The 58,000-nt window shown below is 26.1% G+C and overlaps 3 protein-coding genes across 3 annotated transcripts; 2 read left to right on the forward strand and 1 right to left on the reverse strand.

Moving 5' to 3' along the window:
- Nucleotides 1–4,758: 4,758 nt before the first annotated feature.
- LOC139225380 (ATP-binding cassette sub-family E member 1-like) lies at nt 4,759–15,927 on the forward strand (the record flags this gene model as incomplete). The annotated part of the gene is made up of 15 exons (XM_070856243.1): nt 4,759–4,861; nt 4,933–5,018; nt 5,069–5,284; nt 7,028–7,117; nt 7,168–7,215; nt 7,278–7,347; nt 7,389–7,485; nt 7,533–7,622; nt 7,692–7,963; nt 11,597–11,728; nt 11,781–12,010; nt 12,068–12,150; nt 15,558–15,680; nt 15,731–15,842; nt 15,886–15,927. Coding segments are annotated over 15 exons (1,794 nt in total), but the record flags the coding sequence as incomplete, so codon positions are not given.
- A 13,678-nt stretch (nt 15,928–29,605) lies between these two features.
- Nucleotides 29,606–34,658, reverse strand: LOC139225376 (phosphatidylinositol-3-phosphate phosphatase MTMR7-like). The gene is made up of 8 exons (XM_070856241.1): nt 34,650–34,658; nt 31,864–31,992; nt 30,473–30,607; nt 30,293–30,425; nt 30,142–30,251; nt 29,966–30,088; nt 29,715–29,918; nt 29,606–29,665 (listed from the first exon to the last, which is right to left on the reverse strand). Exons 1-8 carry the CDS (start codon nt 34,656–34,658, stop codon nt 29,606–29,608), a joined length of 903 nt encoding a protein of 300 aa, XP_070712342.1.
- Nucleotides 34,659–45,279: 10,621 nt separating this feature from the next.
- Nucleotides 45,280–50,971, forward strand: LOC139225379 (ribose-phosphate pyrophosphokinase 1-like). The gene is made up of 8 exons (XM_070856242.1): nt 45,280–45,292; nt 45,544–45,758; nt 45,819–45,917; nt 45,976–46,100; nt 46,144–46,198; nt 46,806–46,924; nt 50,678–50,837; nt 50,882–50,971. The coding sequence occupies exons 1-8, from the start codon at nt 45,280–45,282 to the stop codon at nt 50,969–50,971; spliced, it is 876 nt and encodes a 291-aa protein (XP_070712343.1).
- Nucleotides 50,972–58,000: the final 7,029 nt, after the last annotated feature.

Raw genomic sequence — 58,000 nt, forward strand, 5'->3', positions numbered from 1 at the left:
TCAAATTAATATTATTATCATTATCATTAATTATTTCAACAGTTTTAAGTTCAGGTTGTTTTCGACTTTGGCGTTTGACTGCTGAGTGTCCAATTTTTCCACAGTTGAAGCAGTTCTTGCTTCTGAAAAAACATTTATCAGGATGGTGATTTATCTTTCCACAGCGGAAGCATTCCTTTGGCATACTTTTGGCTCTCATCGCCTTACTGTCACTTACCTTATTTGTAGAAAAGTGAGTCTCTGAATATTTTTGTTTATTTAAAACCATCGCGTCTTTATATGCTATTTCCATATTACATGCAATTTCATGAGCTCTTTCAAATGATAGAGTTTTCTCCGTCAGCAATCTGTCTCGTATTCCATTCAAAGTTGGTTTCAGTCCACATACTAGCTTATCTCGAAGATCCTCCTTCAAGAATGTGTTGAAGTTACAATTCTTTGACAATTTCTTTAGTCTTGCAACAAACTCACCAACAGATTCTTCTTCAGATTGTTCTGCAGAGTAGAATTTGACCCTTGCAGCAATCTCAGAAGTCCTTGGAGTAAAATGTTCATACAATATCATGTTCAGCTCCTCAAACTCGCATTCATCCAGAGTTTTGGTTGAACTAGGTCTTCCAATAGACCATATAGCTTTGAACCAATAACTGTTAATAATAATGATTTAGCTTTCTTCGGTGTGATATCATTACTTATCATGAAGTGTTTGAACCGAGAAAAATAACATTCCCATGCTTCTTCTTCATCATATGCACCAATGTTACCAATTATCATCTCGTCCTCGTCGCCAATTGTAATGTTTTTATATATATGCAATCAATAACACGTTCTACTATAAAACAATAACAAGATAGTGCCCGATTGTTCTCGAGCACCCGTCTACTATTTGTTAATAATTGATTAGTTATTAATGTATGCGTAGTCATACATAACACCCATGTAATTTAATCTTCCTCTACGATCTCAAAAGTGATTCTTACGAGAATATTTATGATCCTCTATTTGAATACTTTTTAATAAGCATTTCTCATCATCTTAAATTCTACTAACCATCGAGTATTACTGCTGTTTAATAATTATTTTGACATTATACGTTCTTTTTTAAGTGAAGTTCTCACCTAGTTGATCAAGAACATTTTCACCAATTTTTGTTAGCATATAATCTATTTGGGGTGTCATAAATATCTAAACAATTTTTATCAACTCACTAATGTTAGATAAAGATGATATAGAAATATGTTTCCTAATTTTACCATAAGTTATTGCTGGGTGCTGTATAATTAGAAAATGAATAAGAAAAAGTTTTTATAGTGGAGGTCTGGAAATATCAGCAATAGTTTCATTTTTAAAGAAGATTTTTCAAGCATAATTCATACGTTTATTAAGAAAAACCGATCAAAAAATTTATGAAAACATTTTATTAGTCAGAATTTTTGCATAATTTTTGTGGTAAATTCGATATCATAGCAAATATACCTATAATCCGGAATAGTAATTCTGTCTATGTTTTTATAATTAATTTTTTTTATAATTAACCATGAAGCAAACGATCAATGAAAATGAACTAGGAGTTACGATTTGATGAACAGTCACTGTAATTTCACTGCTAAATTAATGAGGTTTTTAATGTAGCATATTTAATGTTACATACAGTTTGATTAAAAAATTGCGCTTGTTATATCTCCACTAGCTTTTATAACTCCGTAAAAACTTTATAGACACAGTTAGTCTGTTTTCTCAGAATACGGCTTGATATATTTCCTTTTACACTACTTAATTATTTCTGACTTTATACTCAAGCGAAAGAAAATTGAAATATTAAACATGCTAGAACTTTTTGATATATTATATTAGACAATAATAAAATATACTGAGTAAAAAGGACCAAATGTTTAATTATATTATCAGAAAAATTTATAAGTTAACAGAATAAATTTTAATTTATTCTATATTTGAACAAAAACTACATTACTATCGACTTAGAGGATTTTATACCGAATTCGTGACAATAGTTCTCTCAGATTGTGATTTTAATAGGTTTTTGCAAATAAATCTAAAATCAACATTTTTTTGTGAATTTGAGCCAAAATAATTCATATTAAATAGCTAATAATCAACATAAACCAACAAATTTATAAATAAATGTAAAATTTTTGCTTTACATTAAATTTGTAAGTATTTATATGTAATGTTTCTTAAAAAACCACCCGTTATTTTATGAAATATAGTCAATTTTTTTTCAGTAAGCATCACTAATTTAGACATTTGCTAAATAGTTATAGAGTAAATTAAGTGTTCTAAAATTTTAAACCTGGATCCATAAGTGTGTGAAGGTAACATCATTAAAATAATCGAATTTCACAAAAATTTTAAAATTGTTATTTGGAGCAACAATCTACATTTGAGCAAAATAACTAATTTTAACTATACTAGGAATATGTAATCCATATTTGCAGAGGGAAAAAAATATCAGTCGTTAGCAGATTAAATATTTTAATCGAATTTTTATCTAATGAACGATACGAAAAGTTTGATTTAGTTAAAAGGTATAACCCCTCTGGTAGATAATTGGAATGAGAAATTAAAATTGGCCAGACATGCTTCATCAAACGCTTTAGGTACCGGAGCCGAGTTAGTCGTCATAATTCACACGAGCCTCCGCCTTATTATTATATGGTTGTGTGGGAGTTTAACTAATTAAACATCAAAGTTTTAAGGCAAACAAAATCAAAAGACAAATTCATCTATCGTTAGTTCTATGAGAATCAACTCCAAGGGACAGCAATTTACTCTCATACCTTAGTGCATCAGTACTTGGTTTTGACCACCCATGAACTATAATTTTATACAAAAATGCAACTACCATGGTGTTCCTACTAACTTCGGATTAATGTGTGCAAAGGATCGGAACAATGTGTTTCACGGGGTCTCGAACCTGCGATTAAGTGATCGGTGAACGTTCGGCTATATCATTCAGATGATCTATCCGCACATAAACGAAAATTTATCTGTATGAGAATATAGCTGCTAAGAAGTAGTTTTAATTTAATTTATTGTTTAGTTTTTGCGTGAGATATTTTTTGGAACCTTCCATACTTTTTTTTGTGAGAAATATCCTACTAAATTTTTAATGGTTTTATTATCATAGCGTTCCATTTCTAATGAATTATAGACATACTATTCATCATTGTAAATGTTCGTATCTCTAAGGTATTATTTTTAATGATTAATACGAAATTTTTTCTATCTAGTTTAGACACGAAAAAGATTTGAATCTGCCCATTCCTTCATTAGAATCCTATAATGTTTACTCTTTGTGTCTTATAAACCATTCTCCCCAGCTCTAGCGACGTCTTTCTTGTACTTTTTTATTACATTTACTCAGACATTATCTAATATATAATTATCGTATAAAGCAAGCACATATAAGTCTAAGCAGAACGCTGTTTATATTAATGATACTAAGAAAATTAAATTATTAATTCATATATTATCTATATATAAAGATACCGATTTAATCTTTAAGCTATTTTTTTATGTATCTCTTGTCAGAAACATTCCCTCTTTTTTATTTTCTATAATGGCTTCACGAACTTTAAGGAATCTTATATTTCTCCTATTGACGCACTTTGACAAAATTTTTATTGTCACATATTTAAAAAAATCTAAGTCAACTTAAGCTTATATAAGACCACATGAGATTTTTAACACAGTCAAGCTTCTAACAAAGAACCTGCTAATGTTTTTCGGAATATCATTCTTACTCGACTCTACTACTGGGCTGTCTTATGATACCCATAAAGACATGAACGTTTCTGTTATTGGTGTATAGTTGATCTTTATATGTTCTTAGTGTAAGTCGAATATTTGATAGTATAGTTGTGTGATATATTTATATATCATATAATTAACGCTTTATAACACAAAGGAACTTTTTATAAGCCGAATCTCAAAACATTCTATTCCACAATGAATTTTTCCACGAGTAAAAATATTTTTTGCACCTTATTTAAAGATCTTTTATTGAATTCCTATCGATAAGAAAATTGTGTAAATAAAACATTAAAATATTTAAGCAACTGCATTGTTCACAGCCACTCATATTTCAGTGCAATAAAAAGCACTAAAAGAAAAAAATTTATTACTTTGAATTTATATAATATAAAAATAAGTTAATAAGAAAACTCATTATTCTAAAAGAGCTGAAAGACGGCAACATTATCGTGATATGTATACATTGCGCACGCATGATTATTATTTGAAGTATGCTATACTATTTTTAAGGATAAATTTTTATCTCATTCGATCTTAAAAACACTAAATTTATTATAAAAGCTATAAAATTCAAAAAATTATTGTTTCAGGAAATGAATTAATTATGACCAAGAAGCCTCACCTTTATAGTAGAATGCACCAAATTTCTATAAGACTCATACTTATATGCAACGTGTATATCCGATAACTAATAAAGGATATAAAATCCAATGTAAATGTAGAATAAATAACAAAACGCGTCATGGTTTATGAAATACGAGTTACTCCGGATTTTTACGAAAATATTTAAACATTACTAAAGTTCATAATTAAATACAATATCACTAACAATAATTTTCTAATAAATTAGTTTTAAATATAAATGAATATGAGTATTAAAAAATCGCGTAATGCTAAATTATAAATTAGTTATCATGCTTACGAACCTTAACGACATTTCTCTTATTAAAAAAACGTGATCGATAATGGGAAAAATCTCGGAAGGGTGATGAGAAACTGATACGTATAGTTATAGTAAATACAGAGAAATGTAAACCAAAGAAATGCCGGCAGGAATGCAAAAAAAAGTGTCCAGTTGTACGGCAAGGTACGATGGTGGTTGGATTGACTGCAATCTGTTATACGCTGACAGAATTGATTATTTAATTATTTTTTTAGGAAAGTTATGTATAGAAGTAATGCCAACTGATGTGATGGCATTTGTATCCGAAGATTTGTGTATTGGTTGTGGAATATGCGTCCGGGTAAAGGAATTAAAGATTAATGAATAATTTTATTTTAAAAATATTTATAGCAATGTCCATTTGGAGCTTTGACTACAATAAATTTACCTGGATCATTGGAAAGTGAAACAACTCATAGATATGGGCCGAATTCATTTAAATTGCATCGTTTGCCAATACCTAGACCGGGTGAAGTATTAGGGCTTGTTGGAACAAATGGTATAGGTAAATCAACGGCATTGAAAATAATGGCAGGTCGATTGAAATTAAATCTTGGAAACTTTAGAGTAAATATATTAAACTTTATGTTGTAAATTTTGTATAATAAAATTTTTAAATAAAAATTAAGTAGCTATGAAGTAATAAGAAAAGTATTTATTTTAACTAATCTAAGTAACATCTGATAAAGTACATTTCAACTTTGAGATAAAATTATTCCTCTCAAAGAATATCGAGAATATCGAGAATATTGAGAATATTGAGAATATTGAGGTTACCCTATTAACTTAGTAATAGATTTTCCATGTTATGTCATAACATTTTAAAAATCAAATTTTACTAACGAATACTTGAAGTAAGCGTTCATTAGCAAGTTTACGTAAAAAAGAAGTGCATGTAGAAAGTTTTATTATTTTTTCTGATAATGCAAAATTCTTAATTTTATTATCTTAAAAAGTTTATTTTTCATCAGAATTGCTAAAAATTAATCTTATTAAAATATAGAGAAAATTTTTAATTAAGGAATTATAGTTTTACATTAATGCGGACTTAGAATGATGTCATTTTATCTTATATTATTAAGATAAAATGCCTTTTTAATTCATTAAGGGGGTTTATTTATCCTAAAAAATTTATTGTGGTCAGGTCTAATATAGTCTCTAAATCTTTTTAAAACCCATATTGCTACGTTATACATTATTGTGATATCCATTTTATTTGGCGTAGCAATGAAAAGTTTCGATTAAAGTAATAACACTTGAATATATCACTTATTCTTTTTTATTTACAACGTCAAACTTACACTGCTATGTATTATGATGTTGGATTCAATTTGATTATAATTAATTTGTGATTTATTTTACGTAAAGTAACGTGTCAATAATATCTTCCTTAATGATCCATAATTGTTTAGCTAGCGAACTCGGACTTGTTTCTCTAGCAACATGAAATTTTAACTTACTAAGAAAAATCGTTCTAGTTTGAATATGACCTATGCATTATATTTAAAGTACACTAGTTCTGTGAAAATCATTTTAATTTAATATATAATCAATTATTTACTGTGGTGCAGCAGCATCCCATTTTAACTTCTGGCAAACAGTGTGATACATAATTTTTGATAGAAAAACGCAAATACCATATTATTTTTTACTCATTACGGATTGTGAGATAGAAAATACTTGGACCAGTTGTCACAAGTATGATTTTAAATCGAGTATATCGGGGGTTCAGAGCATAAGCATATACCAATGAGTGATATGCCTACCCATATTACTTAACAATTTAGCTTCAATGGGGATCAAATAGTATATAAAATTAGTCTATTTTCTGATTCATAAGTCATTTATATTTTACGTTTCAGATTTTCTTAAAATTTAATATTACAACTAGGATTATCCGATTATTATTACAAATTTATGCAATTACGATTATTTTCTACTATTTAAATTGACAGATATGGTAGATGGATGCCATTCCTATATTTCACCAATTTTTTTTTATTTATTTTTTTAATTTACATCAAGGAGACAATATTTAATTTTTAAGATGTTTATTTTAATATGAAAACACATCTTGGGTAAAGAAAGAATTAGGTAATTTTTTAAACTAATGTAATTAAAATATTTTTTACGAAACTCTTCATTTTGATTAAATATTATTTCATGTTAATGTATCACTTAACTACCTTTAAATTAAGCATTATTATAATTTTAAGTAACAAATTATAATTTTAGATGTAAAGTTTGAAGATTAAATATTATTTTACTGACATTTAAATAAATATATATATATTTAATAACTATATTAAGGAGCCACCTGAATGGAATGAAATACTTAAATACTTTAGAGGGTCAGAGTTACAAAATTTTTTCAAAAATATGATTGAAAATAAACACAAAGTAATTCCCATATCTCAACTATTATTGCTAAATATATAAATTACTAATAGTCGGTTATGAAACCTCAATATGTGGACCAAATTCCAAAATCCACTAGAGTATATAAATATCTTTTTTCTACATTTAACAAATAATTAAAAATATTAATGAATTATTTTAGGGGATTGTAGGTGATATACTTAGAAGAAAAGATCCATCAACAAGATTCGATGAAATTGTGGATACATTTGGTAATTTAATTTTACAAATAATAAAAATAATTATTCTGCAGATTTAAAAAATGTAATAAACAGACAAATTGATCAGTTGTCAGGTGGAGAACTCCAACGTCTCGCATGTGCTGTAGCTTGTATTCAAGACGTTGATATGTAAGATATAATTTTCTTCGTTATTATAATCTAAATTAAATATTTAGATATATATTCGATGAACCTAGTAGTTATTTAGATGTAAAACAACGATTGAAAATGGCAGCTGCAATAAGACGTTGTGTTGCTAGTGACAAGTGCCTATTTTTTTAAAATTAAATTAATAATCCACAAGATATTTTTATTTTTTTTTTCGTACTATTTAGGTACGTTATATGTGTAGAACATGATTTAAGTGTATTAGACTATCTAAGCGATTATATATGTTGTTTTTACGGAGCACCAAGTGCATATGGAGTAGTAACAACACCATTTGGTGTTAAAGAAGGAATAAATGTGTTTTTGGATGGATTTTTACCAACAGAAAATGTTCGTTTTAGGGAAACTGCGTTAGTTTTCAACCTGAATGATTGTAATGAAGATGCAATAATTGAAAGACATGGTGTTAATGAGTACCCGGATATGACAAGAACTCAAGGTAAATTATTTAATTAAAGTTATATCGTTATTCTATATTAATAGATTAGATAACTAATCCAGATATAACTAATTAAGATTCATAATTAATAAGATTTTATATTTTTTCTGATTTGATTTTGCATATATTACGATATACTAATAGTAAAGAAAACTTTACTACCATTTTTTATTCAGATCCTTAGGAAATAGAAAATGATTTATATGCGTAGTTTTTAAGATATTTTGTTAGTTGGGCTAAATATATTCTTATGCTTTAAGGAATATTTATTTAAAATTTTCTAAGTAAGACGAAATTTGATATAAAATTAAAAAGAATAGATACACTAATATATAAGAAATTATATTATTTTTATTATATATAGAAAGATATATAATATAATGTCTACATAATTTTTTTTGCCTTAAAAATTTTATATAAATTCATTTTATTAGTATATAGAATAATTTTTTTGGCTACATAGAAAATTCCACTCCTACCAATAAGCCGTTGCGCAAGCACTTATTGTGTTTGCGCATTCACGCAGTTTTTTAATACTATTGATATTTTAGAATTTATACAGCAATATCTCTTATAGATATTAAAAAATTTATACAGCAATAGCTGTTTTAGATATTAAAAAATTTACACAGCAATAGCTCTTATAGATATTAAAAAATTTATACAGCAATAGCTCTTATAGATATTAAAAAATTTATACAGCAATAACTCTTATAGATATTAAAAAATTTATACAGCAATAGCTCTTATAGATATTAAAAAATTTATACAGCAATATCTCTTATAGATATTAAAAAATTTATACGGCAATAGCTCTTATAGATATTAAAAAATTTATACAGCAATAGCTCTTATAGATATTAAAAAATTTATACAGCAATAGCTCTTATAGATATTAAAAAATTTATACAGCAATTAGCTCTTATAGATATTAAAAAATTTATACAGCAATAGCTCTTATAGATATTAAAAAATTTATACAGCAATAACTCTTATAGATATTAAAAAATTTATACAGCAATAACTCTTATAGATATTAAAAATTTATACAGCAATAGCTCTTATAGATATTAAAAAATTTATACAGCAATAGCTCTTATAGATATTAAAAAATTTATACAGCAATAACTATTTTAGATACCTAATGAAATCCTTGTGTATACAACAATTTATGTCATTTTAAATAAAAGAGACCATATAGGGGTCCTAATTAATTAGTATTGTGGCAATAGCTTGTTAAACGTACTATCATTATATGAATTCTATATTTCATTTATAATATGATAGTGCAATGAATTCAGTGGATGTAAAACTGAAATTATTATGTATTACATAAGGATAATATCCATTCAGTAACATACAATGATTCTGAGGATGATAAAAAATTTTTTTTTAAATTAATTTATAAAATAGAACACCATTCAAATACTGTGTTGCTATTAAAGTCATAATGTGACATCAAACGTGTCTCATTTTCTCATTTTTGAGAATCTTGCGTATTAAGTAGCGAATGGAGTAGTTATATTTATTTACCATCTTGTATAGTATTTAGTCTAAAGCTTATGGTGCATAAATTATAATTAGACGAATTTATTTTTTATTTACGTGTAAATAAATCTTTAAAATGAAAAATACCTAAAATTATTTAGTAGTTCTTTGGAATAAAGTTTCCTTATTAAGATTAAGCAATGATGATCTATATTAGTAAAGCTTTTATATGCAAAATCTTAGCTATTTCACTTTATCACATCGATTTGTTACTTTAATGAGGTTAATTGTAACTACAAAGCTTATTGATTCCGACAGAGTTTTAAAATTAACTCAGTGCTGATACATATAATAAACGATAGCCAAAAATTATTACAGTACAACTTGTGACTTCGTCCGAATGTATAGTGTCTTTCAGAAATACGATTTTGTTATATATAAAGCTTCTTTTGGTGTATGTATCTTATTGCCATCGTAAATATAAAATAATTTAAATTTTATCAAAAGATATAAGCTTTTTGGCAACGTAGTTTATCAGAGGGGTGGGGGTTACTGATTTTGTACCTCCATAATTCCATGAATTACATTCAGTTTATACGAAGTATATGTAATTTATATATACTGATTAGATGAAGCCTTATAATTTACTTTGAAATTTATTTTATATTATAGACAATCGGATTTTTTATTTTAAAAAATCTTAAATTCTACTGTAATTATATTTCAAATTGAACTATACTTACACAACTAATTAGTTAATTGAGTTTATTATTCGTTAAATTATTTTTGAAATAATAAATTTTTATGACAAGACCTCTCTTAATAGTATCATTAATTTGGCTTATTATTCTCTATAACTGAATCGTTTCATATCAAAATAAGAAATTTTTTTTGTTATAACGTTATCTACAGAAATCATTAATAAGACAAATCAAATAGTATTTGCTAGAATTGACTATTTTCAGCTGATTTAAACATAATTAATATAATTTATTACCTTGGTGATTTTTATTGTTCCTAGTTATGTATATGCGTACACACAACATTAATTAATCTGAAATTCAATTATGTTGAACATTTTTGTAATTTAAGAGGGAAAAAACTTTAAATTATGTCTATATTAATTCACAGTGCCCTCAATTAAATTAGATAGGATGTAGTGCAATCATATATATCTTTGCAACAATATTCAAAATTTATACTTGGAATCATCGGATCTTAAACATGTGATATTATAAATTTCTCATTTTACAAATAATCCATCCATTTCATTAGTCTACAAAAAGTCAACTTTATGTGTGTTAGAATATTCAAGTGTAATAGATCATATGCTATATTACTTGATATTAACCTTCCTTTAATTATCTGAGGACTATTATATTTTAAAATTAAAATTTTTATAGAGAATGAATCATGCGAGTAAAAAAAACTGATAGAAATCTTCTTAAAATTAGACCACTAAAAATATTGTTTTTACTTACATACGAATTTCTTTAAATAAATTTGTGATACCTAAGATTAATAAAATCTAAAAGATGTAATGTTGCGTATATTTTATACCATTTAATAAGATGTTACTTTTGTGCTAACAGTAAAATTATTATTTTTTTCAGATAATAATTTTTCTTAGTATTTTAAAAACGTGAGATGTTCTATTACAACAGCATCAAGTCAGAAGAATTATTTTTAATGAGTACTATTGTTAAAAATTGCTTATATTAAATAACTTTGTGATATAATAATATAATCAATGATAGGATATCTGATTGATTTTTTAGTTTTGATTCTTAAATTTTTTATATATAAATGGTATATAGAGTGAAAAAGCGCGCAATTTTTTATTTAAAATAATTATGAAAGTATATTTTAATGTGAGCATCCATGGACTAATTTTTTAACATAAATAATAGATTTTTTAACATAAATAATAGATTTTTTAACATAAATAATAGATTTTTTAACATAAATAATAGATTTTTTAACATAAATAATAGATTTTTTAACATAAATAATAGATTTTTTAACATAAATAATAGATTTTTTAACATAAATAATAGATTTTTTAACATAAATAATAGTGATTAACTTCATTTCCATATATTAAATTAATCTACATATTATATAAATATTTTAAAATACTTATAGGGGACTTTACACTTGACATCGAACCCGGTAAATTCAATAATTCAGAGATTATTGTTATGCTTGGAGAAAATGGAACTGGTAAAACTACATTTATTCGTATGCTAGCTGGTATTTTGGAACCAAACAATGGAGGTATCTCCGTAAAAATTTTCAATTATATTTAACTCTGTTTATTGATGAGAAGGAAAAATACCAAAATTGAATGTGAGCCACAAACCACAGAAAATAAGTCCCAAATCACAGATGTCTGTTAAAAGACTTCTAATACTTAAAATTGGTGACACACTAAATCATCCACAATTTAACACCGATGTTATTAAACCATTGGGTGTTAATGAAATATTTGATTTGGAAGTTCAACATTTATCCGGTGGTGAACTACAACGTGTAGCACTTGTACTATGTCTTGGAAAAGTAATACTTATTTTAATGCACTATATGGATATAAATAATACTAATTAATAATTATAGCCTGCCGATGTTTATTTGATTGATGAACCATCTGCGTATTTGGACTCTGAACAGCGTGTCATTGCTGCAAAAGTGATAAGAAGGTATTTCTTACTAAATTCTCAAAATAATTTTGCATTTCGTTAGAAAAGATTTTAATAGCTTTTGTCGCAATATTAAGATAAATTTATGTACTAAAGTACTGCTATTCTATACTATGCGTAGGATAACTCACAATTATAATGTGCGCGTTCGCAAAAATCGGCGATAATTTAATTTGAGTACAAAATTAAATATTTAAAAAGAGTGTTCATATATTTATTATATTCTCTTTTAAATAAGAATTCATAGATTTTAGTATTATATTTTTTTCCAAATATAAAATGTTAAATTTCACCATTATAGTTACTTATAAATATAAAATGTTAAATTTCACCGTTATATTCTCTTCTAAATAAAAAATCATAAACTCCGTTATATTCTCTTCTAAATAAAAAATCATAAATTTCAGGATTATAGTCTATTTATAAGAATTCTTAAATATAACTTGATAAGCTTTTTTTAAATTTTGATATTTCTGCATAAGGTGTACCCAAGTTTATTAAATTCTGTTCATAATAAAATACGATGAAATCCCATCAGATACGCGCGCAAAATTATAAAATCATAAAATTAGAATGTGCTGAGATAATATGAATAAGTAGTTAAAAAATTAAATTTTATTTTATTTAATAAGCACTAATCTAATTTCCAGTTGTACGTGGTAGACCAATGGCTTCCAAAAAAAATATAATATCATAATACTTTTCGTAATTTGTACATATATTTAAAATTTTTTACAACCTCATGATACGATCTTTCTCCTAAAACACAAATATTAGGATTGCACACATTGAACTTAATTTCTTGTTCAGTGTTATTCTGGGCCTCACTTTAATTTTTCAGTAAATGTCTGTGGTCCAGAATGCGACTGATTAAATTTATTATGAACGTGACAATTGAATGCTTATGGCCAATTTGAAGTTAATCACACCTTTAATGCGATCATATGCGTTCCAATTTTTTACGGGATATTTTTGATGAACTTAAAAAATTCACTTTAAAATAAATCAAGGAATTAAGCTAGATTCACTTCAAAAATTGTTTGTTTTATTTTTTAATTTAGTGAGTTTTTGATGCACAAAGACTATGTATAAAAAACATTTTTTATCATTCAATATTTCTTTTTGAATACTTCTTCAAATAGATTTTCTGAAATGGAACAAGCCAAATTTTATTGACATATCTTAAAATGCTTTTTAAAGTATTGAAAAATTGTAGTTCTAAGTTTACTATGTAGTATGAGATACTTTAAAAAAGTGACATTTTTATATTTTATTTAGAATGTATATATAGCTTTATTATTAATCGCATACGTTCTGTTTGACATCAATATATTTATATATGCAAAAGCGGAACATTTTTATTAAATATCTTTTCATGGATGATGTAACAACTGGATAATTTTTTTTTGAAATACTTTTTAAGGTTCCATCTGATAACCAAGTTTGGTGCTATTTAGATGTATCACAGTCTTTTTTGTACAAAATATAACAATTCGATTGGTGTCATTTAAGCTAGAATCATAAAAAATTAGGTATTTCATTTCGCACGATTATAAATTTGACTCATAGTTAACATCAGTTGAGCTATTTCTTCTATAATTTTTTAATTTTTTATAGCAATTAATATTTTTATAAAGATTAATTGAACTCATAGCTATAGAATACACTTTTCTATTGAATATTTTGTATTTTCAGCCAAATATTACATTTTCTGATTCATAGTAGCTTTTTTTATTTCACTTTTATAAAATAAGTGATTGTGCATAGAAACATCTCAATATCTTAACTTCATCCAAAAGTATATATTTTCATTTAAATAATCTATAAATTAGAGGAATTTATTATATAATATTTATTCTCAATTTCAAATTGTTTAAAAAAATAACGAATTATTTTCACTATAAATCCTACGTTCCATGCAAAAAGAATGCGCGCGTTTTATGGGAGATTCCAACATGCCGCTTTTCATAAATTATATTTTTACAATTTCGATATTTACGTTCAATTAGTTAGCAAGTCGATTTAATTCAGTTCATTTTTATTCCTTAGGTTGATAAAAACCTTCAATTGTGAATGACTTGACCACGTTTGAGAAGCCCAAGCTTAACAAACTATTATATCAATCCGTTTAAAATTTTTGAACACTCTTTAACTAACTTTATCTATGCTATGATAATTATCTCAAGAATAGCTTGATTTCGTCCATTACAATCAGTAATCTTGGTTTTTTAATACTCTTTTAACATTATACTTTCTTTTGGAGGTAACAATTAATCGATTTATACAATAATATCTTTGTCTCACTTTTACAAAATCTTCGTCGAGTTGAAATTCCATCCGATCTCAAATAATACTTTTACAACACTCGAATGCTGTAGAAAAGGATGAAATATGTAGGTTAATATTTTTGATGTCTTTATATGTGGCTTTGAAAAAAGTAAAACAATAAAAAATTCACTTATTGAAAGCTTTGAAAAATTAATAATGCTTTTTAGTAAAGATATGACATCTTTTTATCTAAATTGGAAGTCATTACTAATGTTTTTTCTTGTTGTTATGTCGTATAAGTGCTACCTGAATGACTTTGAAAAATCTTTAGACTAATATTATGCAAAATATCAGTCATAATATAATTCACATAATGGCGAAAATAGCCATAATCTAGAATTATGATCCTTTCTATGTTTTCCTAATGTCTATTTTATTATAACTTTTCATGGAGCTTATTTTATCGAATGTTTCCGGTTATACCCGTACATTCTGTCACATATAATGAAAAATAGCCCTAAAATACTACAAGGAAGTCATTCACTACATAAAAAATATTTTGTTTACTTTTAAATATGGTCAAGAATTTATACATTATATTTCTCATTTGTAGACTATATTCATTATCATACATAAATTCTTAAATTCCTAAATTCAAAAAAATCAAAAAAAAATCAAAAAAAATCAGTTATATATGTATTAAAATCTATCAATTTAAATTCACTCAATCAAAGAATTATAAATCAGAGTAACTGATGCTACTATAATACAACTTAAGACAACAAATTCTATTTAGTTTGTTTATTAAGCTACAACTATTTTAAGATATGGGTTAAACTATTGTACTTTGTAAAAATAGATTTTATATTGTACAAATTTAGCAAAAACGTTTTTTCTTTAAATTATATAATTAATGAGTTATTCTTAAATATACAATTTTATATCAGCTTTTTTATTGAAAATAAAAAATCTTATTTATTAATCACACTTTATAAATTTAACACAAATTATAACTCTTAATTAAATAATATAATTAGTCAATGAAAATATTGTAAAGTAAAAGTAATAATTTCATCAATAAGTATTTCGCGAAATTATTTTCCCTCACTTAAATATAATAAATAATATATTTATTATAGATTCATTCTTCATTCAAAAAAGACCGCTTTTGTTGTAGAACACGATTTTATTATGGCCACTTACCTTGCAGACAGAGTCATAGTGTTTGAAGGCGATCCATCTATCCGTGCTACAGCTAGATCGTATATATTCAACTAATATCAAATCAAATATTCACTTTGTTTTATTTTAGTCCACAACCATTAATAAGTGGTATGAACCGATTTTTAAAATCTTTAAATATTACATTTCGTCGTGATCCAAATAATTTTCGTCCCCGAATTAATAAATTGGGTAGCGTCAAGGTAACTTAATTATTCGTAATTAAAATTTTATAATGGTTTTTAGGATACTGAGCAAAAGTCATCAGGCAAGCTACTTCTTTTTTAGAATCATAATATTACTAATTTGTTATCATTTTTTAAATGTTACAAATAACAAAAACATTATTTAAATAGAATTATTCCAATTTAACTTATCACCTGTAAATTCTATTGTTTACTATTTTCTAATAATTCACTTAATTGGTGTTATTACTACTGCTATGATATTGCGTTAATTAGTTAATTAATTCCTATTCATTTATGTTCGTGAATGTCTGTAATCAATTAAATGAAAAGTTAATTGATTACTTGAGTAATATTAGAATTAATTAAGATGGTAAATTCAAAAATGAATACTCAGTCACCTCCTCCACCATCAAGTTTAAGTTCAAGTGGTACAACAACTATAATCAAACTTGATAAAATCAACACCACCAAATAAATGTGTACCCCAATAGTCATTATAACCAAGTATAATATTTTGTGAAGTATATAAATGATGGATTGATTTCGATGTGAAATTTTAGGAGGATATTGAACCAAATAATTACAAATATAGTACCTTATATAAATAATTATATTATGTGAGGTAATAATTATCTAAAATTTAAAAGCTAATGATGTCACTAATGAAAATCTATCGGATGATATTAATGATATTACTAAACGTATATTTTTAGGTGGTTTATCTGATCAAGTATATATTATTAGTAAAATTGAATATTAGAATATTGTTAATTTAGACATCAGAATATGATTTAGAAGTGTATTTTAGTCAATTTGGTCCTGTATATGATGTTAGAATAGTAACAGATAGATATACAGGTCGTTCTAAGTGGTAATATAATTATGTTGATGCAGTATCTTACCAATGTTTAACGTTAATTTATTAATTAATTAAGTAGATTTTTAATCATAATCTTTAAAGAAATAAATACTTTATGAATTGCATAAATGTGTTTTTAAAAAAAATAATATAAATAATAATGGAAAGTTACTTTTGAAGTGTAACATTATTATTTTATATAAGTACTTGGATGTGATCCTTTTTTAATATCTTATGAATCTTACACAAATTGCTTTGTAGAATAATTTTCATTTAATGTAACATTTCATTATTCTTATTTAATTCAGCGCATCTTAAATTTCATGAAATTTCATTATTCTTATTTAATTTAGCGCATCTTAAATTTCATGACATCTAATCATTCTTGTTTAATTTAGCGCATCTTAAATTCATGAAATTTCATTATTCTTATTTAATTCAGCGCATCTTAAATTTCATGAAATTTCATTATTCTTGTTTGATTTAGCGCATATTAAATTTCATGACATCTCATCATTCTTGTTTGATTTAGCGCATCTCATATTTCATGAAATCTAATCATTCTTGTTTGATTTAGCTCATCTCATATTTCATGACATCTAATCATTCTTATTTGATTTAGAGCATTTCATATTTCATGACATATAATCATTCTTGTTTGATTTAGTCCATCTCATATTTCATGACATCTAATCATTCTTATTTGAAATTTCATTATTCTTATTTAATTCAGCGCATCTTAAATTTCATGAAATTTCATTATTCTTATTTAATTTAGCGCATCTTAAATTTCATGAAATTTCATTATTCTTATTTAATTTAGCGCATCTTAAATTTCATGACATCTAATCATTCTTGTTTGATTTAGCGCATCTCATATTTCATGAAATCTAATCATTCTTGTTTGATTTAGCTCATCTCATATTTCATGACATCTAATCATTCTTATTTGATTTAGAGCATTTCATATTTCATGACATATAATCATTCTTGTTTGATTTAGCTCATCTCATATTTCATGACATCTAATCATTCTTATTTGAAATTTCATTATTCTTATTTAATTCAGCGCATCTTAAATTTCATGAAATTTCATTATTCTTATTTAATTAGCGCATCTTAAATTTCACGAAATTTAATTACTCTTATTTAATTTAGCGCATCTTAAATTTCATGACATCTAATCATTCTTGTTTGATTTAGCGCATCTCATATTTCATGAAATCTAATCATTCTTGTTTGATTTAGCTCATCTCATATTTCATGACATCTAATCATTCTTATTTGATTTAGAGCATTTCATATTTCATGACATATAATCATTCTTATTTGATTTAAAGCATTTCATATTTAATTAAAAATCATTCTAAAGTTATTTAGCGCATCTCAAATTTAATGAAACATTATTATTGTCTGATTTAGCGCATCGCATATTTAATGAAACATTATTCTTATTTGATTTAACACATCTCTCATTTCATGACATATTATGCTAATTTGATTTAGTGCATCTAACGTTTCATGAGACACAATGCCATTATTTTTTGAAAATCTTAAAACGATATATGTAATTAATATATGCTACTTTTTAAATCAGGCACATCATTCCAAATAGTTTATTACTGAAAAAGCTACTTTTCTCTTAATAAATTAATTTTAACCAATTGTGAAAAAATGACAGTTATGACTTATGTGGAACAAGCATTCTATTTTAAGATTTGTTAAAAGTTAAATCTAGCCTCACCAACACTTTAGTCAGTTATTTATTGAGTATTTTTTAACTTATGTATTAAACTAATCTAAGTGAATTAAATTTATAAATTTATAAAAATAAAAATGTATATATAAATTTATTAGTTCATTATTAAATTTCTAAAATAATTTATCGAAATTATAAGAACATTTATCTTAAGATTATGAAATCTAATATTGTTATTTTCTTAATTTTTTCAGATGATTTATGGTATTTAAAAAAAGAATAAAGATATTTTCTAATCGAAGTTAATTATTTTAACTTCGATTAACTCAAATTTTAAAAATAAAAGTTTATAAAGCTATATCACGTGATTCTGTTTAATTTTTTGAATTATAGCGCTCATACAAATTTTTGGAATCATTTAACATATTTTTTTAAATTAATTTTTATGTTGCTTATTAATTTAGTGTCTATTTAAAATGCCTTTCTTTATTAAGTTAATTTATTTTACAAATCAGATTGAACTAGATTATGTTTTAAAGAATACCATAGAATTATTTTTCGTAATTTTGCTTGCATTATTGCTTAATCTGCATATTTTTTATGATCTATGTGACACTTTTATATTTATTAATAACAATATATACTACATTTATATAAACTCAAACGTTTGCGATATATTAGAATAAATAGCTCTTATCTTTTTTTGACAATTATCATATATTACTGATTGCTGATGACGCTGGAAAATTTTTTAATTTCTATAAAGATTCATTTTTTGAACTTAGCGAATCTTAAATTATCTTAGAAAATATTAAAATTTACTCTATGACACTATTTTGGAGTACCTATGATATTTCTGGTAATTTTATTTCTACTTTATGCTGAAAATTCTGCGTTTTGTGAGTTGTTATACATTTTATTATAAGAAGAAACGCTTTATAATTGGTGTCTTTATTTTTTTCTTTAAACGAAAAATTATACTCTTTCATTTTTAATATTAAAAGTGAGATTAATATTTCCTTCATGTAGACTTATAATTTGTTAGTTCATATCCATTTTATTTAAACTCTCAATGTTATAAAGTTATGATTAGAGCACTTAAATGTCTTATTTAAGAGGTATAGTCTATAAAAAATTTCATTTTTTTGGAAATTTTTATATTAATTAATTTTACTCTGAATTAATCCATCAGACGGTACCTTTTATGTAATATTATGTTTGAATTATTTTTAGCTCCCAATATTACTTTTATTTATTTAATATGACTAATATTATGAAACTTTATTAAAATAATATCATATCGAGCGTGAGTTTTTAATTTTATTTAACTATTTTTAATTTAATTTCTGTTATGTGAAATCTTTTTTTAGACGACTTTTCGTAAACGCATTTAATTTAAAAATTACTAAATTATTTAAATAAGCATAATAAATTGATATTAATTGTTAATAAGGATAATAAAGTATAAATTATTAAATTAAAATTTTTGAAGTTAGTTTTTATGAATTAATAAAATTATTGAAATTATGAATGTAATCAACAAAAAACAAATTTATTATTGCGCCAATTTATTTTCAGTCAAATAAAGTAGCTTTTAAATTAAGTCAAAAAAATAAGTTCGTATATTTTTCAAAATTATCTCAAATAATTTTTAACATTTTCGCTTTTCATATTTTGAAAAATTGCCTTTCTCTTAATAATATTAGGGACTATAGTTAATTTCCTATTCTACAAATGACGTTTTTAATGAATTTATCCAAGTCCTTATTGGGACCGCTCAAAAATTGAATAAAAATGCCTATAGATTATTATTGATGAATTAGTCGTCAGAGTATCATATTTTTTGAATCCTTGTGTAAGCACTCCTAGTAGTTAATGGGTCTTTTCGTTTTTTTTCCCGTACTTATTAATATTAATAATTTTCATATAAAATACAAGAACTAGTAAAAATCATTAAAAATATCAGTTTAAATAATTTATTATCAATGTAATTGTTTTATAAAAAGGATTATCTGGAACATTGTCTCTTCACTAAAATTCATACATGTAATATTCCAATTTGTTTTCATCCACTCCAATTATTTTTTTAGATCTATACTTTTGCTTATTCCAGTATGATTCAATATGTTATGTGTGAACATATGTTTCAGGATCACAAAATGATATTTGTGATTGACCGCTCTATGAATAAAGCCTTGTTGGTTTATAGAGTTAGAGTTATAGGCTCTACATTGATCAGAATGTATAATGGTGCCATTCCGGCAAATATAAGAAATTATGGGCAGCAATGTTTCAGTTGTGGGATTTAAAAAGTATTAATATAATTACTAGCAGATGTAAAAATAACAATTCCAAAAACCCATATTTGATTAGCTGGAGCTCTTCCTCTGCAATGTTATGGCTTATGTCTAAAAAATGCTTCATTTAATTTCACATATAACTCCATCGTCACCTTAAGTGATTTGATTTTCATTAAAATATTTTTTGCAGCCACTTCTTAATGTACTATAAAAAATTCCAACTAACTCTTGAAACATTACCTTCTTTTATAACATCTTTATTTGAGTTTCAGAAGAAAATTTCCACAAAAGATGTATCGCTCCTAGTAAAGTTAACCTGAAATTTTCTTGGAATTAATTTTTTCTTATTGAAATTGTTTTATCTTTATTTCAGTTAAAATTAAAGCGTTTCCATACGTACTTATCTGATAATTTGTTACATACTACCTGCTTCATAGATACTTGACAATATGTACATAACATCCTGTACGTTAATATTTCTTTTTGCCTAAGAAATTTATACACTCTACTTCGATATAACCTGCAACCAATTTCAATATTTTTTCTGCGTAATAACTCATTAAAAACAAGCAAATTAATGACAATTATTCAAATACGCATTTAGGGTATTAAAGATAATCGTAACCGACATTATCCGTTTCTGAATATATGGATTTTCAAATAAGCTTTTTCAAACTTATCTACAAAATAACTTAGAGGTTATAAATGGCACCCCAGTTTCTTCATTTTTTAATTCAAAAACGACACCTATCAGGGGACCCTAATGATGGAAAAGCACTTCAAGAATTTACTCAAGAGGGGCTGCCATTAATCTTCTTTTTAAAAATTCCTTTTTACACTTAGAATTACTTATATTAGTAAATATGTAATGTTTTTCTATCAATATCGTCACATTACGACTATTCTGTCGAAGTGAGATTATAATTTCGGTGTGGAATAATAACAATCTACATAGAATACAGGATTGAGAAAAAATTTTTAAAAAATTTTGGTATTTAAATAAATCTAACTTTGTAATATTATAGTGAAATTTATAGATAAATTTTGTATTTTGAAATAGAAAAACTTTTTTTCAGATATTAGTTATTTGATGCAACACTATATAAGATAAATAAAATATTAGATTTTAATAATTTGACTATCAATCAATTTTTTCCATGACCAAGTACCTTAGCATATTCCTGTAGTATCAATCACAATCAGCTCTTGTTATGAGATTAAAAGCCTCTGTTACATATAAATTTAAGTTTGGTACATTGGAACACCTTTTTTAGGGACAAATCCTTTCCATTTCGCAAATAAATTTTCAATGGATTAAAGAATGGACAATAAGGTAGGAGTTAAGAATCCTTATATTCTGTACAAACAAGCCCATTATAATGATTTGTGCGTAAAATGTCTAAATAAGAACTGGTATATTAATTCCATTATTAGAACAAATTGCTTTATGTTCTATCAGACAAGATTGCAAATTATCTCCATTGACGACCTTATTATGTATCTTATGATACAAAAGCTTGTTTTTTGTCCTAGCTGAACAAGTGATATACTCCCGCTTCGAGCGTATGGTACATTAGTTGCTGCTCTATTAAAATTTATGATCTTCCTATTTTTTGTTCTTTTCTTGACTATAAAACCAACACCATCAATAAAAACAAAAATTTTCTGAGAAATAGTCATCTTTAGATCAATATTACATAGTCATCTCTCGATACAATATTACATAGTCCTACCTTTTTTGAATATTTGACTACTTCTTGTAGTAATATGCAGATTTTTTTAAGTGTAATGAAATTTCTAGAAGCATCTATCGATTAGAAAAGTGAAAACTTTTATTTAACTAATTCCACATAAGTTTATTTAGTATATATAAACAATTTTCGTCCACCCACTGAAACGATTTTCCACTATTGATTTTGTAGAAGCTTTACTCTACGTTCGCCACCTCTTTATCTGTTCTATTTTCTCTGCTTTAAAGAAACGATGTGCAATTGTTGAAACAGTTGTTTTGGGAAGACACAATAAATATTATACAATGAGTTGTACTCTTCCCTTTTAAGATTAAATTTAGAATTCTTTCTCGTAATTCAGATGAAATCTGTGGTCTTACAGCTCTACTAACAGTAGATGTAATATTCTGTGTTTGTAGAACATTTGATGAGTCAGATTGATCATTCTGATTACTTTTATTTGATATTCACCGTATTTATTGAATATTCTCCATTAAAAATTTTTCTTAAAACTTTGCTTCGACGTGTTTGATTGATAATTGGCGATTTTGATCAATAAATGACGAAATAGATAAAAAACCCTGTAATCTCGCATTAAAATATTTATTTTTTTATTTACCTGTGTAGGTAAGATTTTAAAAAATATATTTTTTTAGTTAAGAAGCGTAACCTCCTGGCCTAGCTTATTTGTTTGTAAAGTTAAAGTTGGTTAGACTTGCTTCAATTAAAAGCTTTAGGCACTGCAGCTGAGTTATTTATCACAATTCCCCCACACACCAGCTCTGACTTATTATCCTGCGGTAGTGTGGGAGTTTAACTCACTAAACATCCCCGTTTTAAGGAAACCACCATCCCCACCCTATATATATATATATATATAATATATTGGACGTTGGCTCTATTTTTCTTTATCAAAACAGATACAGGAATTTACTCCTAGTACATCAGCACTAGATTTCAACATCCCACTATCAACATGAACTATAATTTTTTATAGAAACATGTAATTACCATGATGTTCCTACTAAATTCGGATTAAGAGATACGAGAGGACCGATTATGCAGTGGATGGCAGCTGGCCTTGAGATCAGCGAGTTGAGGCCTTCTGTCCGCTTTTAGAAAAATATAATTGTACCACAATCGCTACTCATTATTCTGCGCATGCATTATGGAGAATCTTTCTTCATGTCTTGATATTATGAAATGGCCTTAAAATATTATATCATGCTTGATTTTTATAATTTCGTGCAACTATTGAATATACATGCTCCATCAGTCTAGATTTTGAGGATTAATTTACACCTTGATTCGCACCATCGGAATATTCGTTTCTTTTCGGAAAATGCTAAAGTAAGTACGAAATTTTTTTTAATATAAATGTATTTCTTTTTAATATAAATGGAAAATGTGTTTTTAGTTAATTATTTTTAATCGATGTTTAGCAAGGTATGTATGTTCAGATAAATGCGGGATTTTTATTCGTGATATTTCTTTTTTATAGCTCTTACAAATGGCTTAAATACGATTTTTATGAACGCTTTACTGAGTTTTTAATTTAATTGGAATAATTTATAGTTTCATGTGAGTAATACAGATTACTTAATTTGTTAGTTATACAGACTAGCAATCCATCAAAATTATACAATGTTAACATTCTCAGTTATTATGCTTTCTAGGGTTTGTTGATTATGTACCACAATTAGTATTTTGGAAAATATTTCCATTTAAATTTATTTCGTCAACAGTCAAATATTTAGATTAACAAAAAACTATTCCTAGTTGGTATTTTCTTTTTTATACTTGAGACTCATTAGTGTGGATAATTATTATTATGACTAATCTTTCGATTTTCTTCTTATTTAAATCGTATTAATCAAAATACGCTTCTTTGATTAAATTGTGGCCAGTCATAAAGTGTACTATTTGAAAAAATTTGGTGTCGTCTCGATAGTTGCCCATATGGCTTATGGATAAAAATATTTTAAAAGTATATCAGTGCAAAAGTTTGTGAAAGGTCCAATTTTGAACTTTCAAAGAATGTCTTTCATTTAAGTAATATTTTAAAAAATATAATTATCAAATATATCCTTATATTTTAATTTCATTTCTTCGCAAAGTTTTCTTTGGGAAGAAGCAAAAATTTTTGCAACAATGGTATAACATTTCTTTTTTTAAAGAAAAACAAATTCTAACAATAAATTGGTCAATGTTTTTTAACGGTAATATCATCACGCTATAAACTTGTGAAAATTAATCAGAATATTTGATAATGTTTCCGCAAACTGTAATTTAGTTGATTCTGAGATATTTTTATCTCAATAAATTTATCCATTTCCTCAATGAATTATATTAATTCAATGAATCATCAAATTAATTTATTCATTTGATAAAAGCAGAAGCCTTTGTTAGTTTACTCTACCTAAAAATATACCATGACGTATGTAATCGTTCTATAAAGTCAAAGGATTTGATTAAACTCAAAGGTGAGTTTATTTAGATTTTTTACATATATATTATTTAAATTAAACTAAATTTTATATTAGATCAACAATTTTATTAACGGGTATATTAAAAATAAGTTTTATAAAAAAATAAATTTTAAAAATTGAATCTAAACTCCAAATGTATTTTTGGAATTTTTATAAAAATATATTTTAACTAATATTCACATTTTATTGATTTCCCTTTTCTATAATTAAAAATATAAAATATAGTATTTTTTTATACCTAAAAAGTGCTTAAATAGAAATTTGTGTTTTTCTTAGAGCATGCTCAATGCATGCTGTAAATTGGTGAAATTTTAAATATATTTATCTTTTTAATATTTTAACCAATTTTATGAATATGAATTGAGTCAAATTAAATTTATTATTAGTTTTTTTTAGACGTAGATTAGTTGTGATATTTTGTGAAATAGTAAAAACATATTGTCTTAATAAAATGTTGATAACAATTTTTTATATTTTAAAAATTAATATGCCCATAGTTGGATTAACTATAGATATATCTAAAATTACGTAGATTCTTATGGCGTTATTTTCTTTATATATTTTGACTAATTATGTTTTCGATATTTTCATAAATTACGCTCATTTAATTGTAAACGAGTGAAAAAGCCAGATATTTTTTGATACATCAAAAAAAATTTAATTTTGGATTTCAAAATCAATAATATTTTTATATGAAAAGATTATTTTTCTATATTTTTGTGTTTTATTAAAAATTTTACTAATTAATTGTTTTTATTGCAGAATTTACTGTGGTTTGTATGCAACTTAAAAAGTTATTACTTTATATTAAAGATGAAAATTCCATTATTTCTTTGAGATTTTCAAAAGCGTAATTTTCTTTAATTATGCTATAAGTTGTAGCTGTCATAATCAATTTCTTAGTTTATTTAATTTTTATAATTAGAAAAAAGATTTTTAAAACTATTTATTTGACTTTTGTCATATGCTTGATACATGACAATAATTACTGAATCATAGCATAGGTTTCTCTAAAGAATTTTTTTCGAATTATTCTCCTTAATTGTAGTTATAATGGAAATATATTTTTGCAAAATTATCTATTTTATTAGCTAATTATATAGATATTGTTTAATCATATCATCTTTTCAACCCCACCTTTAAGAAATATTTGTTTATATAATTCTCAATATGAAAATAATCTTGATAAAATATATATTCTAAAATTTTGTCTAATGTAATATGTAATTGTCAAAATAATTCATATAACTGTATGCCATGTTGAAAAAATATTTTCAATTTTATATATATAATATAAATTTGAGTGTTCTATATCATATATTTTATTATTTTAATAAATATAGTGGTTAAATGTATAAAATAACTCATGTCTATTCTAAAAAATTTTAATAAAAAATAATCCCCCATAAATACTCAAATTATCAAAAAAATTGAATATATTGCAAACTTAAAAATAAAAATCCGTTCATTTTATATTTAAATCATCATGTCTTAGATTACAAATTATAAAAATATATAAAGGTTTGAACGTCTAATTCCACTCAAATGTATTAAATTATATGACTTTAGAAAATACATTTTTCCAGTTTCTAATAATAAGAGAATTTTATATTTATAAATTGTGTATATATCGATAGTTCTTATAAAACTGTTGATGTATCAAGAATATGAATAAAAGAATTGTTCTAAGGCGGGTGAAATTGTCGATAAACTTTTGTTTATTCACAATATTAAAAAATTAGCTGTGGTTTATTAAATTTTTATGTTTGTTACATTTATCTATAAATTGTAGAAATTACTTCCAATTGAATCACAAATTATACATTAAATGATTACACAACATGGGGGTTTTACATAATAATAGAATGGACGTTAACTTAAAATTACATTATGTGATAAACACTACTTTAATATATTCTTCAAAGATGTTAATGCTAGCTCTCCTGAATTCACAAAAGTGCAATTTATAATCTATTCATGCTTCATACTACAATAAGCATGATCTATAATTATTACACATATACACAATTGAAATAAAGTTACTGCTCACGATGATTTTTTGGATAAAACTAAAGATATACTTTTTAAGGATGTTAGAATTCTGTGCCTAATTAATCTTGAGACGTTTAATTGCAATTATGAAAGGATCTATAAACGAAACCATCTAGTCTGTCACAAAAACTCAACTAATTGTAGTATTTCACCATTATATCATTTTAATATTTAATTAAATATTTTTTCTAATTATTAGCTAAGATTATTAAATGTAAAGTATTATTACGATGTTTCACATTTTATTAAAAACAAGTTCTCACCTTAACACTCATTTTTAGTAATATGTCAAAAAAAACCAATTTACCACTTAGTGTCGTGAGAAAACAGCTAATAAAATTATTATAGTTTAAAAAAGTGCCCTTTTAACTTTTGCCAGGGTATAAAAGAATTAATGTGCGGGGATGAGTAAAATATAATTTTTAAAAAATTAAAGTTGAAAGAATTTTCACGTTTTTTTAAGTTTATTGAGCACTATTACATAACATTCATTTATAAAGATCTTAAATTAAATTAAATTAAATCAAATCAAAATTATAGATTTGACAAAATTATTCACTTGTATAAATAAATATATATTTATAATTTTCATTTAAAATTCGACAAATTCTATCTATAAGACCTATCAATTATATAAACTTTCAAAAGTTAGATATTTTAGAATTCACAAAAAAAATTATCTTTTATGCAACAAATGTCTTGTTAAATATTTCTAAAATTTGTATATTTTGTTTAACTTAAAAATTTCTTAACTCATTTAGCAAGAGGATGAAATTAATAAATTGATACATAAACTAAATATACGCAATTTAAAAATCATACGTCTTTGAGTACCATTGGAGAGATGGATACTGTCAATATATAGTAATATTTAATTATTATATATAGCTACGGATTCGTAACATTTTGGGATAATAATTCAGCCGATTCTCTACTAAAAAAGAGCAACATTACAATCAATGGAAATCATATTCGTGTAAGAAAGGCCTATAGAAAAACCGTAATAATCTATAATCTCTTCCTTTATTAACACGTGCAATTATTTAAAACAATTGCTATTCTATTGAAACAATATTAACTAATTAGATACTTAGGGGTGGACAATTTAGTTACAATAGTGAAAAACGTGCAAAAATTATTGACATCTCATCGGCTAATATTGACGATAATGGATCAAATAATATTTTCGATAGCACTGACCAATTTTATACTATCTACAATAATACTCCAACAATTTCTAATTCTACATTTGTATCATCTAGTAATATTATTATTTAAAAATATTAAAGGATAATTACTTTGATAGAAGATGATTATTCTGCATTGGAATTTTCTATGCAAAATCTCAGTTTAAATTCAACACCAATTACGACTCCCGTGCCTACATATCAAAACCAAGTAACATAATTAGTGTCTAATTTATATTGTTTATTGAATAAACAATAGCTAATAACTAATTATTATCCAACCACAATGCCGGTGTATCCAACTGTGACGCCTTCATTTTCAATGGCGTCAATTGCTCATACACAAATTTACCAACCAGCTACTTATCATCAATATATTCCATTACATCGATTTGTAGTATATCCTCTTTCTACTTCAACTGTAAACGGAAAACAATTTTATACCAGTATATCCGTATAGTTATCCAGGTATTGTATCATTAAATTACAAACTAATTGATTATAGTGTTTTATTAATTAGTGAAAAGAAATGATAATCAGTATTTCCATGGTGATCCAAAAATTCATCAATTAAAAATTCATCAATTAACCGATTAAATGTTGCAAAATAACAATTATAAAAATTGAGAAAATTACATTATGAAATATAAAAAAATTAATTTTATAGCTATATATAAATTCATAAATTTATAAATGGGAAAAATAGATTATTTTCCTGAATAATAATCTTTTTTAACTTTTCCCATTAACCGAGCATTCATCTTTGGTGATTGAGCTGTTTGCGCAATCAGAGCAGATTCTATTTTGACTAAGAGTGCTATGAATGCACCTTGAGCATCCAAGTTTATAGCATTCCCAACAGTGTTTCTATCAATTATTATAAACAAAAAATGATAATGTAATAAATATACTATGAAATTATTAGTTTGATGACTATAAAGTTCACCGCATGAGCAGTATTCAATATCAGTTGAAGGAGTCTGCCATTTAGAGGTTACTGAATCCTTTAAAGAAGGATATGCCTATATTTAAAGTATAAAAAATTTCCCAATCAAATGCATATATTCAAACTATTAAAAATCTATATAATTTCAAAGTACATTTATATTTATATTATATAATTCATAGATATATGTAATTTAAAAATTTATATAATATTACTCGCTGAAATTTTTTCAATTCAATCATAGAATTTAGTAACATATCGTGAGAACTGATATTATTTGGAAATTTCAGTCCACTTGCATAACAATTTGTCCATAATCTATAGATAATTTTTATAAAAATTATTAAATTGTTAAATACTTGAGGGAATCTTTTGATGTTTGTGGGGTAATAACACGAGTATTTTTATTCCAATCCATGAATGGATTATGAAATCGCTCCATATCAACTGACCATAATGAGTTGGTATATTTGCTTAGACTACATATTTGTGTGAAAAATAATTTTATAAAAATAATCATTTAAAATACTTATTTTTTTTTCTTTCAGATACAGAGTTGTACAAAAACGTCCCGTACTAAATTTTTTATCACTCAAGTAATAGATATTGTTTTAATACTACATACCTCACATGAATAAACATTTTTAGAAATATATATAAGAAATAACTCATTGAATTGAAATGAAGCAGGAAACTGTCTTAACACTTGCCATACACAATCTAAAAATTGTAAAAAAATAGGTGCTACATTTTTATTATCGCCAGCTAAATGTTGGCAACGTGTACTAAATCGGTGACCAAATGATAGAAAATCTTTCTCAATAAGAATCTAAATAATATATTGTTATATTAATAATTTAAACTTTATAAATTTACAATAAAACCGTGAATAGTTCTGTAGAATGGATCTAAAAATAAACTGGCAAGTGCACATGTTTGTGATGTACGATCCCATCCATCAGAACAATGTACTAAGACATTAGTACCACACAAAATAGTCTAAAATGAACAAATCATAAAATATTACTCAAAAATTTTTTCATTTAATTAACTTGAGAAACAAATATAGCTGCATCTAAAATAGCTTTAATATGTTTCATCCATCCGGAGTTATCAACAGCATTCATAAAACTAATATAGCTATCATGGTTAGAGTAGATGGCTAAAGACGGATTTTATAGACAGTAGTTTATATTAAACTACCTTGGAATAATTTCTGACGACTTTCACGCATTACATGAATATTTTCTATACCACTAAAATAAAATTTGCAAAAAGGATAATTTTTTGTATCTTCAAATCCTTTTCCCTTGGCTTTATTAGCTAATGCATTAATCTATTAAATATTTAAAATAACTCTAATTTAGTAATAATTAGAAAAACCTTTGGACGAGTATCAACTATAACAAGTTGTGGAGAATTATGAGATGACTTTGCGATTGCTTGCAAAAGTAAGATATCTTCTTTGCATTTTTTTGTTAGTCCTGCTAATGGTTGTGATGATCGACATATAGCAGCCTATAATAATTATTTAGGTAAATCAATAAAGATTGTTTCTTAGAAGCTATATCACTGATTAGCATTATTATTTAGTCCTTTAGTATCTATGTATATATCTTTTTGTCCATTTATTTGCAATGAAAGCTATTTTTTGAAAACCTATCAATTTGTGTATGCCCTTTGTTTTTTTTAGCACTTATACCTAAAACTTTGCTATATTTTTTGTTTTTAAAGAAATTATACCATCATTATGAGCAATTATTTTTACGAATTATAATGCGTTCGATGTGTTAAAAAATAATTGTAAATCGTAAATTGAGTTTTTTAAACTTTTATATCATTTAAATTACGTAACTACAATCCGAGCTTTATGTAATATGATTTGTTTTTATCATAGCAGTAACAACGAATGAAGTTTCATGTGTGTTAATTCTATCTAATTTTCCTTTTTTCTACATCCTGGAGCACAACTAATATTACCACAAGCTTTTGTGATGAACAATTAATTATTAGTACTTAATATCAAAGATCTCCTTATTTGATTCACCTTTAAGCCGTCCTAATATCTACTTTTTAATCTGACAAATTTATGTTATAACTAAATGGAGGCTCAAGCGTATCTACTTTTTTTTTAAATGGTAAAATCTAAAATGATTTTTTCAGTTTAATTTTAGAAAATGTGCTGAATACCATATAAATTATTTTTAAATTAAGTTATTTATATTAAATTAATTGTGACTTTGTTTCGTTAGTCGTTTTGTATGTCCGTCAATAGAAACAAAATTATTCCTAAGGTCACATTAGTAGTCTTATATATAGAGTGACCTCACTATATATCTAACGACTTTAATTTAACAGATACTACAATATCATTTTATGATAGATAGTTATTTGAATAATACTTTCGATTTTCAATAGAATATATGATCTATAATGAGAATTTACATAGTTAATTGATAAAATATTTATATAATTATAAAGTTTGTATTTTACAATTTATCAAAAAATAAGATTTAATAGTATATATTAAAAGTCAATGCTATTTTCTATTAGATTTATACAATCTTATAAAAATTTTATTTTTAATGAAAAAAGTGGTAAATGATTTATGATTTGAAGACACTGAGTTTCTATTGAATATAATTTTTTTATTTACAACATAAATAGACAACATTTTGGGAATATATATTCATAGTAATTATTTCTGGATAGTTTTTTATGGTAACAAAATTACAAATTCTGCACCATTAATCATTATTATATATTAAACATACTTTAGAAGAATCGTGATAATAACTTAGGACGGGAAAACGTTGTTTACTACGGAACTTTGAACTTCCATATATAATATTGTTAGTCATGCTAGTTGGTATAAATAAAATTTCAGGATATGAGGAACACAGCTATAATTTACAAATTTATTTTATAAATTACTAAAAATTCCTACTTTAAACCCTTCATTTATAGTTGTTTTTATCCAGCGATTTGGTTCTATACACATACGATTAAATTCACCTTCAATATTGAATATTGACCACCCATAATCATCACCAGTTGTTTTTTTATCTTTAATATCAGAGCTTATTATGAATATAAGAAATTTATTGTTATATAGAATAAATCAAACTTAAGTGCATATTATTTATACTATCACATATTAAAATTATAAATTTACCAAATTTTTGTTATTGAAACACGCCAATGATGAATATTCAACTAAATTAAATAATTTTTTAATAAAAATATTTTTATGAGGGTAAATAAATGGCATTTATTTACTTATATTAGAACGCTTTTGGATCTCAGTAGCAATTTCATTTATTATTACGCTATTCTCGCAACAAAATAAATATGATTGGAAATTTTTGCATTGAATCATTATTTCAGTAGATTTTAATACTGATACATTACTACGTAATGAATTTATAGAGCTTATTAATGATGATGAATTCCCATCTTGTGACTTTTGAAAATTGTCATCCTCCCTTGTATATGTTAACACATCTTTTATCAAGCTATAAGTTACCTAAAGTATTTTTTTACATATAAAATTAGTGTAAATTCAGATAATAGATCTAAAATTAAATTTCTTAAAAAACTTACATATTCTTTAAATCTTGGTATGGATGTCACTTCAAAAGTGAATCCACAATGTTCCAATATCAACTTTCCTATAAATGGTGAAACACTTTCATCGTACACATTGATGCATTTAATGTCTTCATACTAAATTATTGATAACATAAAATTTTATTTTATAAAATTGAATTGAAGAATATCCAGTATTTTTAAATATACTTGAACATCAGTGTACATTATTTATAAATCCGATAAGATTATAATTACTATTATACGATTTTTTGTCTACTTGCAGTTATTTGTAATTTTTTATATTTTCTCTGTATTTTAAATTCGGATAGTTAAAATTGTTGCAAAATTCAAAGTATTTGATTTTTTTAATCAATACCGAATTTGCATAATATGATTTTGTCTTCGTTTGATTTCGTTAATTCAGCGACACTAAAAGAATGTTATTTATTTACTTTTGTTATTGTTGTTCCGTATTGTATCTTAGTTATTTTAATTATTTTTAATATTTATTTATGCAAAATCATTTTCTATCACTAGCTATTATTATTTCAAACAGAATTTTCTGTTTCGACTATGCGTCGTAAAACATGAACAAAAGTAACTCTCTATATGTACAAGTTTTATTTTAATTATTCTTTTTTATATAAATTTATTTCATTATCATCGTATTTTTATACATATTAGTTTGTTTGGAGTAAATTTATTATAAAATTTCGTTACTTTTCAATGTTATGTACAGTAGATATTTATTTTATTATTGCGCATATTATAAATTTTTTGACAATACGAATAAGATTAAAGTCATTTTAATAAAAAATATTTTTATTATTATATTTGAGTAAATTTTGTCTATAGTATGTATAAAAAAATTTAATTATACTTTTTATCATTTTATTAAATCACGTGTGTAAATTTTATATTCTGATTGCATAAAGCATAACTTTTATTTTTCATGATTATAATTCCTTTTACGCCTCTGATTATCTCAATAAATATATTTTGATGATAATTAAGACAATCTTAAAGTATAAATTGAATAGAATATATGCTATAAGATATATCCAGTTTATTTTAGTTAAATTGTTATTTGCAGCTAATAATATCCGTTCCAAGCTATAAAGGAATACTTAAACTATTATTTCATTTATTTTACAAATATTTTTTTTGAAATAACGTCTAAACAGTGATATTTCCGTACGTTCAAATTTATTAAATCGATCTTCAATTTCATAAATCACAATTCCACTTTATTTGATAACACGAATAACTTTGAGGTGAAGTCTTTAATATAGCATCTATAGTGAGTATTTGAAGGAGGATGTAAAATATTCCTAATTTCTGTATTTTTTCACAAATTATACTTTTAAAGATGAATTAAATAAAAGTACATAGTGGTAGATTTTAATACAAAAAAAATTATTGAAAACCGAATTTTTAAAGTCCACAGGTATGCTTGGTTGCATTTATACGCATACTTTGGATTTAAGTGGTGTGTTAAATAGTATTAAGACTTTTAAAATGTACAAAGTATGGGAAAGCTAATATGATAAGAGTTAATTCTCCTTTGAAACAATCATCATTATTCTTTCAGCGACTTTTCCATTTTTCGAAACAATTTAAAAATTCATTTTTTAGATTAACTCATTCATCGAATTTTATTAAATGTCTGAGATCGACTCAAATCTTTTTTCTTTAAATGACTTTATTTTTGGAAAAAAACACAATGTGCCCATCTCGAGAATATGGTTTTTTCTTTTGTTTAGTTACGAGGTTAAACCCCTGGCGCAGCTTATTGGGCTGTGATGTTCAAGTTGGTCAGACTTGCTTCATTGGACGCTGTAGGCACTGCAGTGGAGTTTTTCGATCATATCCCAACCATACAACGTCACACACCAGCTCCGACTTATTATTATGCGGATGTGAGAATTTAACCCTCTAAACATCCTCGTTTTGGGGCAACCACCCCTACCCTATCCATCTATTAGACGTTGGCTCTATGGGAATCACCTCAACAGATGCAGGAATTCACTATTGTACCCTAGTGCATCAGCACTCGATTTCGCCCTCCCACTACCAGCATGTACTATAATTTTTTTTTATAGAAACATTCAATTACCATAGTGTTCCTACTAGTTCCGGATTAAGGGATACGATAGACTGGAAACAGTGGGCAGCACCAGGATTCGAACTCATGACCTTGGGGTCATGAGTTCTTAGCTAGTACCACTAAGCCATCTGTCCGCTCGAGAATATGGTGAGTTGGACAATGTTTCAATGAAAAACTTTTCCGATAATTGCGTCGCTTTGTAGGAGGTGTGAAGTGGAGTCTTTTTGTGATGAAGCACCAAATTATTAGATTTCCGTACGCCTGGCTTTTACGGCGAATGGCATCTCGAAGATTATATAAAATTATACGTAATAATCATCCGTAAAAGTCACACCTTCAGGTGCATATTCATGATGAATAATTCCATAGTAGTCAGAAAAAGAAAACTGTAATTTTACTCGAAACTTGGAGCATTTTATTTTGGTATCAACGATGATTATAATTTCCACATCAAAGATTATACCATAATTTTCTGGGATAATACCTATAAATCCTAGCCTTATCTCCTGTCATAATATTATTTATAAATTTATCATACTTTGATGACAAAATATAATGTTCATATGATTCTTCGAGGCGCATTTCTTTTTACTTTAAAGCTAACAACAGCAAAAGTTTTGTAGCATTCCTTATCATTTCTGGATCGTTAGATAAAATAGTCCATATAGAAATACCAATAGCATAAGTAATAATTTCTCTGATCGCCAGTATACGATTTGAATATATCACATTTCTGAAATTCATTATTTGATTTGAATAGTCGATTTGGCTGGAAGTCTGACAAGTCGACAATTGCTTGGCTTTAAATTTTTATTGGTGTTAAAGCGTTTTACTATACAAAAGCTCTAGATCCACTCATATGATTATTTAAAAAACCCCGCTGTATCATTTTTAATGTTTTCACGCTTAATTTGGAGAGGGTCGCGCATAATTTGATAAAGATCCTCTGTTTGAGCTTTTCTGGCATGATGTTGTAGGACCTCAGTTATTGTTGTGTATAACGAAAACTTGTTTAATTCTATGTTGTCTGGTTTTATTATTTTAATAGTTTCTTAGTGTGCTAAATGATTCATTTATTATAATAATTGCAATTTATAAGAGAACCAGTGGTTGTTAATACAAATGTTTTAAAAAGTCTCGATACTTTTTAAACGCCACGCATAATATGAATACAAAACATTTATATCCATTTTGGCATAATATATATGCTTCACAGTATAAATTTAGTGACATCGCCTTTCTTCAAACACCTTTTCTGCGTTACATTAATAAAATTATTTTTTTAATAACTTTTAATGTTCTAAACTTATTATAAATTAATTTTTTGATATTTATTTTAATTGTATTTTTTTGTTATTAAAACACTTGTTCTCCTTGTAAGGCTAAGTTATAATATCTAAAGGAACCATCAGATATGTTATACATCCTAAAGAGCATATATTTGAAAAAAATAGCTAATTTTATATTTATATATTTCATTAGCTAAAATAATTTAGAATAGATTACATCCTATATAGTATTTATAATTCGTTTGCTAGAGTTGTATAGATGGATAGAACATTCCTTTATAATAAGAGATCAGTTCAGAGATACTTACTATCATGTAGCTTATACAAATTTTACTATCATAATCTTTTAAGGCACCATGTTATATGAGGACATAAGGATTTCCTCTCTAAGCATATATGTTGTTTTGATGGACTTGTATGAAATATTGCAAATAATTCAATCGATATGACGTATTTACTATCTTGAGCCGCTCTGTAGCATGTATTGTATCTCATTGTCCAATGTTTGCGAAAAAACCGTGTTTGAGCATTTAACTTTTTCAAGGTTGTAATTGACCAGGAAAATCTTGCTGCACTTTAATCTACAAACACCAGTAAGTCTTCACTCAACTTGATAGATTTAGCACCTCTACTACAAGTATTTTATTCTTTAGTAATTACTCTGTTGTAGTTACTATAAACTCTAACAAATATATGCATATGAGAGTTAGAGTAAAAAGATATTGCATAAAAAGCATAAGGAGGGTTATAAATTCATGCAAAATCACTCTTAATTGCTTTAAGAAGGTTTAAAAAATGCTCATTCTCCGTCATATACTGTTATCACATGATTTCCTGGCACATGATCAATTTTTCAGTATATTGTGTTTCATGCTTTTTGCACTTTGTTTACCAAATCTAAATTCAGCTTGCAAATTTTGAATATCACATCAAACTTTGACGCATTAAACTAGAGAATAATTTTAACAATTATGACATGCATCGTCTGCTTCAAGACAAAAAGTTCATCAGATATTTCTGTCATAACTGACTTATTCTAGGTTTTTAAGAACTCCAAAAGGTAAAAAATGACTATTTATTTAAGAACCAAGCAGTTTGAGCAACCGGTACTGCCGTAGCATATCACGTCCTGCGCATGTCATTTCAATCCCTCATATAATATAATAAGTTGCACGTTTGATATAATTATAAACTTTTGTGAAATGGTTAAAACTCAGAAATGTGTTTTAAAATTTTATTTACTTATCAAACGAGATATATTATAACGTATATTTTATTTTTCATAAATTCATCCAGAAGATTATAAATAGGAGAAATATGACTGCATGTCATTCAGTTAACTCTTTAAAACAAAACTTGAATAATTTCCTGCAAAATTTTCGTAATGTTATTTTAAAGAAATTTTTTATACTTTATTATATGCTGCCTAATAATCAGAATAAACAGAATGGACTTGTCTGATAAAACTTTTGTTATTTCAAAAGAGTTTCCCACATTCTATCATTTATTAATACAAGAAAACTATATGAGGACTAACATCACACCCATCATAAGCTGACCGTATTTGAAGCAAACTTTAAACATTTTACGAGCAGGCAGATGGCTTAGTAGTAGATACTGAGCTCGATGAACTCGTGATCACGGGTTCGAGGTTAGTTGGCGCTTACTTTTTCCCGTATCTTGTATCCCTTAATCCGAAGTTAGTATTAACACTATGGTAATTGCATTTTTCTGTCAAAAAATTATAGTCCAAGCTTGTAGTCAGAGGAAACTTGATGGGGGGAGTCAAATATAGTGCTGATGCACTAGGATAATATAGTCAATTCCTGCTTCTGTTGGGAAGATTCCCATAGAGCCAACTTATAATAGAGGGATAGTAGTCATCCCAAAATGATGATATTTAGTGGGTTAAAATCTCACACTACAGTACAATAAGTCGGAGCTGGCGTGTGGATTAATTATGATAAATTACTTCGCTGCAGCGCCTACAGCATTGAATGAAACAAGTCTGACCAACTTGAATTTCACCGCCCAATAAGCTGTGCCATGGGTTTTACCTCGTAACTAAAAATTTTTTACCACTTTACCTGATTTTGGTTTTGAAAAACATATTCTGGGTGATTTTGTGCGGTAATGATTTCAAAATGAACAGATATTGTGGATAGTTAAAGAAGTAGCGCAACAAGAAGCACAAGAAACACCCATAATGCGACGACAGGTATCCACAAAGCAGGACTGAGGCTGAGCAGCTTTGAAATGCGTAAAGAAGTTGTTTAGTTTTTGCTTTCAACGTGTTATATCTTGCTTAGTGCTTTTGTAAGAAAAAATCGTACAACTAAATTTTAATTCACGCTAATAATTACTAAAAAAATGAACAATGATATACGTATTTATTCACTGTTTATAAAACGTACATTTAACTACATATTACACTCTTTTTAGTTATATATTTAAATCTTATTAATTTTATCATTACTGGTAAATGTTATCTCATACTTTTGCAAATACTAATCAAACTACCTTAGATATAATAAAGTTTATACTCCATAGTTTTTTAAAATTTATTTTATATATTCAAATTAAATGTTCATTTTTTTATAAATAATGTTTCAAAAATTTTAGAACTTTACAAAAAAATTTGTTGTTATATTATCAAAAATATATCAAAAACAACATTGGTTGAATTTTTTTTAAACAAAAATAAGTGTTTTTTAAAACTAATAACAAAAAAACTCGATGAAAAAAAATTATATACTAAATTAAATACTCACAGATCAAAAAATATGTTAAATAATGTAAATAGCTGATGAGAAAGAGTTATTCTGCTTATGAAGGTTACAATGGTTACACGTATGCGCATAATGTGAGACTAAATTTTTATTTTTTTAATTGAAATTTTTAAACTAATTAAAATCAGAAGAGTAACATTCCAAGAATATAAAGAATATTGTTATTAAAGAAAAATCCTGTAAAACATGTTTGTAATAGTACAACTGCTAACTAATTCTGTCAGAGTAAAAATAACTACAAAATAGAATATAGAAACACAAAAATAGTATAGATATACATGTTTAAAAATCATGGTAATGTTATATAATGATATAATTTGAATTAAAAATCTGTACCAATAGGATTTAAATTATTCATAAAAAAATTATTTTTCCTATTAAAAAACCAAAGATAGATAAAAAATCATGAAATAATGTATAATAAAAATTTTATTTTTGTATAGTAATTCGAATCATCAAAAGGTAAAATCATACTTCAAAATGTCTGAAATGGCATGCGCACACTCTAAAATAATAATGGCGGCCTTTTACAGAAACACACCGGGAAAATATTTGATTTTTTTGTTACCTGTACTGATAGTTTTTGTATTATAAGTAAGATAATTATTATGAGAAATGATTAATATGATTCGGAAGAAAAAGATTACTATAAATGTTATCTTCATGTATCATCAATATCTACAAGAATAAAAAATAATCATAATAATTAGAATTTTAAACCAGATTTAGATGCTTTCTATTTCTTTATATGGATAAAGCTGCACGTATAGGGCATATACATAAACACTTGAGGGAATATAACAGGAACGGAATGAAAAAAATGGGCTTCTCCTGAACGACTGAGTTCCCTACGTGATTCTCGACCTGTCTACTAATCCCCATTATCGATAAAAATATAATATTTATATGGGATAAAATTTGGTCTAATATATAATCTATTGCAGACATACCACCTTTTCCATACATAATTCTCCATAAGAATTCTTTTCGATGACTAACTACGGTAGATGTCTGAAAACCATTTATTTTCTTAAGCCGACGGTTATAATTTTTCCAAAAACATTCCAGATTGTTTACCTGTAACTTATTTATGAGGTTTTTTAAATGAATGGGATGGTTGACATCATAATGTCGTATAGGTTATCAGTTTGTATATAATTGATATTTTAGTATACTGGCCATTTATTACTTAAAATGACTGAAATTGATTTCATGGAACAATGTATATAATAAGAATGTGTTTTCTCTCTGTTCCTAATTTAAAACATTACTTATTGGTTGATGCGCCCTATATGCACAAATTCAAATGTTTTAGGCTTTCTTTCAATATTATTTTAGGCCTTGATTATTAGAGATACGTCAATTTGGACAAATTGGTTGATTTAACAAATTTAATAATCATTTTTTATTTTTTTAAACAGATGTTTCTAAAATACTGGGAACACTGAATTACAGATTTTGTTATACGGGGATTATTTCTCTGTAACTAAAAAAACTGGTCTCTAGTTATTCTAAGAGTTGAGAATAAAAATTAAATTTTTATATAAATTTTTTGAGCTCTAAAGAAAGCCTTATCTTTACAAAGAGTTATTTTCTTTGTTTGGATTGATATATATATATATATATATATAGAACGATGAATCTTTTATGTTTTAAAATGGTCGATTATCTTCAATAATAGAATTTAGGTAGAAAAAACATTATATTTTTTTACCTTAAATACGAAATTGTAGTCCTGCCCGAAGAATTTACAGCAGTGACAAAATCAAAACACTCTTTGGTGCATTACAAAGTTGCGTAATCCTAAATATTATATTCAAGGGCGATTATTATTGAAGATTACCAAAAAATGCACTTAAAAATTAACTTTACTTGGATTCAATATACATAAATCAAAATAAATAAATATATATATATTCGTTCAATAATGTCAATTACCGTTCAATAACGTCACTAATGCTACGCGTTTGTAAATTTAAAATTTCAATATTCGAATTTAAAGTAGTAACCATATATCATTAAATAAAGAAGGTAAATGTTAATAAACTGCAAAAGTTTTATATTAATAAATATGGTGGATTTTTTAAATAACGTTGAATCAGTGACGTACACTTAAAGTTAAATTTTCAAAGAAATAAATCAACCTATAGATATGAACGAATGTGCCAAAACTAAAAATCATATGAAGGCTTAAGACAAAATAAGATAAATGGTTATTATGCATTCTAATAATGAGGCAGTAATACAACTAAGCTAGGCTGGTGTCAAAACCTATAATAATTGTGTCGTCTATTGTTTTAAACTACCTAAAAAATTTTTATAATAGAATAGCTAAAAATGGTGGTGGAACCAAATCAAAATTATGTAACAATGCCAAAAGCATCATCATAGGTTTTGTGGACTAAGATCCAACAAAAACGTTTAAGAAAATTTTACATAAAGCTTAAATAGAATTAGGAATTGATACCAATACCACTGCCATTGATAGATACACAAGGGGGTTTCACTATACGATACTTACTTTAGTAGTTGTAAGAGAAAGAAGGAACTGTCATGCAACCATAGTTGCTCGCCCATCTTATGCCAAAGTATTTGATTATAAACTACATAAGGCAAGGCAAGAGGTAATTGCTTCATTTTATAGATGAAATTAGTTTTAGTGCTGCGTCAAGAAATCGCAAAAGTCGTTCGTCTTACAATGGTTCTGCAATATTACTGTAGTTGCAAAAAAGAGCTATGACATTTTCACCATAGAATCACCGAACCAATACGGGGTGCTAAATTGCTTTATAAATGTAAGTCCAGTGAACGGGAAAATTTCAGAGAATATTTAATAAAATTAAAAATAACCTGTTTGAGTTAGGTGTCAAGACCAAATTTTCATTATGAATACCCAAAGAATTCACCTGTTTAAATTTGTTCAAGAATTCATAAATAATGAAAATGTTAATTTGATGTATTTACTGCCTTACTCCAAACTTCAAAATACTATCGAAAATGTTCGCAATAAATAGAAGAAATTTGTTAATAGGAAAAAAAATCAAAAACTTCATATTTTCATTTATAAAGGTATTTCCATCAGTAATCAGTAGCTCTTGTGCCTTATTTTACAGGAAAATGACAAGGTATAAATTCGAAATCACCAAATGATGAATTATCGAATAAAAGAATATTTTGCTTCTTAATGGGCGAAATCTATAAATAATTAAGTTAATTATACTAGAACGTAATATCCGCATATCTTTTATTTTTACAATAAGTCTAAAATTTACTTTAGTTATAGCTTACATGGAGTATAATTTTTCTATAGAATTTATGTAGTTAAAACTAAAAATTCTATAAAATATGATGTCATTTAGCATAAAACACTATATAAGTAAAAACTGTATCATTTTTATCTAAAAAGGTGAATTAATAAGACTTAATTAGATAATATCGTAAGTTGCTTATTGAAAAAATAGTAGTTCATGAGATATTGTAAATAAAAATGATACTTAAATACATATTTACTAATATTTTGCATTATCTTAGTTCTAGCAATATATTAAATATCCCGAAAAATCCCAAATAGTGCTTAAGAATGGAACGAACAATTTCTAATTCTTTTTTTAAATTTAATTTATAATTATTTTCCAATGCTACTCTAAAGCATTGTTAAGTACTCCGATTATACGACAAACATAATTTTTCTATAATTTAATCTCATATATATATGTATATATGAGATTTAGAGGTTCTAGATTTATATATCATATGTTTATTTACATAAGGTATATAAAGTATGAATTTTTAGAAAAATTGACTACATAAATTTGGAAATATTCGTACTAATTGATACATATCTTAAATAATAAATTAGTTATATTGCCAATTAACATTACTGATAACCATTGAGAAATAAATTTAAAATTTGATAATCGAAATGTCGAATTTTATGTATAAAACCTATATGATGCTTTAGTTTTATTCATAATTGGATGTATAAATTTACAGGAGTTGTTTCTGACGTAAAAAATTTCTCTTTTACATAAACAAGTTGCTTGAAATAGCAATAATGTTGCAGACATTAAAAAAAATTATTCATAAAACTTATGTTTTAACGTCTTCAAGCTTTCTTAAATTAACTACTGTTAAATTTTTATTTTTTATATTAAGAAAATATAATGTACTAAGGATATTTATATAAGACTTTTTTTATTATTATAAAGTTGTAGCTTGGTAAATAAAATTTGTAGTATTTCTTAGACCTCATAAATACAATAGTATTAAGTAAAATTTCTTTAGCTATCTAATTAAATTTGAAAATTAAAATTCTGTAGATTTCATTGACGAATACCGTTAAATATCAATCAAATATTTTGAGATGTAAAATTATTCTATAAAGCTCAAAAATTAATAATTTTAAACTAAATAGCTATTAAATGATAACAAAAAAGTAAACAAAGATGATTCTAGAAGCTTAAAGGAAAAAAAAAGTAAAATTAATCACCATTAAGTACGCGCATAGAATTAACAGAATATAATATTACAATTTAAGGACTTGGAGTTTAATTTTACAGTCTCCTTTAATATATAAGCCCTAATATACCTGTAGAACTAAAATATTTCAGAAAAAGCATATTTAAGAACTATTCGTTAATGGGCGTATCGATTTTTTAATAAAACTGAGTTGTTTCCCGCGTAAAGATTAATCCATCAATAATAAACTATAATTGGGACATAATAATTAAAAATCATTAATGAAACGCTATATGATGATAATAAAAAGCCCATACAAACAAAATAAAATCCCTATCCTAAGATTAATGATTACAAATATCTATTAAAATTACGAGTAGTAACGGAGACATAATTACAAATAATTGAAATATTTTATTTCTTGCATAGTTAGTTGAGCTTAAATTCCGATTAGTGTTAGAAATTTATTATTTGAAGAATTACTTGAGATAACATTCCGATTAATTGAAATATTTAATTGAATAATTTATGACGATTAAATTACAAATAATTGAAATATTTTATTTCTTGCATAGTTAGTTGAGCTTAAATTCCGATTAGTGTTAGAAATTTATTATTTGAAGAATTACTTGAGATAACATTCCGATTAATTGAAATATTTAATTGAATAATTTATGACGATTAAATTACAAATAATTGAAATATTTTATTTCTTGCATAGTTAGTTGAGCTTAAATTCCGATTAGTGTTAGATATTATATTATTTGAAGAATTAATTGAGATAACATTCGATTAATTGAAATATTTAATTGAATAATTTATGACGATTAAATTACAAATAATTGAAATATTTTATTTCTTGCATAGTTAGTTGAGCTTAAATTCCGATTAGTGTTAGAAATTTATTATTTGAAGAATTACTTGAGATAACATTCCGATTAATTGAAATATTTAATTGAATAATTTATGACGATTAAATTACAAATAATTGAAATATTTTATTTCTTGCATGGTTAGTTGAGCATAAATTCCGAATAGTGTTAGATATTTATTATTTGAAGAATTACTTGAGATAACATTCCGATTGATTGAAATATTTAATTTAATAATTTATGACGATTAAATTACAAATAATTGAAATATTTTATTTCTTGTATAGTTGGTTGAGCTTGAATTGCGATTAGTGTTAGCTATTATATTATTTGAAGAATTGAATGAGATAACATTCCGGTTGATTTAATATTTCCATTCTTTTAGGAGATTAAATTCCGAATAGCTTAGATACTTAATTATTTTAGGAATTGATTGAGATAACATTTCGATTAATTTAAATATTAAATTGAATAATTTAGGGAGATTAAATTACGAATATAATTTAGATATTTTATTATTTAGACATTTTATTATTTAGATATTCTAGGGAGATTACTCTAGGATTAATATAAATATTTTATTATTTACATTCTTTCAGGAGATTAATTTAACAGAATAGTGTTTATTTATTATTATAGAAATAGAAAAATCTGTTTATATTAACATTTTGTGGATAAATAGATTACAGATTATTTAAAAAAGGATATTATAAAATAACACTTGCCAATGTTTTATAAGTTTCATGATAAAAAAATTTATCATATTAATTTTATATTTTATCTAATAAATGCTACATAATATATGACAGTTTTAATGTACAATGATAATACAGATTAAAATATAATACTGAATAAAGCTTAAAAAATATAATCCAAAAAATAACACGTCGCACTACTATAACTGAATGTAAGGATATGTATCAAGAGATAATTTTATAAAATAGCTTATTTTAAAATTCACATGTTACAATGACTTGTAATAATATATAAATGATATGAATTAAATTCTATCACTATAATTTACACCTTTTTGATTATAAGAAGATTAGCTATAAGACGATAACTCTCGGTCACGTGTTACATGATGTCGTTGAATGGTGAGCAGTCGTTTTCTAAGCCTAAAAGGATGAAAATATTTGTGGCAATTCTAATCCGACACTTGGTAACGCCATATGTAAATACTTGGGTATTGATCCAGGTCACTGTCAATTAGGAACATTTGCTAACAAAGAAACAAGGTATTTTTTTAAAATTATGCTGTATAATAGTCAATTAATTGAAACGATACAGATTATTTTGAATTTTTCTATAAATATTTTAGTTTAAATTTATTTGATTTTTATCCAAGGAAATCGAAACATTGTAATTTACTTTTACAGAGTTCAAATTACTGAGAGTGTGCGTGGAGAGAATGTTTTTATAATTCAAAGTGGATGTGGAGACATAAACAATAATCTTATGGAATTACTAGTGATGATAAATTGTTGTAAAATTGCATCAGCAGAAAGGATTACAGCTGTGATACCGTGTTTTTTCTATGCACGACAGGATAAAAAAGACAAGGTAAATATCCATATATTCATATATCAGTGAATTGTTGTATTAAAATGATAATTTTAATAGAGTAGAGCACCTATTACATCCAAATTAATTGCCAATATGCTAACTGTTGCAGGTGCTGATCATATTATTACAATGGACTTGCATGCCTCTCAGATTCAAGTGATTTTTGAGAATATTTTTAGTATTCTATTTTTTTTTTTGAAATATTTATATTTAGGGATTTTTTGATATTGCTGTGGATAATCTCTATGCCGAACCATATCTTATTCGATGGATTAAAAATAACATTTCAGATTTAACGACATCTGTTATTGTTTCGCCAGATGCTGGAGGAGCGAAAAGGTTAGTGTTTTTGACCATGCTCTTTTAACCATGTTATGTACAGAGCTGCATCCCTCGCTGATAAACTAAACGTTGACTTTGCACTAATTCATAAACAAGTATTATTCTTTATTTTTTAAGCTTCATTATAAGTTAAATTTTACGTTTTTGTAAAATAAGAATATAAAATTCAATTTCTATATGCCTTATTTAACACTACATTGCTCATCAATCAATCCGCCAATATAATAATGTAATTTTTTAATAAAAATTTATTTTCCAACTAATAATACATAAGTTGCTTCAAAAAATTATTTATTAAACTACAAAATTATTTTGTGTTTCTAAATGTAGTATTATTTATTTTTATATCTTATCTTATTATTTTTATTAATGTAGATTTTAATGAATTTTTTTTCAATTAACTTTACGTTTTTAAGAATTAAATTTATTTTTTATTTTAACATTACCGTCTAAAACTTTTTTTTAAAGGATAATATACTATTTTTTGTATTATGTTGATACTTTACTAAAAATTTTAAAACAATTATTTTACTCAATTAAATGCCATAGTTCACAGTAAGATCCTCTTAATATTTTTTTTCATAATGAATAATAAGATAATGCACAGAAGTGAACTATAAAAATTATCAATTATTGATGATCCTCCATTAATAATTATTTCAATGTTGTATTCTCTGAAGCAATTATTTACAATTTTTTTAGAGAATAAAGGCTAATGAGGTTGCTAACATGACTTTGGTAGGTGATGTCAACGGTAAAGTTGCTATTCTTGTTGATGACATGGCTGATACATGTGGTACAATGGTTTTTGCGATTAATAGGTATTTTTTAAAATTATTATTATATATCTCTTTATATAAATTGTTAATTGTGCGGAAATATCACATAAATTGTTGATCATAAGAATTAATATGTAAACAATGATTGTATACATATTAATTCTTATGATCACTATTCCCTTTATATTAATTTAACACTATAATATTTATTTTTGTGTTTAATGGAATACAAATTGATTATTTCGTTATAATTTACTGTAATTTTCTAACTGAATACTATTAAAAAATTAATTTGAGATAGTTTAAAACATTACAAATTTAACATAATTAGATAGATTATTTTATTGTTGTTATATGGGAAATCTTAATGGTGTGTAACCTTGATCAAACTATATTAGATTTAATTACTCATTGAAACTATATACAGTTAAGTCAATTGATAGGTTGCGCCTAGCGAATTTTTTGTTTTCTTAAAAGTGGAATACGTCCTAATGTCGAATTATTGAATTGTTAGTTGCCTACCACGTTTTCTTACAAAGTTTTTTTTTTAGTATCTTTATTGTTTTAAAATTTCTCCTAAAATTATGCGTAATTTTGATAGAAATGACCTAATCTGAATTTTCCTAGTTTCATATTTTTTGATTCAAAAAAATCAATTATTGTTTAATATTTTATTTAAGTATTTTTTTAGCTATAAGTAAAACCTTTGATTAAGCTTTTGTGCGCGCGTATATAGCTATTAGAGACACATGCGCCATATTGTTGCGAATCAAACATAGTCAATATAATGCTTATTTATTAGCAGTTTTTATGGATTTGGTAATTAGATATTTAAGTAATAACATTGGAAATTATTTTGCGGATTTATTTTATTATTGTGTAACACTTCTAATAGTTTGTTTACTGAAACAACTACCTTTTTTTCAGAGTTATGTTAATATTATTATGTCAAGTGATATGTTGGCAGTAGAAGACCTTGCTTGTTGTGCATACAGCGACATTGAAAAACACATAAAAATATATTATCCTTTTAAAATTAGCAAATAGTGAATTTTTTTAATTACAAGAATAATTGGAGTATATCATATTTTTATTATAATAATCGTCGATTCAAGATGACACTCTTTTGAAATACTCTTTCAAAAGACAAATATTTATAGACGATTGCATGTGTAATCGCTGTCAAATTTTTCTTAAGGTGCGATTGGAATTGCACGCAGAAAATTTTTATCCAAATTACCTAAATTCTCTTATTTTTTACTTAGAGATAAATTAATATATATATTTTTTTTGTAAATGATTCAAGAAAGTGGTGTTCCCACTTTTAGTGATTCGTCCAATGATTTTTAATATGTATAAAGTATATATAAGCTAATGTAAAGTTCAGTCTCCTTAGAAATGATTAATATGCTTCTTTCAGCAACTTTAAAATTTTTAGAATAATTCTTTAAAATTAACTCTTTTTCGCCGAATCTCGCCAAGTCTCGTTAAATTTCGGAGATAAAAAAAATATTTTTCTTTTAAATGACTTCTTTTTTTGAAAAATTCAAAGATGGTAAATCAGAGGAATATGATCGTTTAGGTGTTATTTGGATTTGAAACTTTGTCAAAAATTAAATTGCTTTGTATAAAGCGTGGACTTGAGAATTATTGTGATAAAATAAAAATTGTTAGATTTCCACATGTTTGGTCTTTTATGGCGAATAGCGCCTCTAAGATTATGTAAAGCTTTTACATAATAATCACCTGTAACTGTTATACCCTCAGTTACATATTTTTTATATATAATTCCCCGAGACTCTAAAAAATTTTAATTTTACTTCAAAGTAGACTCGCTATTTTTTTACATTAGCGATTTGATAGTGGTGAATTAAAAATCTAAGATTGTACCTAAATTTTATATGATCATATCCATCATAATATTATTTATAAATTTATTGTTATTTGATGACAAAATATAATGTTGTTTCTATGCGCATTACTTTTGCTCATAAGCTAATAGAAGCGGAACAAATTTTGAACCAACCCTTGTCATTTCCAAATCGTTTGATAAAATAGTCTTGTTTGATATTATTGATATACTAACAGCATCAGCGAATTCTCTGTTTGTTACTCTACCATCTGAATATATCATATCCCCGATAGTCCTTATTAACTTAGAAGTTCAGTCGGAAGGAGGTGTACCATGTTCGAATATTGCTTTTAATGGGATTTCTACCAGTGTTAAAGCGTCTGTATCTTTCAAAAGCTCTAAATCGACTCATATGATCATTTTTAATTACTTTTTGAATGCTCGAGCTTTTCTTCAATGATGTCGCGTCACCTCGTCATTGTCGTGTTTAACGAAAACTTTTTTTAGTGTATTATTTGATAAAATATCTTAGCATATTAAATGATTTATTTATTATAATATTTTGAATAAAAATTTTTAAGTCTCTCTACTTTTTGAATACACCACATATATATTATTAAAAGATTGATTTCTTTTCGTATTTATCGTGCCTAAAAAAATAGAGAAAACTCAAACATATTATTTTTATAATGATCTAAATAGTTATTTTTATATTCTGAGCTTATTATACTTTTGAATCACTACATGTACTCACTGAAAAACATTCACCTCTGAAATACAACCTAGGATAAATTCTTTAGAACTATTTCTGCAAAAATAGTTTTAAAGTATTTAATAAAATATTTTTTTGAGATTTACTTTTATTATTATCAAAAGGTACAAAATGTGTAGTTGACCAAATTTTCCTAATACTTCTTGATGACAGCAAATACGAAATATTCTAAAAATGTTCAAAGTGACATGATAATTTTAGGTGTATCGCTTTTTATTTCTATTCAGATGTAATAAAATTTTACTAGACTTGTGTATATCTATCATATATAGTTTGTCAATAAACGCATAGTCTGTAAATTACCTGGTCTCCAATTTTATAAGTTCCATCTTTTATATGTAAAAAACACTTTTAGAAGTATAATTTTTTGAGATATGCATGTGTTTATATGGTAGTTGGTACTTTATAGTTATGTATTGAATGAATATTAATTATGGTAGAAAATTAAAATTCTAAAAAGTCTTGAGAGTTTTTCTTAAATTAATAGGTACGGTAAATTCTTTATTTTAATATTATAATTGCTAATAATTGCCAATAATTGATTATTTTGTTTTTTATATCAAAAATTAATTAAAATCAACTCAGTAAATTATATTTACACCTGCTACTTATTTTTTTATGTGTTAAATTTCATTTAATTATTTAATTTAATTAAAATTTTTTTCATAAATTTGAAGATCTTCAATGCTAAGTCTAATAACGTATCATTTTCATGTAGGCCATTTTAATTCAAATATAAGGTTCATTATGTAGCATTATTGGATTTTGAAACGATATTTTGACGAAATATCATATCTTGAAAACTCTTAAAATGATTATAATAATATAATCATTCTTTACTTCTGATACAATATATCAACAACATACCACATGAATAAGATTCGCCATGCCGCTAAATAATCTGGTTGTCTATATACCTTGAATATTCTAGAATATAGATTTTTTGACTATCGCAAAAATTATTTTTTATTTCGTGGATGAAATAAAAAATATTTTTACTTATCATTGATTTTTACGACATGAATGAATCTGACAAAACATTTATTTAAAACTATAAAAGTTCATGACAAATATTTTTTTTTTCGCACGCAGTATCATTAATTATATGAACTTATCATATGCCATATATATTAAAATTATTTTCTTGGTATATTTATATTTCAACTAATAGACTTAAGCAAGGTGGTGCCAAACGTATTATTTTCATGGTTACACATGGTATTTTTTCAAATAATGCTGTTGACAAAATTAATAATTGTGATGTTGATACTGTTGTTGTCACAAATACTATTCCTGTTGAACAACTACAAGAAGTCTGCTCAAAAATCAAAGTATACAGTTCACGTTACATACATTTTATATCTTTTTATTATAGATCATAGATATTTCACCCATGCTTGGAGAAAGTATCAGACGCAATTTTCAGAGTGAATCCATATCCTACCTATTTAATCATACATGCTGATTTAATAGAAATTTAGCTATGATAGATCATGTTAAACATATAGTTTAAGTTTATATTACCTTTTAACTTATCTGGCAGATTTTTTTTGCGGAAAATTCAATGATTTTGTAGGCAACATTACGTTTAGGAAGCTATTGAGTTTTTTTATTACTTTCTATAGTTTAAATATTGACTAGTTAAAGCCAGTCATTAGTTGGATTATAGTTGCAATCTAACTACAGTTCTCATAAAGTTTTATGAGATACATAATTTTGTATTAGAATAAAAATAGAAAAATTTACTGTTATGAAAATAGGAAATTAAATTTAAACTATTAATTTTACTATATTTATCTTTATAATTGGTCGGAATTAGTCGTAACTTTTATCTGCTAGTTATTTTAAGATGTATAATAATATTTGAAGATCCCATATTAAAGTTGTATCAAACTATAAAAATATTCCATTCTTAATCGAATGGTTTACATTATTTGTGTCAGCTGACTCTTCTAGCTTCATATTTTTTAGCTCGACTATAAATCATTATTTTGGGGATATTAGTATTTCTCAATAGTTTCACAAAAAATCATTAGCCAATCAGCAATGTGAGCCATTTTTAGATAAAAGAATTTTTAAACAAGTCCCCTTGTAGTGTTTAGATATCACTAGAGTAATAAAGAAGGCAGTGATTTATAAAAAAAAGTTTTATATCAGTGTCATATGGTAGTTTGTATATCATATGAGTGATAACAGTATGCTTTTAATTTAAAAGTTCTCTATTGGTCTAAATTTATAGATTAATGCTATCGTTTTTATTAGATTGGAGTTTATATGATTGCTCTTCACCAAGAAATGGTTGAGATATGTTATACTCATGAAATAAGTGTTCCAGGGTATGACAAAACTCTTCCGAATGCGCGCACATGCACGTGCGACGCCTGTAGCGCGCAGTAAATTGAAAAAATGGGCGGAGCGTTGGTTGAATTGGATTACAAACTACTTAAAACCCAAAGAAATAAAGAGATGGTATTGTACAAGAATTATTTTTACACAAAACATCGTCAGGACCAAAACTCTGTGTCTTGGAGATGTTTAAATAGACAGTGCACTGCAAAATTAACGACATCACCAATTAGTAACATAGAGAAGATTGATTGTTGTGGTGTTCACAACCATGTTTTATCAGAGAATGAAATCTCACAAAAACTTTGTTGTCAAAAGTTAAAGATATAGCTGAAAATAGCGCTTACACGACGCATCAAGTTTATTATTGTGCCACGGCATCAAAAACCCAACACGAATTACCTCTTCTTAACAAAAATCATTTGTAAAAGAATATTCAAAATTACAGAAAAAGAAAAAGCATTGAAATAGATGTAACAAAAAGTTTCGAAGAACTTAAAGTTAATACCCTTAGGGGTGAAACGTTTTGTATTCATGACTCTGGAGTTGGAACTGATGATAGGATTGTAATTTTTGCCACTCAGAATAACCTATCACATTTAAAGAATAGCTCCGTAGTAATTGGTGATGGTACGTTTAAGGTGTGCCCAAAGGAGTTTCTCCAATTGTATACCCTTCATGGCAAACTTTCTTCAAAGACGTTTCCATTAGTTTACAATCTATTAACAAGTAAAAAAGAGCAAGATTATTACAGAGCTAAAAAAATTATCTACGAAAATGTAACTCAAGTTTTCCTAATTATTTAATAATTGATTTTGAACTATCAGCATATGTTGCTTTTAAAAAAGCAACAAAATGCCAGATTTATTTATGCTTCTTTCATTTTGGCCAGTGTATATGGCGCAAAATACAAAAACTTGGGTTATGTAACGAATTTCGTAATAATCACTCATTCCGATTTTTTATGAAATGCGTGACATCGCTGGCATTTGTTCCAATAGAATTCGTCGAATATGAATATAAGAAACTGTTAAATAGTTCATCAGAGTTTACAGAGATTGATATGAGTAGTTTCTTCGAAAAAAACTTTATGGATTCATCAAAATATCCACTCGAATCCTGGAATGCACATACTAGAATTCTAGGCAATATTCCATTAATCTCAAATTCAGCTGAGGTTTTTAACAGGCACATCTACGGAAGATTTGAACAGTGTCATCCCGAATTGTGACCTTTTCTTAAAAAGCTTAAAATAGTTCAAAGTGATACAGAAAATGGCATCTAATTCAACCTCTCCAGGTTGTCGCATGTACCAAATACTCCCTAACAAAGAAAATTAGAACAATTAAAACAAGTCTGTAATGATTACGCACCGTGTGAAACTATGAGCTACATTAAACTAATAGCAAAACTCTATAGGTGGAAATTTGACTAATAAATACATATATTTTTAACGTTTTGGTGATGGTTTTATAAAATTGCGCAGGCGCAACCAATAAAACTTATTGCGCATATTCGGCCGAGTTTTCGCTTTTTGTTCCAGACTCCATTTTGTAATTAATTTTTAGCAGAAATTACATAAATATATTGAAAGGACGCATAAAATTGCACTCACTTTCACAATAACACATTTCATCATCTTTTATACACTGCTGTCCAGATAATTACAAATTAAAATTCTTTACTTAGTCCGTATGAAGAAAAAGTAAATTATTTGGTGATATCTTGAAATTGAATTGTCTGTAAAAGGTACTTTTTCAAATCTATTAATTAAATTTATGATTTTGTAAATAACTCGGAAATCCTTATTAGATATCAGATATAAGGGTACCTCTGTACGTTATAAAATGGTAAATATTAGACGAATTTAATGATTGCTTGTAATAAAGCTCCATAAGTGGAAATTTATTTATCTTTTGTTTAGTTTTTTAACTCATCACCTACTTGAGTTCTTAAATTAATTATTTGTAATAATAATAAGAATCATATCGCCGATTGTTTCTCTACCGAGTTTTAATTTCAGATCAGAATTTTTGCTGTTTAATTTTGAATTTGTGATGACTAAACTCGAAATTTATTTTTAAATGCACACACAATATATGGTTGAAGTGGTGAATTATGAACGCTATAATAAGGCGAATATGAAACTTGTGACTAAGCGGAAAAAGATCTTTTTGAAATTTTAAACATGTCTCGCAATTGCATAAACTATATATTAAAGGGGTTTAGAGAAACTGATGATGTTAATACGTATTTGAAGGGTGAAGTTCGAAGATGTATTTTTAATTATGTAATTAAGAATCACCTTTTGTCATTTACTTATGATAAATGCACATTTCTTTTTAATCGGCGATTGTAAAAATAAAAAGGTGTTTCAATCATCACAGTTTGGAGGTGGCTTAAAGTGATGAATGTCACTTTCAGCTTGTAAGGCCGATTCTGTCAAGTAGGAACTGCAGCCCTGTAAAAATGAGAAGAAAAGGCTACGATGATTGGTATGAGTAGCTGCCTATAAAAAAATACAAGAATTTAATATTATGGAGAAAACCCGTTTTATTTATGCTTGTTGAGATAGCATGGAAGAACTCGAAGTGGAGTGAAACCAACTCCTTTTGTACAAAACAGTCAGGGGTTTTAACGTAACAATGATTTTGACAAGCGTAAGCATGGCTAAGTGGTATAGGCTTGGCTCCCTGGCCTAGTGGTCATGAGTTTGAGACTCATCGCTGCAAGTGTTCAAGCTATTTTGTATCCGTGAATCCGAAGTTTGTGAGATCACTACGGAGATTGTATGCTTTTATAAAAAAAATTATAGATAATACTGGTAGTGGGATAAAGCCTGATGGGAAGGTGAAATCAAATGCTGATGTACTAGAAGTAAATTGCGCCTCCGTTGAGGTGATTCCCACGGAGCCAACGGTCAATAGATGGATAGGGATGGAGTGGTGGCCGCTCCTAAATGAGGATGTTTAGTGAGCTAAACTCCCACACTACCGCCGAATAAGTCGGAGCTGTTGGTATGTATGTGGGTGAATTACGATTATGAGCTCCGCTGCGGTGTCTACAGCGTTTAATGAATCAAGTCAGGCCGACTTGAACTTAACAACCAAATAGACTGCACAAAGAATTCGACGTTGTAACTAAAAAAAATGATTTTGAAAATCAGTGGGCTAGATGTTGTAGTCTGTGAGTGATTTATTGGCTAAGTTAACACCCAAATTTTTCAGTATTTTTTGAAAAATACAAAGTATTCTAAGTCAACGAGATATAGAAGAAAATTGCATCCATTGTATTAATAATGTAAGGTTCCATCATTTATATATTTAATTATATGATGACTCTGAGCCTAAAATTCGGTTACTTTCGAGGTATAGCCCTTTTTAAATCCACGTGATAAGGTTTTTTTGCTTGTAACGACTATCTAACTAAAAAAACGGCCCATTGCAAGGATAAACAGGTCTCAAATTTAAAGAATGACAAATTCTGCTCAGGCGGTAACCAGTGAAGAAATCTTAGGTATTATGAAAATATAATTCAGAAGATGTCATTCAGTGGAGGATATAACGAATTAAAGATTTCTTTTGATTTTCATATTTTTTCGATCGATTAATTGTATTTTTTTCGTTAAGAGAACATTCTTAAAAGGATTTGAAATTGAAAGTAAAACCTGGTAGTTCCATAAGCTCGCTTTACGGAAATATGGAGTCCTAATCCGAGGAACGAAAGTTTCCGTCGGTTACATGGAAAATGTCATCGATCTTTTTGTATGTTTTTATTTAAATTGTGTTATAACGTTTTTGTAATTGCATTGCTCTTTAATAGAATATGGTTCTCGAGGAGAGTAAGGGGATCATGTGAGGTTTTTATGCACGAACTTTTAAAAGTAAATGATTTATTAATTTACGTTGAGACAACTCATATCTTTATAATTAACTAATGTAAACCAGCCAGATGGAGTAACATATCGTGTAAAATATGAGTTGAAGGTATAGATGTAAAAACTGCAACAAGAACAGAAGTCAATAAGTTAAGGTAGTTGAAGCAATGGTTGAATAATTTTGGAAAATTTGATGCTGGTATGGTATATAAGCATTTAAGCAATAAAGGTGAAAGTTTGGCAGTCTACAACCTAAAAAGTAATGAAAGTTTTTAGTCATGTAAATAAAAAATCTGTTATACTATGAAGCTAAAGAGCAAAATTTATAGAACTTTTATGCAAACATCTTGCATTTTCATTAACTTTTTTAATAATGAGCTCTTAATTTAGTCCCACGGAGTATCAATATTATGGTAAATTACCAAGAGTCTTTGCTATTCACAGTGTTTTAAAAAATTTTTTAAACACACTGGAAGTGAGCTGTTTTTATAATTCTTGTTTTTTATTTATTATAGTACACTGATATTATATACATTATATATATTGGATATTTCAAAATAAAACTAGGAGACTATGTTTTGCCACTTTAACAAACTGTATTCACACCAATGGTTGACATTGAAAAACTCAAAATAGTCAGATATCGGAAATCCGAAGGAAAAATGTGCATATTATGGGATTTATTATTCTTAAAGTACCTTCACTTGAATGAAGTGTTTAAAAAAGATGAACAAAACATCATGCCTTAGTGGTATAGCTTAGAAAAATACAAATATAAGATCCGATGCTACAATGAATAAAATAAATGAAAGTGAAAAATTTTTTTATTACAAAAAAATCAATTCTGGGGAATGGATTACCTTCTAACAACATCCAGTGCTAAATGTTTATGTTTGAAACACATTATTATTGATTTTAGGCTCTTAGCTAGAAATGCCATTTCTAAGAAAATTTAAGCTACTGTGACAAACATTGACAGTAAAATAACTGCCATTCACAATTTAGTATATTAACAGATAATAAAACACTAAAATATCCTCTTGTGTTAATAGTACATGTATTTATAGTGTCGTATTATATATATTCAGCTTATTTTTATAACATGCTAAAACTAATTTCTGTCAACTAGTTTTACGATTGGTAACATGCTAATTTAGAATTTTTATTTTAACGGTTTGTAAATGATATCGCAAGTAGTAAAAACTGAAAAGTTACTTAGTGCCTAGATATAAAAATGTTTATAACTGGTACTAGTTCGAATCCTGTAGGTAATCTTCACTTTAGGTTCATCATTCAATTAGGAAGCATTAATTTAATGTTTCATGATTCGTAAACAATGATGAGTCACGCTGGAAGTAATTGTATCCGTGACGAGTAGTTAATTTGTAAACAAATACACGAAAAAATTCGGAACACATCGGGCGATTTAATCGTAGTAAATTTTCGTAAATCGTTAAGAGTGGTTGTTACTCCTAGAAGAAAATTTTAGTCTGTAAAACTTACATGATATCGCATAATAATTAGCCGGGATTTTAGTGAAGTGATCGTGAAAGATGTGAATATTGCCGTTCCTACAATGTTTATAGATTAATACTATAAAAACTTGAACTCGAAATCACATGTAGCTGCGACAGTATTTTTATCCTAACATACGAAAAAAGTTCGCATATACTAGGCATCATCACTATTTTAATTTATTCTGTGAGAAAATTGAAATTCTACGTTGTGAACATGAAGCCTTTGATAGAAAGTTTTCAATAAATTCCTCATATAGTAATTAAAAAAATTTACAATTCGAAATTTTATTTTGGATAGAGATCTTTGAAATTATTCGGGATACTGCAAATGAGAAATGAAATAATTTCTAACTAATTCCTGAAAAAACAAATTAATGTTACGTCTAAAGTAGCGTTAAAGATCGCTAATCATCAATGAGAAAGATTTTACATTATGCTAAACTATTGTTGTACTTTTCACACTACTAAAGAAAAAATCATATGGATTGTAGTGTGAAATAAACTACAACAAATTAACATCATAACACTTTGTTAGTACGCTTGTATAAGTGACAATAAATTATTCCTCTGCAATCGAGCATCATCGGTATCTAAGAAGTTCTAAAAATACTCAAAAAGTTTCTTTAAAATAATAATTCATAATTAGGGGATTATTTGAATGATGGAATGTGGAATGGATGTTTTGATTTTACTTTTAAAATATTCAGAAAGAAAAATTCATTAAAATTATCAAACATAAAATTTTATTACTTTG

This window comes from Pempheris klunzingeri, unplaced genomic scaffold (genome assembly GCF_042242105.1).
Source record: "Pempheris klunzingeri isolate RE-2024b unplaced genomic scaffold, fPemKlu1.hap1 Scaffold_139, whole genome shotgun sequence".
Taxonomy (NCBI): domain Eukaryota; kingdom Metazoa; phylum Chordata; class Actinopteri; order Acropomatiformes; family Pempheridae; genus Pempheris; species Pempheris klunzingeri.

Bases quoted from the DNA above. Each gene is read 5' to 3' on its own strand.
- LOC139225376 (XM_070856241.1), bottom strand. The intron at 30,608-31,863 runs GTATGTTTAATA...TAATTATTATAG, and splicing joins ATTATCACGATTCTTCTAAA to GCTGCTATATGTCGATCATC. The intron at 30,252-30,292 runs GTAGTTTAATAT...ATCCGTCTTTAG, and splicing joins TCGTCAGAAATTATTCCAAG to CCATCTACTCTAACCATGAT.
- LOC139225379 (XM_070856242.1), top strand. The intron at 45,918-45,975 runs GTGATTTTTGAG...ATTTATATTTAG, and splicing joins TGCATGCCTCTCAGATTCAA to GGATTTTTTGATATTGCTGT. The intron at 46,101-46,143 runs GTTAGTGTTTTT...TGTTATGTACAG, and splicing joins GATGCTGGAGGAGCGAAAAG to AGCTGCATCCCTCGCTGATA.